Consider the following 72,089-nt stretch of genomic DNA (forward strand, 5'->3'; position numbering starts at 1 on the left):
CCGCATCCAAGGTGCAAAAACGGCGGCTCGGATGCAGACCCGAAAAACGGTCGTGTACATGAGGCCTTAGTCTGGGTATTCATATATAAGCTAGCAGGGGCAGACTGGGAACTTAAAGTGGCAATGGAAAAAATACTAAAAGTGGCCCCGTTTTGTAGTCGGATCAAAATTAATGGAAGGCAGGGCCACCAATATCATATTGTTGCACATTATACCACCCCAACAGATCCGAATACCACAGTCCCCATTGTCCATCACAATATACTGCCAGGGGCACAAAATACATCCCCAAAAACTTCCACTGGCCAGCTGTGATGAGGACTCAGGTGGCCCCCTGGGCATCGGCCCACCAGGAAAATTCCCTGTAAGGTCTAGCTAGTTCTCTATATTGTGCTGACATAATGTAGAGCTCTGTCGAAAAACTAAGATTTATTGCAGCAGACATGGTTTGTTAGCTAATATACGGTTATAAGCCACATTCAACTGTATCTATAGAATAATGCTGAAAGATCTCAAAAGTATTGTCACTACACTAAAGCAGCAGAATCTCATGATTGTAAGCACATTCCCATGCTCTCTGGTTTCCAGCGTTGTGCTTTATAAGAGTGGGTCTTTCATTGTGAATCTTGCAGATGTAGAATAGCCTCGAGATATATGTTGGCTGCACCTACTTTAGCATGAGTTGAATGATGTTTGTTAAGATATTTACTTTTAGATGAATAACGTCTGCTCTTGTTCTGCAGCAAAAATAATATTTGCTTGTGCTTTAGGTGTTAGCCATAAATAAGACGACCCTTCCACATGCAATTCACATCAAATAAACTCAATGAAGCACAGGTTTGCGAGCACAATCGGTGTTACCGGCCAAATCATGCAACCAATTAACCCTTTTTTTGAAAACCCTGATCACAGCCAGGTTTAGGCCCTGCCTACTGGCATCATTTTAGGGCATGGTATCCGCTCCTAATACATTTTTGCAATATGGGAAGATGTTGCTAAACACAGTCAATGGGAAACAAGGCACAAAGCACTTGATCATGATCAAGGTGAGGTTTAGATAAAATGCACCGTATTAGAACATCTCTAAACCACAGTAGAAAATTCCCATTCGCTAGCACTGAACATCCTACCCCTCTAGTGATATGTCACAATGGCAAAAACTCTGTGATAATGACCTGTGTAAATCCAGTTAAAAAAACATTCACTGAGACATGACAGATCATGTAATAGCTTGAGGTCTGTGCTGTGTGATGCTCAGTGCCACTTGTTACTCAGCCTTTCCGTACCACAGCGGACGTCCAGTCTTTAAAAACCTCAAGAGCAGTGGGCGCCGTAGCAGCCGGGTTTCTGCTGTTTTAAACACCGATCTCAGACCTTTAACCTCTCAGATGCTACAGTCAATTGTGATCATGGCAACTAAGGCAGCTTCCAGCGGGAGTGCTATGCTCCCAGGGCCCAAATGGATTCCCTGCGCTGAGGAGGGAAGTTCTCTAAAGTTGTTTTCTTTTAGTGTTAAAACAAAAGAAAAACGATATAAATGTGGTATCGCCATAATTGTTCTGACCTGGAGAATGAAGGTAACAGATCATTTTTATTGCATAGGGAATGCATTAGAAATGAAACCCATAAAACTGTGGTGGAATTTAGTTTTTGTTTTCCAATTCCATCCCATTTGAATTCCCACTACACAGTATGCAATATTAAATTGTGCCATTAGAAAGTATTACTTGTCCCACAAAAAAGAAGCCCTCATATGGCTTTGTTAAAGGAAAATTAAATGGCTTGTCCCATAAAAAATATTCAACAGTTTACAAACCAGATCTGGATCATTGCATGTAATTAAAAATTTTGTATAGCCACTGAGTTATAGAACATATTATATGTACATGTACAGCGCCACCTGCTGTTTGTTTTATTTCTTTCTTTTTGTCTGGCTCATTGAGATGGCCGCACATGCTCAGTTTCATCCTTCAACTGGGAAGATCTCTTGATCCACATGAGGTACAGGGCTTTGTTAGAAAAAGATTGTCATGTACTATATGATCCTAAAAGAAAGATCAATGGGACTATGACTATAAAATATTTAATAATCTTTATTAGTCAAAATATATAATTTAAATACAATAATAAGGAGAAAGAGGTACGATGGTGGAAAGTGATCCAGAAAAGATACACATGGGGTACATAGATCAGATATAGCACTTATGTCACAGATGTACAGTAATAATGGAAAGCAAACCCTGATGAAGCCTGAGGGGCGAAACACGTGTCAAGGTGTTTGTGCATGGGGTGATACTTCAGCATATTGCACATCATGTCTGTGGGTAGGTTGCTATAGCTGCATATAAGCTGTTCCCCTGAGTAGCTTGTTACCTTTTTGTAACGGTCACGTCCACACACACACAGGGGGAAGGATAGTGACCACTGCGCTCCACCCTCACCCCTGGCCCTGCCTACTTGCCTCACGAGTCCTGATGACAGGGGACAACTGGACGACAGTCCCTAACTTAGGATACGTGCAGGGAAGACAGACAAGACAAAATACGGAACATGAACGGACCGGGTCAGAACCAAGAGAGCTACGCAGTACAAAGGGTTAAGAAAAGAATGGTCAGGAGAAGCCGGGGTCAAATACCAGGAGAGTAGAGAAGTACAAGAGGAGTCCTAAGAGAGTAGTCAGGTGGGAGCCGAGGTCACAATACCAGGACGGATGCGCAGTACAGGAGGAGCAGGCAAAAGGATCGTCAGGGAACGGAATCAGGTGAGTATTCAGGAGTCCAACAAATAGCCAGGAACCTAGAAATTAACAGGCAACCTGTGGCTAGCAGGCTGCCTGTATTTATAGTGGGGAGTGAGGGTCATGTGACGTGGCCAGCGTCACATGACCGACAGACCAACCAGTTGAGCACCGAGTGATCAGCTCGGCGCTCAAGGCAGACTTAGGAGCAGGAAGCCACCCAGCAGTAAAGCCGCCCTGGGAATGAGGTCAAACACAGATACTCATTCCCAAAGCTAAGCAACAGTTCTGCGGGCAATGGGGGACCGAGTGCACCTTCGGAACCCCTTTACACTTTTTGTATGTACATACTGTATGTGTGCTGTGTGTCATTATTTATATGTACTTAGTACGGCACCAGTACTACTGCTCCGGTGAAACATAGCACCTAGGACTCTGTACTTTTCATGTATTCAGCAAATATATATCTAGCTAGAAGTCTAGTATAGTATAGTATCTGCAGCTCTGTGCAATATTTATGTACTCACCTTCAGGTGTTATAAAGCCTTTATACTGTATGTATTCAGCTTTAGGGCTAACTGGATTTTGTATGTATTCAGCACTATATATTCAGCTAGTAGCCAAGTGGAGCATTTATAACTGTGCAATATCTATGCACCTAGCCCTTGGTATCATTTAGTTCCTATATGTACTCAGCCTTATAGTTTTAGTCTAATCTACTACCTTGGGCTTCTATTTGTTGTTGCCCTGGTGGAGAGCCTGAATTATCTAGCTTGGTCAGTAGGCGTATTTTTTTTACCCCCACTGGTGGAGTACAACTATTAGGACTCTATATGGTATTTTTTTGGCTTTACTATGTAGCTAGATATAAGAGTTTGGGGTTTGCTTCCCCTTATTACATCTGTGTCATAAGTGCTGTATCTGATCTATGTACCCCATGTGTATCTTTTCTGGATCACTTTCCACCATCGTACCTCTTTCTCCTTATTATTGTATTTCAATTATATATTTTGACTAATAAAGATTATTATACATTTTATAGTCATAGCCCCTTTGATCTTTCTTTTGCTTATGATCTATGTTGAGTTTTGATCTGGGGACAACTTGGATAATATGAGGTGGTTGTAGGTTTTCATGTACTATATGATGTCTGATAATTTTTTACATTAATCATGGCATTACCCCTTTTTAAAAAGTTATGGCTCCAGGAACGCAGGGAGTAAAACAATAATGCAAAACGAAATAGCGTAGAATGCTTTAAAACAATAAATGAACAAACACTTCTGTGACCACTGCATACAATCTGTGCAGTACCAGGCATTGTGGCCCACGTTCTGGATCTCTGGTAGATTTCTACCTGTGTGGGGATAATATTACTATGTAGGAAACAGTAAAGCAATGTTACTGTGTAGGGGGAACCATTACCTTGCGTGGGGTCACCAATGGGACACCATTACTATGTGGGAGCCACTGTTACTGTACAGAGCAGAAAGGGGTTTCTATTAATGTAGGCTCACTAAGGGGACACAATTACTGTATGAAGGGCATTATTACTGTGTGGGGCACTAATATTGTTTGGGGCAATGATACTCATCAGGGCACTATCTGTGTGGCTCTATTATTTTTGAAACATGAGGACACTGACAAGGGTGGCAGGGAGATGGGAATTGTCTGTACAGTGTGGGGATCTGATGGCAAAACCAAGAGCTAAAGAAATCTGAGCAGCAAACTCTGTAGAGGTGAGTTGTAGACATGAGAAGTTGTCGTGGAGGACTACAGCACATTCGGAAATTCTTTAGACCTTTTCATTTGTTTCACATTTTGTTAAGTTGTGGCCTTGTGCTAAAATAAAAAAAAATGTTGGCAAATTTATTAAAAAGTAAAAACTAACATGGGCAAAGGTATTAAGACCCTTTGCTATGACACTTGACACGAATGGGAAAGGTACAGCCCTGTCTATATAAGGTCTCACAGCTGACAATACATATCAGAGCAAAAATCAAACCATAAGAAGGAAAGAACTGCCTCTAGAGCCCAAAGACATAGGGGATATTTATCATAGCCCAGCAGCGTATGCCGGACTATAATACCCAGGCGCACCTGCATGCCTCTTCATAAATTACACACAGCATCCGGCTGTCTGTGTGTCTGAACAGAAATACACTGATGAGCATAAGGGTAACAATGTTTTGAACTTTTGACTTTCAGGCTCCATATCTCACCATCCACTACAGCTTCGATCGTGAGACTACTATCATTTTATAGATCATCATCTTGACTATCTCATACATAAATTGGACTTGCAACAAGTTAACATATGATTAGTTATGCAGATTCTTGTCATGTAACTGCATTGTTACTGTTTTGCACCTAAAATTCAACATTTTTATTTTTATTTTTTTGTTAGTATTTTGTAAATCCACTTTTGGCTTTCAACACTGCCTGAATCCTTCTGGGCATGCTCTCGATCAGATTCAAGCATGTCTCAACCGAAATCTGTTCCCAAGTCTCTTCTAAGCGTTCCCAATGTTGGTGCATACTGGGTGAATCACTTGGGTACGAATACAGCTTTTTCTTCAACTCTACCCACAAGTGTTCAATTGGTTTGAGGTCTGGGGACTGTGGGGGCAAATCCAGCACCTCTACTTCATTGTCAGTGAACCATTTCTTCACCAATCTTGACATATGCTTCGGGTCGTTGTCCTGCTGGAACACTGTCGTTCTTTTCATACCCACAGTACTCGAGTGTATGAAGTAACTCGTCTTGTAGGATACTCACATATAGCTCAGCATTAAGACCACCATTGATCCTGGTCAAGTATCTAATGCCTTTAGCTGCGAAACAACCACATATCATCAGGCTTCCTCCACCAAACTTGACAGTTTCTTCACTTTCTCGATCCGTTAGCCCCTTTTCGCTTGTTTCTACGCGACCTATTTGCACCAATCTTCTACTGTCCACTGTTCATATTTTTTTGCAAACTCAAGCCGATGCTACTTATGATGATATTGAAGTCGAGGCTTCTTCAACTTTTTATAGGCCACCATTCCAAACTTGTGTAATGCTCATCACACAGTGCTTGCATGGACGTCTGTGATCTCACTATTAAGAAGCATATGAGCCACCTCCACGGCCGAGTTCGTCACACCAGAACTGATAGACCTTGTGATGAGCCGACTTGTTAACTGTGATATTTTGCCTGGATGTCCACCTCTTGGCTTTGGAATGGATGGACGGACTTCATTTCGTATTCTTCCAACTGTAATGGCAATTAGGGAATGTCAGAACAGGTTGTACTTTGTAGTATAAAAGGAAAAAAGATTGTTCCACCACCAGGAGCAAAACAGTAACAATGCAGTTACATGACAAGAATCTGCATAACTAATCATATTCTAAATAGTTGCAAGTCCAAATTATGTAGGAGATAGCCAAGATGATTATCTATAAAATTATGGCAGTCTCACTTTCGAAGATGTAGTGGATGGCTGGTGTAGACTTCAGTGTTCTGATGGCGTAGAAGATTATAAATGTGGAGGGGCTTGGATCACCATCTTTTTAGTAAAGTGGTTAGGCTGACTGAGAAACTCCACTTGCGCAAAAAATTTTGTGATTCTTCAGGCCATTTCTTGTCATCCTATTCACGCTATGCAATTTTTATACTACATATCTGTTTAATGCTCAGTGTTAATACTTTGGAGCATCTTCCGTCCTGTGGGTACCCCACATGAATGCTTCAATGTGCGGTTAGTGCAGTCCAGGATAGACGTAGAAGCAAATTAATTTCCCCTACATGCCATCGCTGTATGTTTCCACAGAATGCAGTGGGGAGTTTTCATCCATCTGTAAATTACTTCATATGTATTTAACAATTTTGCACCAGGATTCTGATTTTTATCGACTTTGGGTCAGATTTTATCCCCTAGTCTTTTTTTGATGTGTAATACTTCTTTCTCTAGATGTTTATGTTGAAAACATGTGCCCTCTCTGGCATGTATCGAAAGACTGATTTGGTCTCTGTTTCGGAGATATATGTACAGTACAGACCAAAAGTTTGGACACACCTTCTCATTCAAAGAGTTTTCTTTATTTTCATGACTATGAAGGCATCAAAACTATGAATTAACACATGTGGAATTATATACATAACAAACAAGTGTGAAACAACTGAAAATATTTCATATTCTAGGTTCTTCAAAGTAGCCACCTTTTGCTTTGATTACTGCTTTGCACACTCTTGGCATTCTCTTGATGAGCTTCAAGAGGTAGTCCCCTGAAATGGTCTTCCAACAGTCTTGAAGGAGTTCCCAGAGATGCTTAGCACTTGTTGGCCCTTTTGCCTTCACTCTGCGGTCCAGCTCACCCCAAACCATCTCGATTGGGTTCAGGTCCGGTGACTGTGGAGGCCAGGTCATCTGGTGCAGCACCCCATCACTCTCCTTCATGGTCAAATAGCCCTTACTTTCAAAGTTTTCCAAATTTTTCGGCTGACTGACTGACCTTCATTTCTTAAAGTAGTGATGGCCACTTGTTTTTCTTTACTTAGCTGCTTTTTTCTTGCCATAATACAAAGTCTAATAGTCTATTCAGTAGGACTATCAGCTGTGTATCCACCTGACTTCTCCTCAACGCAACTGATGGTCCCAACCCCATTTATAAGGCAAGAAATCCCACTTATTAAACCTGACAGAGCACACCTGTGAAGTGAAAACCATTTCGGGGACTACCTCTTGAAGCTCATCAAGAGAATGCCAAGAGTGTGCAAAGCAGTAATCAAAGCAAAAGGTGGCTACTTTGAAGAACCTAGAATATGACATATTTTCAGTTGTTTCACACTTGTTTGTTATGTATTTAATTCCACATGTGTTAATTCATAGTTTTGATGCCTTCAGTGTGAATCTACAATTTTCATAGTCATGAAAATAAAGAAAACTCTTTGAATGAGAAGGTGTGTCCAAACTTTTGGTCTGTACTGTATATATATATATATATATATATATATATATATATATATATAGACAGAATAGGAGCGGCACTGCTGTATATAAGTATCCGCGAAGTGCCAGCGGCTGTGAAGGCGATCCCCCTTCAAATAGTTAACAGGAAAAATTCCACGGCACATCCAAGGCGTAAAATAAGATCAACTTTTATTCACCAGACAGCGACGTTTCAATCCTCCTCCTGGGATCTTTCTCAAGCAGTGACAAACTTACTAGTGCTCAGTGCATATTTATACAGCTTCACATTATTATTCAATAAAGTTCTGATTTGTATCAATCAACAAAAAATCATACTAAAAACCTCAAAATACATCAAATACAAGTGTATACTGTGAATACATTATAAAATATAACATACAGTACATGTGCTATTAATATACATGTCCCATAACCATGCTCATAAGTGCAATATATCAATGTATGGTCATCATAATTAACGACTCAACACACCTGAGGGTGACCTCATAACTATATAAGTGCAGGAGTACCTTAAAAACAAGCCAAACAGGAAAGGTCCTAGAGTGAGCGTGGAGGGAGATCAGCGTGGAGTGCGGCGTGCCGGTCATTCAACTGCGCATGTCGCAGGACCTTAAGAAACTATCAGAACACATGATTAACTGTCCGATCATGTGATCTCTGCGTCTGTGAAGTCCGACGTCCTGCGTTCCAGTGTGAAGCGCAAAGCGTCAGTGTACGTCACCGCAACAGTGAATCCAGTGTGGCATGCGTTCCACAAGGTATATGGAAAGCAAGCCACTCTATGGATGGATACTGCTTCTATACTGTTTGCACGGAATATAAATCAATTGGAGCCATCATACATTGATGTCTTTATTTGATATAGAAGCCCTGATTTAGGAATATAGATCAGACTCACTAAGGTACTGCTTACTACATATACTGAAGATGTGTTCCGACATCTTATTCATCCGCCTGACTCTAAGTGGTCCCCTTGTCTCAGGTGCACCCTGCGCTGCCAACGGGTGCGGGCCGGCTGTTTACGCTGGATTGAGCCCTTCCATGAAAATTGCATGCTAGGTTCCCATAGAGTGGCTTGCATTCCATATACCTTGTGGAACGCACGCCACACTGCATTCACTGTTGCGGTGACGTACACTGACGCTTTGCGCTCCACACTGGAACGCAGGACGTCGGACTTCATAGACGCAGAGATCACATGATCGGACAGTTAATCATGTGTTCCGATAGTTTCTTAAGGTCCTGCGACATGCGCAGTTGAATGACCGGCACGCCGCACTCCACGCTGATCTCCCTCCACGCTCACTCTAGGACCGTTCCTGTTTGGCTTGTTTTTAAGGTACACCTGCACTTATATAGTTATGAGGTCACCCTCAGGTGTGTTGAGTCGTTAATTATGATGACCATACATTGATATATTGCACTTATGAGCATGGTTATGGGACATGTATATTAATAGCCCATGTACTGTATGTTATATTTTATAATGTATTCACAGTATACAGTCGTGGCCAAAAGTTTTGAGAATGACAAAAATATTAGTTTTCACAAAGTTTGCTGCTAAACTGCTTTTAGATCTTTGTTTCATTTGTTTCTGTGATGTAGTGAAATATAATTACACGCATTCATACGTTTCAAAGGCTTTTATCGACAATTACATGACATTTATGCAAAGAGTCAGTATTTGCAGTGTTGGCCCTTCTTTTTCAGGACCTCTGCAATTCGACTGGGCATGCTCTCAATCAACTTCTGGGCCAATTTCTGACTGATAGCAACCCATTCTTTCATAATCACTTCTTGGAGTTTGTCAGAATTAGTGGGTTTTTGATTGACCACAAGTTCTCAATGGGATTAAGATCTGGGGAGTTTCCAGGCCATGGACCCAAAATGTCAACGTTTTGGTCCCCGAGCCACTTAGTTATCACTTTTGCCTTATGGCATGGTGCTCCATCGTGCTGGAAAATGCATTGTTCTTCACCAAACTGTTGGATTGTTGGAAGAAGTTGCTGTTGGAGGGTGTTTTGGTACCATTCTTTATTCATGGCTGTGTTTTTGAGCAAAATTGTGAGTGAGCCCACTCCCTTGGATGAGAAGCAACCCCACACATGAATGGTCTCAGGATGCTTTACTGTTGGCATGACACAGGACTGATGGTAGCGCTCACCTTTTCTTCTCCGGACAAGCCTTTTTCCAGATGCCCCAAACAATCGGAAAGAGGCTTCATCGGAGAATATGACTTTGCCCCAGTCCTCAGCAGTCCATTCACCATACTTTCTGCAGAAGATCAATCTGTCCCTGGTGTTTTTTCTGGAGAGAAGTGGCTTCTTTGCTGCCCTTCTTGACACCAGGCCATCTTCCAAAAGTCTTCGCCTCACTGTGCGTGCAGATGCGCTCACACCTGCCTGCTGCCATTCCTGAGCAAGCTCTGCACTGGTGGCACTCCGATCCCACAGCTGAATCCTCTTTAGGAGACGATCCTGGCACTTGCTGGACTTTCTTGGACGCCCTGAAGCCTTCTTAACAAGAATTGAACCTCTTTCCTTGAAGTTCTTGATGATCCTATAAATTGTTGATTGAGGTGCAATCTTAGTAGTCACAATATCCTTGCCTGTGAAGCCATTTTTATGCAACGCAATGATGGCTGCATGCGTTTCTTTGCAGGTCACCATGGTTAACAATGGAAGAACAATGAAATCAAGCATCACCCTCCTTTTAACATGCCAAGTCTGCCATTTTAACCCAATCAGCCTGACATAATGATCTCCAGCCTTGTGCTCGTCAACATTCTCACCTGAGTTAACAAGACGATTACTGAAATGATCTCAGCAGGTCCTTTAATGACAGCAATGAAATGCAGTGGAAAGGTTTTTTTGGGATTAAGTTAATTTTCATGGCAAAGAAGGACTATGCAATTCATCTGATCACTCTTCATAACATTCTGGAGTATATGCAAATTGCTATTATAAAAACTTAAGCAGCAACTTTTCCAATTTCCAATATTTATGTAATTCTCAAAACTTTTGGCCACGACTGTACACTTGTATTTGATGTATTTTGAGGTTTCTAGTATGATTTTTTTGTTGATTGATACAAATCAGAACTTGATTGAATAATAATGTGAAGCTGTATAAATATGCACTGAGCACTAGTAAGTTTGTCACTGCTTGAGAAAGATCCCAGGAGGAGGATCGAAACGTCGCTGTCTGGTGAATAAAAGTTGATCTTATTTTACGCCTTGGATGTGCCATGGAATTTTTCCTGTTATATATATATATACACACACACACAAATAAAAAAAAGCAGCACTCACTTGAAACAAAAACAAAAATTTGGGTGCCAGCGTATATGTCCTTGACCAAGGAACCATAAATAGCAAAAGTAGAATCCACGACATTCCAAGCAATCCAGTGAAAAAGACCTCATGCAAACGACCGTTGTTTTGGTCCGCATCCGAGCCGCAGTATTTGCAGCTTGGATGCGGACCCATTCACTTCAGTGGGGCCGCAAAAGATGCGGACTGCACTCCCTGTGCTTTCCGCATAGGTTGCTCCGTTCCGTGGTCCGCAAAAAAAAATATAACCTGTCCTATGCCTTGACAAGAATAGGCAGTTATATTAATGGCTGTCCACACCGTTCTGCAAATTGCGGAACACACGCAGACGCCATCCATGTTTTGCGGATTATTCACCCACATCCGTACAACATTTCAATCCTCTATAGGATCTTTCTCAAGTTTCGAGATATAGTAATTATTTGCATTGATACCATGTCATGTGCTTTATGCAATCATTATGATTTATTGACCCTTTTGAACCCTTTAGGCCCCTTTCACACGAGCGAGTTTTCCGCGCGGGTGCAATGTGTGAGGTGAACGCATTGCACCCGCACTGAATCCGGACCCATTCACTTCTATGGGACTGTGCACATGAGCAGTGATTTTCACGCATCACTTGTGCGTTGCATGAAAATCGCAGCATGCTCTATATTGTGCGTTTTCCACGCAACGCAGGCCCCATAGAAGTGAATGGGGCTGCGTGAAAATCACAAGCATCCGCAAGCAAGTGTGGATGCGGTGCGATTTTCACGCATGGTTGCTAAGATAACAGTCTATTCACTGTATTATTTTCCCTTATAACATGGTTATAAGGGAAAATAATAACATTCTTTAATACAGAATGCTTAGTAGAAGGTCAATTGAGGGTTAAAAAATAAAAAAAATTAACTCACTTCCTCCTCTTGATCGCGTAGCAGCCGGTCTCTTCTTACTTCTTTAATTATGAGCTGCCGGCTAAAGGACCTGTGGTGACGTCACATAACATGGTCCAATCACATGGTCCATCGTGGTGATGGACCATGTGATTGGACCATGTGATGAGCTCAGTGACGTCACCACAGGTCCTTTGACAGGTCCTGAAGAAAGAACAGGAGACCGGCAGCTACGCAATCAATTGGAGGAGGTGAGTTAATTTTGTAAAAAAAAATTAATCCTCAATTGACCTTGTACTAAGCATTCTGTATTAAAGAATGCTATTACAGTTGTGTTCAAAATTATTCAACCCCCAATGCTGTAAAGGGTTTTAGGGAATTTAGTGTACATTTGTAATTGTGTTCAGAATGAAATCTTACAAGGACTTTTTAAAGAACCAAATGCAACTAAAATGACATCAATTGTTTTTGTAATACAGTATTAAATGTTTTTTTTGTGATTTCTTCATTGACACAATTATTCAACCCCTTAAAGACTACCACTCTTAAGAACTTAGGTTCATTCAAGTGTTTTCGATCAGGTATTGAAAACACCTGTGGATGTCAAGGAGCAGCAATCAAGCACAATAAGCACCAATTAGGCAGATTTAAAAGGACTGTGATACTCAGCTCCTTCTAGACATTTACTGGTGTGTTTACAAACATGGTGAAGTCAAGAGAATGGTCCAGGAAGACAAGAGAAGAGGTGATTTCTCTTCACAGGAAGGGCAATGGCTATAAGAAGATTGCAAAGATGTTAAACATACCAAGAGACACCATAGAAAGCATCATTCGCAAATTCAAGGCAAAGGGCACTGTTGAAACGCTACCTGGTCGTGGCAGAAAGAAGATGCTGACTTCGACTGCTGTGCGCTACCTGAAGCGCAAAGTGGAGAAAAGTCCCTGTGTGACTGCTGAGGAACTGAAAAAAGATTTGTCAGATGTGGGTAATGAAGTTTCAGCTCAGACAATAAGGCGCACACTGCGTAATGAAGGCCTCCATGCCAGAACTCCCAGGCGCACCCCCTTGCTGTCTCCAAAGAATAAGAAGAGTCGACTGCAGTATGCCAAAAGTCATGTGGACAAACCACAAAAGTTTTGGGATAGTGTTCTGTGGACTGATGAAACAAAATTAGAACTGTTTGGGCCCATGGATCAACGCTATGTTTGGAGGAGGAAGAACAAGGCCTATGAAGAAAAGAACACCTTGCCTACTGTGAAGCATGGTGGGGGGTCAATCACGCTTTGGGGCTGTTTTGCTTCTACATGTACAGGGAAGCTTCAGCGTGTGCAAGGTACCATGAATTCTCTTCAGTACCAGGAGATATTGGATGAAAATGTGATGCAGTCCGTCACAAACCTGAGGCTTGGGAGACGTTGGACCTTTCAACAGGACAATGATCCCAAGCATACCTCCAAGTCCACTAGAGCATGGTTGCAGATTAAAGGCTGGAACATTTTGAAGGGGCCATCGCAGTCACCAGACTTAAATCAGATTGAGAACCTCTGGTGGGACTTAAAGAAAGCAGTTGCAGCGTGCAAGCCTAAGAATGTGACTGAACTGGAGGCTTTTGCCCATGAAGAATGGGCGAAGATACCCGTAGATAGCTGCAAGACGCTTGTGTCAAGCTATGCTTTACGTTTAAAAGCTGTCATAACTGGAAAAGGATGTTGTACTAAGTACTAAGATTGAATGTCACTTGGGGGTTGAATAAAACTGATGTGAGCACAGAAAAGACATTTGTGGTTATTTCATTATAAATGTTATGTTATATTTGTGGTAGGGGCTGAGGTGTACATTGGCGTGGAGTCGGGAGGGATGCCTATCACCCTCCATGAACTATCTGGCTGAACTGTGCCTGGAGCCAGTGCGGGGTAGGCCTGAATAAGTGGGCCACCCAAGAGAGTGAAATGAAAGAAAGAAGGGTCGGGAGGGTGGGGCATGAAGCGACCGTCCTCAGGGTGAGGACGTGAGAGAAGATATAGTCAGCAGCCCCGCCCACAAATACAGGCTGTAACCAGCCTTAATACTTGTGGTAGGGGCTGAGGTGTACATTGGCGTGGAGTCGGGAGGGATGCCTATCACCCTCCATGAACTATCTGGCTGAACTGTGCCTGGAGCCAGTGCGGGGTAGGCCTGAATAAGTGGGCAAGAAGACTACCCACGCTATAGGAGGGAAAATAGTTAATTGAACCGAACGACACGGGAGATAACAAGGGCCTGAGAGATTCAGGCCGGAGCTGGGTTGTTAAATGACCTGAGCGATTCGGGAAGGCACTGGGTAGTTAGTAACGTGACGGTCCAGGATGACAGCAGAAGAGCAAGCTTGGGTGATCCAGTATGAGAGAGGCAACGTGGGCCTGGGCGATCCAGGATGAGAGAGGCAACGTGGGCCTGGGCGATCCAGGATGAGAGAGGCAACGTGGGCCTGGGCGATCCAGGATGACTGAGGTAGAGCGAGCCTGGGTGATCCAGGATGAAGGAGGCAGAGCGAGCCTGGGCGATCCAGAATGACAGAGACAGAGCGAGCCTGGGCAACCTAGAATAACCAAGATGGAGCGAGCCTGGGCGATCCAGGAAGACAGGAGCAGCGCGAGCCTGGACGATCCAGGATGACAGGAGCATAGCGAGCCTGGGCGATCCAGAATGACAGAGACAGAGCGAGCCTGGGCAACCTAGAATAACCGAGACGGAGCGAGCCTGGGCGATCCAGGAAGACAGGAGCAGAGCGAGCCTGGGCGTTCCAGGATGACAGGAGCAGAGCGAGCCTGGGCGATCCAGGATGACAGGAGCAAAGCGAGCCTGGGCGATCCAGGATGACAGGAGCAGAGCGAGCCTGGGCGATCCAGGATGACAGGAGCAGGGCGAGCCTGGGCGAACCAGGATAACAGGAGCAGGGCGATCCAGGATGACAGGAGCAGGGCGAGCCTGGGCGAACCAGGATAACAGGAGCAGGGCGAGCCTGGGCGATCCAGGATGACAGGAGCAGGGCGAGCCTGGGCGATCCAGGACGGCATAGACTGAGCGAGCCTGGGCGGTCCAGGATGACAAGGGTAGAGCGAGCCTGGGCGAACCAGGATGATTGAGACAGAGCGAGCCTTGGCCAGCCAGGATAACCGAAACAAAGAGAGCCTGGGCGATCCAGGACGACCGAGGCAGAGTAAGCCTGGATGATCCTGGATGGCAGAGGCAGAGCGAGCCTGGGCGATCCAGGATGATAGGGACCTCAGATGACGTGAGAGTGAGTCAAGAAGCAGGGAAGACAGACAGAAGGCGTATGCATGATACCTGAAGAATTCGGGAAGCAGATGAGCAGCAACTTGGCTGATCGGGAGGACTGAATATCAGAGAGTACCGCAGCCCTGTCTAAGAAAAGATTGCCCAAAATTGCACATTAGGAAACCGGAAAATAGCACAGCAACAAAACCCCACTACTAAAACAACATTCATGGAGTTAGCTACACTGGAGGGGATAACTTGTGTTACATCTGTTAGCAGCAGTGGAAGGTGCAGTTTCTGGCCCCAGTCGAGGAGGCATAGAGCGACTGTGCAGCAATTGATTGGCACCCGTGGGTAGGGGTCCACCGAAGGCTCCAACCTAAACTCAACCTGGGCTAGCGGTAGCACAGGCGACGGGAATCAGAGCAGCAGTCCCTGACCCCGCAGCAGTGTCCGCAAGGCAGCACCCTACTGATCACACCGGTGTCTGGACTCTCCGCTGCTTTTTTAATTTTTTTTAACCTGAATGGAGACACAGGCTGGCAAGCCCCGTGCCTGTCGACCATGGCTTCTCGGCTGGAATGTACTGCAAAATAAAATAAAAATAGAAAACAAAAGATGCAATTATACCTAATTACAGTTGTAAATACCCCCAGGACCGGTGCACTGAAGAAGTACTTGTACCAATTAGATTTTATTATTATTATTATTTTAAACACCGCTTTAGGAGAGCTGGGACAAGAAGGAAGATGAGGGAACGGAGGACCGTGGACGGGGAGCAAGAAAGGATGACAGAGGCAGCGTGGGCCTGGGCGATCCAGGACGACAGAGGCAGAACGAGCCTGGGCGATCCAGGATGACAGAGACAGCATGTACCTGGGTGATCCAGGATGACAGAGGCAGAACGAGCCTGGACGATCCAGGATGACAGAGGCAGAACGGGCCTGGGCGATCCAGGATGACAGAGGCAGCGTGTACCTGGGGGAAGCATGGAAAACAGACCAAAATGACGTGTGCGTGATACCTGAAGAATTTCAGGAAGCTGAGCAGCTACTTTGCTGAACGGGAAGACTGGATATCAGACGGTACTGCAGCCCTGTTCATATCGGAAAAATTTATCAGCACCTAGATAAAGACAACAAGCTAATAAATTAAGTCCTGAGCCCGAAATGGTACATTAGACAACCGGAAAAACAGCATCTCCCCCAACCTGGAAAGAGAAGGACCTGTTTAAGGGACATCCCACCCCCCGCATATGCGTCAGCCAAGCGGAGATGCTGCTCGCCAGGCGACCTGAGAACTCCCTGAAGTGTACGGCAGCACCTCCACCTAAGCCCAGGCCCAGAGCATGGGATGGGTCAGAGACCCACCGGAGCAATGCTGAGGACCCAATCCATGAAAACTCTAGTAAAGCCCCTTTAAAAACAAATAATATATGTAGAGCACACTGCTCTATGGGTAAATACCCATGCAAACAATGAAACCTGCAAAGCCCTCTTGAAAAGCTTGGTAATGACTATGACACAGGGTGGACCCTTCACCTAGTAATTACTCTCTGGTTTCACCTGCACACATGAAGGCAGAATCCGTACAGGACTTCTGATGACTGTCCACTGACATCTGACATGTCAGATACTGAAATGAGAATGTAAGAACACCTGCAATGATAATTCAACGTACTTAGGCTCCATGTTCATTTATGAAACTGTTTGGGAGATAACCTCATTAGAGGGAACGAGAGGCCACAGAGCAGTGCGGTTTTTGACATGGAGCGCAGCAAACCGAGCACGGCCTGTGCAGCTGACACATTTAAGTTCATTTACGCCACTGCTTTGCTGTATGCATATTATAGACAGAGCTCTGCAGTAAGCATGTTATATACACTCAGCAGTGCTGTACACATATTACACACACACATAGCTCTGAAGCACACACCATATACATGCACACAAACACATTATATATACACGCACTCAGTACTGCTGCGTGCACAGCTGACACATTACACAGCTCCGATGCAAACACACTCTTATCTATAATAAAACTTGCATGTATGTACACTGACACCTACTGCACACTGACGCCCCTGAAGAAACGCGAGAGCGAAACCCGGGTCGGGCGTTGCTGTGCATGCGGTTTAAGACTTTGATGTGCGGGAGCGGTCAGCCCTACCTGAAGCGCCGTGGACGCCGGCCCTGCCGAGAGGCCCTAAACAGAAAAAAGAGGATCGCACGCTGCGAGGAGGCTTCCCAGGAGCTGAAGGAGAGAGGAAGCCCCGGCCGAGCCCAGCTGGGCAGGCCGGGCAGACGCTGCCCCCGGCCGATGAAGCTGGAGAGCCGTACCTTACCCGGAAGTGACGTAGGCTGGGAACCCCGGAAGTGACGAAACGGGCTGGAGGTAGAAGCATGAAGCGACCGTCCTCAGGGTGAGGACGTGAGGGAAGATATAGTCAGCAGCCCCGCCCACAAATACAGGCTGTAACCAGCCTTAATACTTGTCTGACTTAGGCTACTTTCACACTTGCGGCAGACTGATCCGTCAAACAGTTCCGGCGCCGGAATTGGCCACCGGATCCGACAAAACGCATACCGCCGCACAGTTTTACTGCAACGGATCCGTCCTTCCGTCGACTGTTAGAAAAGCCGGATCCGTCGTTCAGTTTCCTTCAGTCGTCAATTTTCGACGGATCCGTCCGTCGGATCCGTCTAAAAAGCTGATCCGTCTATTCCGTTTGCTTCCGTTTTTAGACGGAAAGACGGATCCGGCGTTTAAATTTAGAGATTAAGGATGCTATCTTTTTAAGCAAATATTAAAACTGTCTATAAAAGATAAGAGAAGGTCACAAAAAGATGCAATCTGTTAAAGCAAATACTACAACTGGCTATAAAAGACCAGCAAAGTTCACTTACCACTCAGAAGTTCCTTCAGCAGAGTGCAAAGATGATGCCGGACCATATTCGTTTTGGATTTCAGGCTTTAATTCTGGTTTCACGATGGAGAAGACGTCTTCAAGCCAGGCGACGTAAAACGCGTCGCTATTGGGTGCATCCAATAACCTCTGCAAGAGTAAGAAGGGGAGTTTTTGAAACTCTATTTCCTGAATTGAGGGATTATCCTGAAAAATTCTTTACCTATTTACGGATGACGGTAGAAAGTTTCGATGATCTTCTACAACGTGTGTCACCTCACATTCAAAGGCAAGACACCACTTTCCGTCGCTGTGTTTCCCCAGCAGAACGCCTATTGTTGACGATAAGGTAAAGTTTATACTTTATTACATATTATACCAATATTTGGTCTAAATTTTCAAAAGCTGCTGTTTGGTAGTGTGAAGCCATACATTTTTTAATCCAAATCTACTTTTTCTGGGATCACTGTACTTTCTGGGATCACTGTACAAAGTGTTTTGGGCCCAATTGATGCTCATCTATTTTTTTTGTAATTATACATCTTGTTTTGGAAAAGTTTGAATCAATATACTCGTCATTGAAGATTTATGAACTGTGATGAATATTGTTCGCCATGGAGAACAAACATTTATTGTTGAATTTTTTTAAAATTACATTGGCCACAAAAAAAATCTTGACCAAACTAATATATGTAGGGGTGCACTAAAATTGCGTCCAATTGATATACTGTACCTTGTATATTATCTTGTTTATTAATAATTTTTATACACTTATTTTTTTCTTTTATATTTTAGGTTTTTGGCAAGTGGAGAAAGTTTCAGCTCACTCCATTTTCAATTTCGCCTTGGGATATCAACTGTTTCAATAATTGTAAAGGAGACATGCCGTGTTTTGTGGGAACAACTGCATGATGAATTCATCCCACATCCAACTCGACAGCATTGGAAAGAAATATCTGAAAGATTTTGGGATGTTTGTCAGTTTCCCAACTGCATAGGGGCTGTAGACGGTAAACATATTCGTATCATCAAGCCTCACGGAACCGGATCCGAGTTTTTCAATTATAAGAAATATTTTTCTATAATACTGATGGCCATCGCAGATGCTCAATATCGTTTTGTTGCAGTGGACGTAGGGGCCTATGGACGCGCAAACGATTCAATGGTGTTTAAAAATTCAAATATGGGCCGTAGTCTATATAATGGACAATTCGATTTTCCTCTCCCTCAACCACTGCCAGGTACTGATGGCCCACCCATGCCGTTTGTATTGGTTGGTGATGAGGCATTTCAAATGTGTGGAAATCTAATTAAACCATATTCCAGCCGCGGATTAGATTTAAAAAAACGCACATACAACTACCGCTTGACCAGGGCTCGAAGAATGGTAGAATGCACTTTTGGAATTTTGGTCGCAAAATGGAGGATTTTCACTAAACCTATTCACCTGAAGGTTGAATCAGTAGACGAGGTTGTCAAGTGTGCTGTGGTGTTACATAACTACCTCCTTCATAAAGAACCACTCAATTTGGAACAGGTGCCCGAGGACAGCGAGATCGCGAGCATTCAAAGTTGTCGACATCGGTCAACTGTAGCGGTTGCACGGATGAGAGACTCGTTTGCAGATTATTTTTGTACAGAAGCTGGAAGGGTGGACTGGCAGGACCAATTTTTATAAACTATTTTGGATTAATTTTCAAATAATCGTTAATTTATGTTTGTTGTCCCGTTGGTGGATGGTTACAGTGTGTTGTATTTGATTTCAATAGCATTTTGGGTTAAATAAATATTTTTTATACGTAATTGTGATTTTATTTTAATATATTAATTGTGATTTTATTTTAATATATTGATGTGCTCACGCTGGAGTAGCGACACATACTTGTGTCGCTCCAATCAGTCCTGTTAGGAGACTGTCTGCCCACGCTGGAGGATCGACAATGTGTTTTGTCGCTACGCCAGTGCTGGGAGATTTTAATTGTCTGGCCTATAAGACACCTAGCTTTACAATCTACCAACGCTGGAGGAGCGACAATCTGTTATGTCGCTCAGCCAGTGCTGGGAGATAATGTCTGGCCTATAAGACACCTAGCTTTCTTACCAATCTACCAACGCTGGAGGAGCGACAATCTGTTGTGTCGCTCCGCCAGTGCTGGGAGATTATGTCTGGCCTATAAGACACCTAGCTTTCTTACAATCTACCAACGGTGGAGGAGCGACAATCTGTTGTGTCGCTCCGCCAGTGCTGGGAGATTATGTCTGGCCTATAAGACACCTAGCTTTCTTACAATCTACCAACGGTGGAGGAGCGACAATCTGTTGTGTCGCTCCGCCAGTGCTGGGAGATTATGTCTGGCCTATAAGACACCTAGCTTTCTTACCAATCTACCAACGCTGGAGGAGCGACAATCTGTTGTGTCGCTCCGCCAGTGCTGGGAGATTATGTCTGGCCTATAAGACACCTAGCTTTCTTACAATCTACCAACGGTGGAGGAGCGACAATCTGTTGTGTCGCTCCGCCAGTGCTGGGAGATTATGTCTGGCCTATAAGACACCTAGCTTTCTTACAATCTACCAACGGTGGAGGAGCGACAATCTGTTGTGTCGCTCCGCCAGTGCTGGGAGATTATGTCTGGCCTATAAGACACCTAGCTTTCTTACCAATCTACCAACGCTGGAGGAGCGACAATCTGTTGTGTCGCTCCGCCAGTGCTGGGAGATAATGTCTGGCCTATAAGACACCTAGCTTTCAATCTACCAACGCTGGTGGAGCGACAATCTGTTGTGTCGCTACACCAGTGCTGGGAGATTTTAATTGTCAAAAAATTTAAAATATCTATCTTAATTTAAAAAAAAACAAAAACAGTTCTTGGATTTTTTAAACCAAAAAATAACATTTATTATAAATAACAATAAAATAAATAAAACACAAAGTTACAAATTGAGGAAATGGTGGGGGGTGGAGGAAAGTGATTGGTTTGGGTCCACTCTCTCCTGTTGTTCTTCTGCCACTGTGGACAACAAAGTGCGTGTTGATGCAAGTGGCACAGAGGGAGTGTGAAGACTGGATTGGGCAGGAGAAGGAGTTTCCCGAGCAAGAGTAGAGGGAGTGGTGAAAGAGGAAGGAGCATAGTAAGAAGGAGGAGAAGAAAAGCTTTGAGAAAAGAGCTCGGGGGTTTGGGATGGGGGTGGGTTGTGGGGAGGGGGAGGGTGGGAATGCTGAGCCTGGTGGGGCTGTAAAGTTGGATAGGTGTGGGATGGGGGATAGGTGAAGGATGGGGGATAGGAGTAGGATGGGGGATAGGGCTGGGGTGGGGGAATGGTTGTGGGGCGGTGTGCCAGTTGCCACAAAACGCTGTCCATCTGTCTTCTGGCCTCATACTGCTGGTCGGGTGATAAGCGTTCCAGCGCAGGTAACAACGACACAAGATAGTGATGCATCGGACTCATTTGTGTCGTCAACACCGCCCCCTCCTGAAGACGACGCGAATGATCCTCCACAGATGCAACCCTATTTGTGATCCCCGCCAAGGACTCATACATGAGCCTTGTGAGGTCTTCGTAGTTAGCCTGGCGGCTCCTACCTGACCTCTGGCGACGCATGAGGGCCTCAAAAAGTGGTGCCATGGTTGCCATCGTTACGTCGCCAGAGGGCACAAGTAGGGGAACATGGTGTTCCTGACAAGCAGTAGGAGCAGGGCGAGAGGGACCCGCGGCGGCTTGCTCTTCAGGGACCGCCTCCTGAGGAACTTCGGGCGCAAGAGTGCTGCTTGATGTTCTGTGAAGCAAAGAAAAAAATAAATTTAGAATTTTTAATGGATGGGAGAAACAGTCGGATAGAGGTTTAGCAAAGAGACTTCTGAAACGACATAGGAGGTTACATTCCAAAAAATAGAGAAACATACTGTACATAAATAGAGGCCATGAATTAAATGATTTTTCAAGGAAGTGTCTATGTACAGTATAGCCTTTTTTTTGGAAAACAACTTCTAATGAAAAAATCGGAAGCACACATTGCTACTCTCTACTACACTAAATACAATGTGGATGTCGAAGACAAAGTGCCTAATGACAGTCTGTCTGGGCCATACACCTAGTTTGATATTTTTTTTTTTTTAGAGACACCAAATACCTTACCTTCGCATCTCCAGGGTCCTTCGTAGGAACCCCAAGGCGGCAGAATAGCGGTATACGTGTCTTGAGGCTCCTCCTGACCCACTCGGGCGCCGAAGTTCCTCATTAAAGGCCTTCTTGTAGCGGTCCCTGATTGAGCGCCACCGAACCATGATCGTGTCTCCTAGAAAGAAATAAATCAAATTAGGATCTATAAAATAAGTGATTTAATCAAAGTTGGTTTACAATTGTACTTTAAACAGCCACAATAAGAAAAAAAAACATTTTTTAAAAAATTAAGTGGCGCTTATAATAAAATTATACTGTAAACCACTTTTGAAAAAAAATTTTTTTAACATGTATGTCTGCTATCTACAAATATATTTATACTTACGGCATTGGCCCTGTTGCCTTTCTCGGAGGTCATCCCAGTTGGGGACAATGGCCGCACAGATCTCGTTCCAGAGGAGCCGTGTAAGATGATGGTCTGCATGGCGGCGGTCGGTGTGGTCCCACAACGGTGTACGTTCCTCCACCATATGGATGAGGAGGTCATTGTCAATATAAAATCTTTCAACGTCCTCCTCATGCCTTCTGGTGGAGGTTTGGGATCCCTAAAAGAAGAAAAAAAAATAGAATAACATTTTTTTGGAATATTTAAAAAAAAAAAAATAGAAAAATTAAAATAATTTACAATACTCACACGACCACGACCGCCACGTGCTCCACGGCGTCCTCTGGAAGATCTTTGATGACCTCTCTCACTGGCAACAGGACGAGATGGCTAAAAAAAAAAAATAATAAATAAATAAATAAATATATATATATATATATATATATATATATATATATATATATACTCAACAAATGACGAGGCACAAAATTCCATCTTTTGTTGCCAGGGTAACGAGCCCAAAACTTTTTGCCCAGCAACGTATCGGCCAACTCAATGAGGCCTTTGTCAAGCTTGACAAAGGCCTCATTGAGTAGGCCGAAACATTGCTGCAAAAAATTTGTTGGGGTCATCAACCTGTCAACAAAAGCGGGAAGTGCTGCCTCGTCATTTGTTGAGTACGTATCGTGGGGGAGAAGCCTACCTCTGTGAGGAATTTCAGCCAGTGCACGTGGTCTGATTGTGCTGCTGCGTTATTTGTGATTTTATATATATATATATATATATTTTAAAAAAATACAGGCATAAAAATTTTTGAAAAATATAAACCAAAAATTAACAAACCGTTTCTCCTCCACCCCCAACTTCCTCCTCCCCTCTTCCTCTGGTTCTGGCTTGAGCAGGAGAACTCTCCTCCATAGAGTCTGACTGATAAACAAAGAAAAAAATAATTAATTTAATAATAAAATAAATATACAGTTTGGAATGCTAATGAACTTTACATACCACATCCTGGAGGTGTCGTGATCGTGGAGGAGAGCTCCCGGCCTCGCTCGCAGAAGAAGATGTGCCTTTAAAAAAAAAAAAAAAAAGGTGAATATTTGAACTTTAATAAACAGACATACCGACGAAAAAATTACTTACTGGTCATATTTTTTTTCTGCCTGGGTGGCTGGCTGGCTGGCAGGCTGCTAGCTGGCTGGCTATCTGGCTGGCTGGCTAGATAGCTGTCTGGCTGTCTGGCTGGCTGGCTGGCTGGCTGGCTGGATGGCTGGCTTGTTGGGTAGCTGGCTGATTTTTTTTTTTGATCAGTCAAAAAAAAAAATTGGACAGGTTGTCATATTGTCGAACGTAAAAATACTACTCCTATTATATTACCTGCAACCCCTATGCTACAGTACACTTAGGGGCATGCAGTTAATATAAGTACACAGTGGATGCTAGGAGTAGCAGCAGACAGGACTACTACTCCTAACATGCACTTGGTAGTTATATTACCTGCAACCCCTATGCTACAGTACATAGGGGTATGCAGTTAATATAAGTACACAGTGGATGCTAGGAGTAGCAGTAGGAAGGACTACTACTCCTAACATGCACTGGGTAGTTATATTACCTGCAACCCCTATGCTACAGTACATAGGGGTATGCAGTTAATATAAGTACACAGTGGATGCTAGGAGTAGCAGTAGGAAGGACTACTATTCCTAACATGCACTGGGTAGTTATATTACCTGCGACCCCTATGCTACAGTACATAGGGGTATGCAGTTAATATAAGTACACAGTGGATGCTAGGAGTAGCAGCAGACAGGACTACTACTCCTAACATGCACTTGGTAGTTATATTACCTGCAACCCCTATGCTACAGTACATAGGGGTATGCAGTTAATATAAGTACACAGTGGATGCTAGGAGTAGCAGTAGGAAGGACTACTACTCCTAACATGCACTGGGTAGTTATATTACCTGCAACCCCTATACTACAGTACATAGGGGTATGCAGTTAATATAAGTACACAGTGGATGCTAGGAGTAGCAGCAGACAGGACTACTACTCCTAACATGCACTTGGTAGTTATATTACCTGCAACCCCTATGCTACAGTACATAGGGGTATGCAGTTAATATAAGTACACAGTGGATGCTAGGAGTAGCAGTAGGAAGGACTACTACTCCTAACATGCACTGGGTAGTTATATTACCTGCAACCCCTATACTACAGTACATAGGGGTATGCAGTTAATATAAGTACACAGTGGATGCTAGGAGTAGCAGCAGACAGGACTACTACTCCTAACATGCACTGGGTAGTTATATTACCTGCAACCCCTATGCTACAGTACATAGGGGTATGCAGTTAATATAAGTACACAGTGGATGCTAGGAGTAGCAGTAGGAAGGACTACTACTCCTAACATGCACTGGGTAGTTATATTACCTGCAACCCCTATACTACAGTACATAGGGGTATGCAGTTAATATAAGTACACAGTGGATGCTAGGAGTAGCAGCAGACAGGACTACTACTCCTAACATGCACTGGGTAGTTATATTACCTGCAACCCCTATGCTACAGTACATAGGGGTATGCAGTTAATATAAGTACACAGTGGATGCTAGGAGTAGCAGTAGGAAGGACTACTACTCCTAACATGCACTGGGTAGTTATATTACCTGCAACCCCTATGCTACAGTACATAGGGGTATGCAGTTAATATAAGTACACAGTGGATGCTAGGAGTAGCAGTAGGAAGGACTACTACTCCTAACATGCACTTGGTAGTTATATTACCTGCAACCCCTATGCTACAGTACATAGGGGTATGCAGTTAATATAAGTACACAGTGGATGCTAGGAGTAGCAGCAGACAGGACTACTACTCCTAACATGCACTTGGTAGTTATATTACCTGCAACCCCTATGCCACAGTACATAGGGGTATGCAGTTAATATAAGTACACAGTGGATGCTAGGAGTAGCAGCAGACAGGACTACTACTCCTAACATGCACTTGGTAGTTATATTACCTGCAACCCCTATGCTACAGTACATAGGGGTATGCAGTTAATATAAGTACACAGTGGATGCTAGGAGTAGCAGTAGGAAGGACTACTACTCCTAACATGCACTGGGTAGTTATATTACCTGCAACCCCTATACTACAGTACATAGGGGTATGCAGTTAATATAAGTACACAGTGGATGCTAGGAGTAGCAGTAGGAAGGACTACTACTCCTAACATGCACTGGGTAGTTATATTACCTGCGACCCCTATGCTACAGTACATAGGGGTATGCAGTTAATATAAGTACACAGTGGATGCTAGGAGTAGCAGTAGACAGGACTACTACTCCTAACATGCACTCAGTACTGACAGCTCCTATGTACTTATAGCTCCTATGAATAAGTACATAGGAGCTGTTTATATGAGTTATTTCTGTCATAATACAAGATATACTCACCTTCTATGGCTTGCACCCGACTCCCTCGCAGGCTGGATCCAGACAGGATGGCGCGAAACTTGCTCCTCCTCTATCCGACGCAGGCGCAGACAGGATATCCGGATCAGTCGATGCGTCATTCTCCGGAAGATTTAAAGTCGGATCCGTCCTTAATACAAATCAATGGGACTTAAGGACGGATCCGGCGTTACGGCTAATGATACGGCTTTTGAGACGGAGAAGAAAATTATGCATGCTACGGTTTTTCATTTCGACGGAAACGTCGAAAAGACTGAAGCGGAGCCATCCTGATGCATCCTGAAGGACGGACTCTCCATTCAGAATGCATGGGGATAAAACTGATCAGTTCTTTTCCGGATTTGAGCCCCTAGGACGGAACTCAACGCCGGAAAAGAAAAACGCAAGTGTGAAAGTACCCTTACAAGTGCCTCTTTGATTTAATTGTAAACAAGATGACTGAAATGATCAAAATCAATGTCAAACTGGCCAAAACACTCAATTTCAGTGGGGGTTGAATAATTTTGAACACAACTGTATTTTCCCTTATAAGGCCTCTTTCACATGGCCGTTTTTTTTCCCCGTTTACTGGCCGTTTTTTGCGGTCCGTATACGGTCCGTATACGGAACCATTGATTTCAATGGGTCCGCAAAAAAAACGGAATGTGTTCCGTATGCATTCCGTTTCCGTTTTTCCGTTTTAACATAGAACATGTCCTATATTTGGGTCCGCAAAAAAACGGAATGCATACGGAAGTGCATCCGTATGTCTTCCGTATCCGTTCCGTTTTTTGCGGATCCATCTATTGAAAATGTTATGCCCAGCCCAATTTTTGCTATGAAATTACTGTATACTGTATTTGCCATACGGAAAAACGGAACGGAAAAACGGAACGGAAACGGAAACACAACGGAAACAAAAAACGGAACAACGGATCCGTTTAAAATGGACCGCAAAACACTGAAAAAGCCATACGGTCGAGTGCAATAGGCCTAACCATGTTATAAGGGAAAATAATTACATCTACACAACACCGTTCCCAAAACCCGAACTTTAGTGAAGAAGTTCGGGTCTGGGTACCACATTCAGTTTTTTATCACGCGCGTGCAAAACGCATTGAACCCGCGCGATAGAAACTGAACAACGGAACGCAATTGCGTACCTACTCGTGCGGGTTTGCCGCAATGCACCCAGGATGCATCCGGACCTAATCTGGACACGCTCGTCCGCAAGGGGCCTTAAGTTCTGGAGGTTTTTGTGTTTTTGTGTTTTCATTCACTGCCTTTCCGGGGTCCATAACTTTTTTATATTTCTGCTCACATAGCTGTATGAGAGCTTGTTTTTTGTGGGACAAGTTGCAATTTCTAATACCACCATTTAATATTGCATACTGTGATAGTGGGGAGCTGGAAAAAAATTCCAAATGGGGTGAAATTGGTAAAACTAACCTGTTACTTTCATTCTCTGGGTCAGTACGATTATGGTGATACCAAATATGTTTAGTTTTTCTAGCGTTTTAATACTGAAAAAAATAAAAACCTTGAAAAATTTGTTTTTTCTTTTTATCGCCATATTCTGATCCCTATAACTTTTTTTGTAGCTATGTCTGCAGAGATGTGTGGGGGCTCATTTTTTGCGAGGCAATCTTTACTTTTCATTTATACCATTTTGGGGTGTGTATGACTTTTTGATGAGTTTTTATTACATTTGTGTGGGAGATTTTTACTGTTTCGCCATTTGCCATATGGGATAAATATGTTTAGATTTTAATAATACAGGTGTTTTTGCACGCAGGATGCCCATAATGTTAATTTTTTTGTACCTTCCCAAAATTGCGCAGTTTGGCTAATTTCTGGCTCAATGTAAAATTTTCATTTTGATATTAATCCTCTGCATCTTGCTCCCCAAGGTGGCTGTGGCAGTTCTGGCGTAAAACTAAGCTAACCAATAGTTGTGATAAAGTTAGATAAAATTAATAGAATTGAGTGGGGGAGGATCAACTTTGGTTTCTCCACATGCACTTTGCATTGGCCTGTATAATAGGCCAATGCAAACAAGTGCCAAGTTTGTTGTCCATCAGCACTTTACCAGTATATTTGGCAGTCTAAGGCTCCATTCAGACGACCGGATGTGTTTTGCGGTTTGCAAAACACGGATCCACAAAAAATGTGGACGGTGTCCTTTTGGCTTCCATATTGCATCAGTTTTTTTTGCAGATCCATTGTAACAATGCCTATCCTTGTCCGCAAAACGGACATAAATTGGCTTGACAAAGCGCAACTGTTGCGTGAAACGGCTGTTGCCTTTTTCCTCTGCAAATTGTGACCCGCACCCGCCATGTTTTATCCGAATAAAGCTACGATTTGAAGAAGATTCGGTGAGTGCCGCCTTCCTTTTTTCTTCTATTTTTTATGATGCCATTGATCTTTCGTTTTGGCTGAGCACCACTCAATTATTTGCATGGTTGCTGAGAGCAAGTTACTTGCACCGTCCCGCATGTAGTATTGCTGGCTGTGTTTTCTCCTTTTCATTGTGGACATAAATAGGACATGTTCTATCTTTTTTTGTGGGGCTACGGAACAGACATACGGATGCGGACAGCATACGGTGTGCTGAAATGAATGGGTCCTCATCCAATTCGCCAAAAAAACGGAACAGACACGGAAACAAAATACATTTGTGTGCATGTAGCCTTATAGAGCTCCAAGGCACTGTAATAAATTTGGTGCAGAAGTTTACACCATCTGCAGGATTAGTAAATCTGCCCACAGAGGTTTTGTAGGAAGACAATTTTTCCACACAGTAAGGTTACATTCACATGACCGTATGTGTTTTGCGGTCCGCCAAACAGGGATCCACAAAAAATACAGATGATGTCCTTTTGGCATCAGTCTTTTTCGCGGATCCATTGTAACAATGCCTATCCTTGTCCATAAAATGGACAAAATTATGATGTGCTCTATCTTTGTTGTGGGGCTACGTAACAGACATACAGATGCGGACAGCACTGAAATGAATGGGTTCACATCCTATCCGCAAAAAAAATAAATACAGAACGGACACGGAAACGAAATACTTTCATGTGCATGTAGCCTAATAAGGACATTAAGGAGCAATTTTCAAGAGATTTCTGTTTCTGTACAATGTTAACATTACTTTATTTAGGAAAAGGGTAGCAACCACTTTTTTTAAATTGATCAGAAATTGTTTCAGAAAGTAGCGAACAAAAAAATTAATCTAGATTTACTAATCTTGACAAAAACGTATGATTATTAAATTTACCATTTCAAAACAAGAAAAATACCTTAATCTTTATTGTTTATCCCCAGGAATGTACCTTTTTCTCACTTTAGATTGCATCCCGAAGTTAGATGCCTGGAATCCCCTGAGGCAAGAAAAATAAACCTTGATGGCTATGTCTTAACCACTTGCCGCTAAGCTAACGCCGAAAGGCGTCATCTCTACGGCTCCCACAGGCTACGCTAACGCCGATTGGCGTCATCTCGCGTGAGCCGATATTTCCTGTGAACGCGCACACAGGCGCGTGCGCTCACAGGAACGGAAGGTAAGAGAGTGGATCTCCAGCCTGCCAGCGGCGATCGTTCGCTGGCAGGCTGGAGATGTGATTTTTTTTTAACCCCTAACAGGTATATTAGACGCTGTTTTGATAACAGCGTCTAATATACCTGCTACCTGGTCCTCTGGTGGTCCCCTTTGTTTGGATCGACCTCCAGAGGACACAGGTAGCTCAGTAATATGTTGCACCAAGCACCACTACACTACACCCCCCCCCCCTGTCACTTACTAACCCCTTATTCACCCTTGATCACCCCTGATCACCCCATATAGACTCCCTGATCACCCCCCTGTCATTGATCACCCCCCTGTAAAGCTCCATTCAGATGTCCGCATGATTTTTACGGATCTACTGATAGATGGATCGGATCCGCAAAACACATACGGACGTCTGAATGGAGCCTTACAGGGGCGTGATCAATGACTGTGGTGATCACCCCATATAGACTCCCTGATCACCCCCCTGTCATTGATCACCCCCCTATAAGGCTCCATTCAGACATTTTTTTGGCCCAAGTTAGCGGAAATTATTTTTTTTTTTCTTACAAAGTCTCATATTCCACTAACTTGTGTCAAAAAATAAAATCTCACATGAACTCACCATACCCCTCACGGAATCCAAATGCGTAAAATTTTTTAGACATTTATATTCCAGACTTCTTCTCACGCTTTAGGGCCCCTAGAATGCCAGGGCAGTATAAATACCCCACATGTGACCCCATTTCGGAAAGAAGACACCCCAAGGTATTCCGTGAGGGGCATATTGAGTCCATGAAAGATTGAAATTTTTGTCCCAAGTTAGCGGAAAGGGAGACTTTGTGAGAAAAAAAAATATATATCAATTTCTGCTAACTTGTGCCCAAAAAAATAAATTTCTATGAACTCGCCATGCCCCTCATTGAATACCTTGGGGTGTCTTCTTTCCAAAATGGGGTCACATGTGGGGTATTTATACTGCCCTGGCATTCTAGGGGTCCTAAAGCGTGAGAAGAAGTCTGGGATCCAGATATCTAAAAATGCCCTCATAAAATGAATTTGGGCCCCTTTGCGCATCTAGGCTGCAAAAAAGTGTCACACATGTGGTATCGCCGTATTCAGGAGAAGTTGGGCAATGTGTTTTGGGGTGTCATTTTACATATACCCATGCTGGGTGAGATAAATATCTTGGTCAAATGCCAACTTTGTATAAAAAAAATGGGAAAAGTTGTCTTTTGCCGAGATATTTCTCTCACCCAGCATGAGTATATGTAAAAAGAAACCCCAAAACACATTGCCCAACTTCTCCTGAATACGGCGATACCACATGTGTGACACTTTTTTGCAGCCTAGGTGGGCAAAGGGGCCCACATTCCAAAGAGCACCTTTAGGATTTTTACAGGTCATTTACCTACTTACCACACATTAGGGCCCATGGAAAATGCCAGGGCAGTATAACTACCCCACAAGTGACCCCATTTTGGAAAGAAGACACCCCAAGGTATTCCGTGAGGGGCATGGCGAGTTCCTAGACTTTTATATTTTTTTGTCACAAGTTAGCTGAAAATGATGATTTTTTTATTTATTTTTTTTTCCCTTACAAAGTCTCATATTCCACTAACTTGACAAAAAATAAAAACTTCCATGAACTCACTATGCCCATCAGCGAATACCTTGGGGTGTCTTATTTCCAAAATGGGGTCACTTGTGGGGTAGTTATACTGCCCTGGCATTCTTGGGGCCCAAATGTGTGGTAAGGAGTTTGAAATCAAATTCTGTAAAAAATGACCAGTGAAATCCGAAAGGTGCTCTTTGGAATATGGGCCCCTTTGCCCACCTAGGCTGCAAAAAAGTGTCACACATGTGGTATCTCCGTATTCAGGAGAAGTTGGGGAATGTGTTTTGGGGTGTCATTTTACATATATCCATGCTGGGTGAGAGAAATATCTTGGCAAAAGACAACTTTTCCCATTTTTTTATACAAAGTTGGCATTTGACCAAGATATTTATCTCACCCAGCATGGGTATATGTAAAATGACACCCCAAAACACATTCCCCAACTTCTCCTGAATACGGAGATACCACATGTGTGACACTTTTTTGCAGCCTAGGTGGGCAAAGGGGCCCAAATTCCAAAGAGCACCTTTCGGATTTCACCGGCCATTTATTACAGAATTTGATTTCAAACTCCTTACCACACATTTGGGCCCCTAGAATGCCAGGGCAGTATAACTACCCCACAAGTGACCCCATTTTGGAAAGAAGACACCCCAAGGTATTCGCTGATGGGCAAAGTGAGTTCATGGAAGTTTTTATTTTTTGTCACAAGTTAGTGGAATATGAGACTTTGTAAGAAAAAAAAAGAAAAAAGAAAAAATCATCATTTTCCGCTAACTTGTGACAAAAAATAAAAAGTTCTATGAACTCACTATGCCCATCAGCGAATACCTTAGGGTGTCTACTTTCCGAAATGGGGTCATTTGTGGGGTGTTTGTACTGTCTGGGCATTGTAGAACCTCAGGAAACATGACAGGTGCTCAGAAAGTCAGAGCTGCTTCAAAAAGCGGAAATTCACATTTTTGTACCATAGTTTGTAAACGCTATAACTTTTACCCAAACCATTTTTTTTTTATCAAAGACATGTAGAACAATAAATTTAGAGCAAAATTTATATATGGATGTCGTTTTGCAAAATTTTACAACTGAAAGTGAAAAATGTCATTTTTTTGCAAAAAAATCGTTAAATTTCGATTAATAACAAAAAAAGTAAAAATGTCAGCAGCAATGAAATACCACCAAATGAAAGCTCTATTAGTGAGAAGAAAAGGAGGTAAAATTCATTTGGGTGGTAAGTTGCATGACCGAGCAATAATCCGCTAAAGTTGTGGAGTGCCGATTTGTAAAAAAGGGCCTGGTCTTTAGGGGGGTATAAACCTGTGGTCCTTAAGTGGTTAAACTATGTAATGAAAAAGTGAAACATTTGATACTGTTGATGGTGAGCCTCTTTTTGAACTAAATTCTGATAGTATTTTGTATGTCACGGCTATAATGGAAACTTAACAAATATACAGTGCCTTGCAAAAGTATTCACCCCCTTGACTTTTTTCGTATTTTGTTACATTACAGCCTTAAGTTCAATGTTTTGTTAATCTGAATTTTATGTGATGGATCAGAACACAATAGTCTAAGTTGGTGAAGTGAAATGAGAAAAATATATAAATAAAACTATTGTTTAGAAATTGAAACTAGAAAATTGGCAGGTGCGTATGTATTCACCCCCTTTGTTAGGAAGCCAATAAAAAGCTCTGGTGCAACTAATTACCTTCAGAAGACACATAATTAGTGAAATGATGTCTACCTGTGTGCAATCTAAGTGTCACATGACCTGTCGTTATATACACACACCTTTTTTAAAAGGCCCAAGAGGCTGCAAAACCTAAGCAAGAGGCATCACTAACCAAACACTGCCATGAAGACCAAAGAACTCTCCAAACAAGTAAGAGACAATGTTGTTGAGAAGTACAAGTCAGGGTTAGGTTATAAAAAAATATCCAAATCTTTTATGATCCCCAGGAGTGCCATCAAATCTATCATAGCCAAATGGAAAGAACATGGCATAACAGCAAACCTGCCAAGAGACGGCCGCCCACCAAAACTCACGGACCAGGCAAAGAGGGCATTAATCAGATAGGCAGCACAGAGACCTAAGGTAACCCTGGAGGAGCTGCAGAGTTCCACAGCAGAGACTGGAGTATCTGTACATAGGACGACAATAAGCCACAGTGAAACCTGGTGGTGGCAGCATCATGCTGTGGGGATGGGACTGGGAAACTGGTCAGAGTTGAGGGAAAGATGGATGGCGCTAAATACAGGGATATTCTTGAGCAAAACCTGTACCACTCTGTGCATGATTTGAGGCTAGGACGGAGGTTCACCTTCCAGCAGGACAATGACCCCAAACACACTGCTAAAGCAATACTTGAGTGGTTTAAGGGGAAACATGTAAATGTGTTGGAATGGCCTAGTCAAAGCCCAGATCTCAATCCAATAGAAAATCTGTGGTCAGACTTAAAGATTGCTGTTCACAAGCGCAAACCATCCAACTTGAAAGGAGCAGTTTTGCAAGGAGGAATGGGCAAAAATCCCAGTGGTAAGATGTGGCAAGCTCATAGAGACTTATCCAAAGCAACTTGGAGCTGTGATTGCCGCAAAAGATGGCTCTACAAAGTATTGACTTTAGGTGGGTGAATAGTTATGCACGTTGACTTTTTCTGTTATTTTGTCCTATTTTTTGTTTGCTTCACAATAAAAAATTTAAAAAAAATTCAAAATTGTGGGCATGTTCTGTAAATTAAATGGAAATCCTCAAACAATTCATGTTAATTCCAGGTTGTGAGGCACCAAAATACGAAAAAAGTCAAGGGGGGTGAATACTTTTGCAAGGCACTGTAGATGTAGAACATTCCATATAAATATAGCACATAAATTAAGTAAAAGTACAGTGGTCTCTCAAGGTACAATGGCCTCAGGATACAATATTTTCAACATACAATGGTCTGTTCTGGGCCATCGCAAGTTGAAACTAGACTCAATAGACAATGCTTCAGACTCAGATGCAAAAAATCAGCATGGCCATTTCTCTGCTAAAACTTCTTTATTGGTTTTCGAGTAGATCCTATATAGTACTACATGTTCTGAACTGCCCCCTGCCTGTGCCAGGATGAGCTGCTCCTTTGTAAACTAGGTGAACTGCAGCTTCATTTTTATTTTCTGCTATGTGTATGTACTATGCAAGAAACTGAAGAAGCTCCTGCCCTCACCATAGAAAGTGATTTACAGTTTCCAACATCTATTTCTGGATGTTATATGGACTTGCTTTATCTATCTTGTTTATCTGCTTATTTTTCTTAAAACTTTAAATTTTCTCATTTTGGGATGACATTTTTGGCCTTCGGGTTTCCATAGAGTTATGGACTCAAATTACAATTGTATAAACATACAATGGTTGTCAAAAAAACAATTAATATTGTAACTTGAAGGACCACAGATGAAGAGGTAGCAGTGACACCTGGGCCCTGGTGCCTGAAGACCTGTCTGCCACAGAAGAGACTAGAAATATGTAATGGCACCTGGTATTTGGATGGGGGAAGGATGACAGCGGTGGATTGGGCCAGGGAGAAAGGGGCAAGTTCTCCCCAAGCCAGACCCCTGGAGAAGGTTGAGGCCTACCAAAGCACCAGACTAACTACATATAAAAAGGAGGAAACGAGCAATGTGTCTCCCTCTTTTTTTGCCATACGTCAAGAGAACAATTCTGATTGATGGAAGGTGGTGGTGGTGGTGGTGGGGGTATGCCCCAGGCACTAAGTGCAGGTAGTTATGAAATGGTGCCTGAAGTCACTTCCACTTTAAAACATAATTATGGAGGCACAACATTACTGACACTAAAATGCAACCTCTTCTTCATAGAACCTTCACACTGACCTGTGCACTAAAAATGACTGACTGTGCATTAAGAATGACTGCTGCATTAGGTTTTGATACTGATAACCTATCCTCAGAGCCTTGTACCTGAAGACCTATCTGCCACAGATCGGCAGGGGTCCCAGGTCCCCCTTTAATTTCCAGTGCACAGGCTCTGCTTGTCTCCTCCCTTTGTCTGCTTTTTCAACAGTGTGCAGAAATCAGGTCAGTGAGTGAAAAAAATATATACAGTCAGGTCCATAAATATTGGAACATCGACACAATTCTAACATTTTTGGCTCTATACACCACCACAATCGATTTGAAATGAAACGAACAAGATGTGCATTAACTGCAGACTGTCAGCTTTAATTTGAGGGTATTTACATCCAAATCAGGTAAACGGTGTAGGAATTACAACAGTTTTCATATGTGCCTCCCACTTGTTAAGGGACCAAAAGTAATGGGACAATTGGCTTCTCAGCTGTTCCATGGCCAGGTGTGTGTTATTCCCTCATTATCCCAATTACAATGAGCAGATAAAAGCTCCAGAGTTCATTTCAAGTATGCTATTTGCATTTGGAATCTGTTGCTGTCTACTCTCAAGATGAGATCCAAAGAGTTGTCACTATCAGTGAAGCAAACCATCATTAGGCTGAAAAAACACAACAAACCCATCAGAGAGATAGCAAAAACATTAGGCATGGCAAAAACAACTGGAACATTCTTAAAAAGAAGGAACACACCGGTGAGCTTTTTCAAATTTTTTCATGCTACATCCACAAACTTAAATGTATTTTATTTGGATTTTAGGTGATAGACCAACACAAAGTAGCAAGTATGTGTGAAGTAAAAAAAGAAAATGATACATGGTTTCCAAAATGTTTAATAAATAAAAATGTGGAAAGCGTGGAGTGCATTTGTATTCAGTCCCCCTGAGTCAATACTTTGTAGGACCACCTTTTGCTCCAATTGCAGTTGCAAGTCTTTTGGGGTATGTCTCTACCAGCTTTGTATATCTACAGGCTGACATTTTTGCCCATTCTTCTTTGCAAAATAGCTCAAGCTCAGTCAGATTGAATGGAGAGCGACTGTGAACAGCAATTTTTAAGTCTTCCACAGATTCTCAATTGGATTTAGGTCTGGACTTTGACTGGGCCATTCTAACACATGAATATGCTTTCATCTAAACCATTCCATTGTAGCTTTCCCTCGGCCTCCCTTCTGGGCATACTCCAGTCCCATGACTGCCACTCCATTACAGTAGTTTCCCCAACTTCCTGCACTAAGTTCATAATACATTACCATAGCTCTCTTCTCCCTCCGGCACCTGTTTCAAACATCTTCTCCCTTTACATGATAATAATTATAATTTACACATGTCCCACCTCCCATCATTTCATTCAAACTGGCATAAGTGAATTAACAGATTCCCCTGCTATGAAATAATGATTATATCTGGACCTACTCACCATTCCAACTATCACATGTATTTATTCACCTCGCAACCCCCCCCCCCCCTTACTCCCAGAGGTATACTATCACACCAAATACCTCTCACCCTTCTCAAGCACTTTTTCATTGTTTCTGTTGAGAACACGCAATAGACGACACAAGTATTTTTATTTACGTTTTTGAATCATTATTTATATAAATCAAGTTTTATCATTCAATTTTATTTATATGAATCATGTTCCATGTTTTTATTATCTATACATATGTAATAATCTATACGTATCATGTTTTATTTATATGAATTATGTTCTCCTTTATCCACAACAATTCAGAATATATATATATATATATCTCTTTTATTTATGTTTTTACGTTTGTTACTGATGTAAATAATAATTATCTATCCTATATACATCCTGATCCCCATACATATATTTTTTTATTCTGAATAGCTACCCGTTACCATCCATGTATGAGGTTCCGTCCTCACTTAAGCTTCCATTCTTCCTTTTAAATATTGTACTATATTACTTTTTTCCATTTCTGTGATATGATAATTGCCTTTAAGACTTGAGAAAGGGACCTTGTACCTTGAAACACGTAGTCAATAAAGATCAAAACTTCACCTGTGCCTCGGCTCATGCCTTGCGCCTACTAACTATCCATCCAGAGACGCTGTAGATACCATACTTCTACTCCTTCTTGTGCAATCCTGATAAAGAAAAGCATCTCCACAGCATGATGCTGCTATGACCATGTTTCCCGGTGGGGATGGTGTATTCAGGGTGATATGCCGTGTTAGTTTTCTGCCACACATAGAATTTGGCATTTAGGCCAAAAAGTTCACCTTTGGTCTCATCTGAAAAGAGCACCTTCTTCCACATGTGCAATGTGTGTCCTACATGGTTTGTGGCAAACTGCAAACGGGACTTCTTATGGCTTGCTTTCAAAAATCGCTTTATTATTGCTACTCTTCCATAAAAGCTATAGTTGTGGAGTAAACGACTAATAGTTCATTCATGAAACAGTGCTTCTTGAGATGTTCAGAGCTTGGGATTTTTTTTTTTTTTTTTTTTTTTATAACCCAACCCTGCTTTACCCTTTCTTAATAACTTTATCTCTGACCTGTCTGGTGTGTTCCTTGGTTGTCATGATTCTGTTTGATCACTAATGTTTACTGATAAACCTCTGAGGCCTCCACAGAACAGCTGTAGTTATACTGAGAATAAAATACACACAAGTGGACTCTATTTACTAATTAGGTGACTTCTTAATGCAATTGAATAATAATGGTTAGGACCTAACCTGGGTAAGGTTTATTAACAAATAATTTTACAAATGCCTAGGAAGGCAATAAGACCAATCTTGACCCAGGTGAAATTTATACTTGTAAATACTTCACTTATAGGCCATACATAGGATAGCTGCCTATATATAATAATAAAAGTGAAGTATTAAATTTCACCTGGGTCAAGATAGGTCTTATTGCCTTCCTAGGCATTTGTAAAATTATTTCTTAATGCAATTGGTACACTGGATTTTATTTAGGGATATCAGAGTACAGGGGGCTAAATTCTAATAATTTTGAAAAACATGTTTCAGTTTCTTTTCACTTCATACATACTTGCTACATTGTGCTGGTCTATCACAAAAAATCCCATTTGTAACATGGAACAATGTGAAAAAGTTCAAGGAGTATGAATACTTTTTCAAGGCACTATAAATCCTGTAATGGTCTCAGGCACAAATACCTCGACATACATTACACCCGACGAAAGCAGTAATTAGGTGAAGTGCCTGCAACTGAGACTTCTATGAACAAATTTCTATAAATGCATGGCATACTGTAGATAAAAAAGTTATTTCCAGAGAACCCCTTTAATAGGAATATAGCATTCTTTGCTATAGACTGCAATACTACAGTATTATTTCAGTCTATGTTATAAGAGATCCAATGGTCACATGTTCAAGTCCCTTTGGGGGCTAAGACAAAAAAAAGTGAAAACTATCATTGTTATTGGCACGTTTGAAAATAGCCAAACCATTCAAATATAAAAGTATTTACCTTGTTCAATAAAGAAATTAATTTTCGGTTCACGTGTTTTGATCAAATGTGATCTTAGTCATATGAACAATTAAAATTACATCTGATCAAAACATGTAAGCAGCTTCTGTGGAGGATTATGTCCATGTTTGTATGTCCACAATAATGCCGCATTCACGCGTTAGTGTTTTGGTCAGTGATTTCCATCAGTGATTGTGAGCCAAAACCAGGATTGAAGCCTTCACAGACATAAGGTATAAGGCAAAGATCTGCACCTGTTCTGTGTTTAGAGCAGCACCAGGTTTTGGCTCATAATCACTGATGGAAATCATTGACGTGTAAATGAGGCATAAAGCTGAATTTTAACTGATCCTGGTTTGGTTACTGGGAATAGTTCGTTATCTTGTTTTGTTGAAGTTCTCAAGCTTTTCTCCGAGCACCTTTTGGAATATATGTATGCGGATAAGATGAGCTGACAACTACTTCATATATATGTCTTATGAAAATAGCAAGGGGGGAACTAACTCTCCTTAGGGAGAAAGCACCTTAATCAGTGTGAGGAGACTTATAGGCCATACATGCTCCTCTGGAATTCCGGGAGGGAAGAAATGCAAATGAGCTCTTAACAAGCTTTGCCTCTAATGCCACCAGATGTAAGGCAGCTATCCTATAAGTCAATATTGAGCTCTTAAAATAAGCCTTGAGACATGACTTGGATATTAAATAAGCCAGCACCTCATCTGCAGACAGCTGTTTCAGGGTGATTGCCCCTCATCAGTGCAGAGCAGAGAGTACTGGCTTAACTGGGTAGGAGGCCTGTGTCCGAGCAGGGGGGGAACTAACTCTCCTTAGGGAGAGAGCACCTTAATCAGTGTGAGGAGACTTATAGGCCATAAGGATAGCTGCCTTACATCTGGTGGCATTAGAGGCAAAGCTTGTTAAGAGCTCATTTGCATTTCTTCCCTCTAGTAACATAGTAGAGGGAAATAGTAACAAAGTAACATAGAAATGAACCTTAATCATGACCATTGGCACAATTTCTCATATTGGATAAGATAAACAAACCCAATTGTGCAATTATGACATCAGTGGGCACTTATCTATGCTTTATTCATAGACACTCTTTTTCCCTTTTTCACTCTGATCACTTTGACGGACTTCCTTTTAATACCTTAACATGGAGATCCCACTTGAATCTCCCCTGATGTATTAGGATTTAGGAACTCTTTATTTGAACTAAAAGATGCTCACACTTTCACTGTAATGATGTGTTATAAAACTTTAATAAAAAACTCTTGGAAATATTTTTTGAAATAGAGGCTACAATTCTTTCAGCGTTATCGGATCTGTAGTTTGCAAGCCCAGAGTTAGCTAAGGATTGCATTTAGCTAAAGGAAAGGGAAAATGGTCAACTAAAAATACAACAGAAGACAAACACTGAAGAAAAGACGATTAATTGAAAGCCAAGTGAAACAGTGGCTGCTGTACGCCCTGTTCCCCCGCTTGTCGCTGCAGTTCCGGGCACCGCGCCCAGCGGTGATCTGTGGCCGGTGCTTCCCATTTCACCGATGTGGTCCTAGGCTCTGTTTCTGCTATTGCTTCTGAGGATTCCGCTCCACAGCTGCCACTCAGCCCTGGTCACAGCCTGTGTTTGGCTGGTTTTATGTTACACTGCTCTAAGGGCGGAGCGCATCACTCCCTGGGCTGTGTGGGTTAGGTCAGGTGACCTCGCTGACCAACCCTGGCTCTCCTGCAGGAACTAAAGTAGCTCAGCCCTCTTCCCGAATGCCTCAGTGTTAAGGTCCTTGCGTTTGTTAGTTCCTGATAGTCACGTGTGCTCCTGACCTATCATCACCCCCATCTCTCTGAGAAGGTCTGGCAGACGTTCTTCTGTACCTCTTGCATGATGTTCTTTGTTTTCATTTCACTTTGTCATCTCCTTTCCTTCTCCCAGCTGTCACCTATTTACACTAATTCCCTCCCATACTGCCTCACTTTGCGGTTTATACTACTTCCTGGATTGAAGTGGTCACTGCTGGAGACTTCTGTTACTGCTTGCTCAGATAAGTCCTTTCATGTATTGTGTTTTCTTGCTGACTTGATTCTAGGTGACCCTGACTCCCTCCGTATTAAGTGCAGGGAGCCGGTGGTTGTGTCCTCTCACTATTATAGGGTTTTCAGGTGTCACACAGTCTAGGTACGAGGGCATGCAATCGTCTACCTCTGAGACCCTTGTATGTGCTTAGCAGTCAGGGTGAGCTCTTAGGGTTTTATAGGGGTCACCTTTATGCTCCTTAGTTTGGGATCAAGCCAGTCGGATGTTTATCCATAACTTCCAGCTATCTGCAACATCATCCGTGACACCTATACTTCGTTCTTGGATTCTGCTTATCGTCTGATCCCTGCCTGCTTGGTCCGGATTGCCGGACCTGTACCTGTGCCGCCTGCCCGGTCCTATTGCCTGTCTGACAACGTCTCTGCCGCATCCTTCGGTCCTGCACCGTTGCTCCTGGTAACGTCTCTTCTCGGCTGACTACGCTTATACTTCAGGTACCTACTCAGGTACTTCCTGGTCCGCCTGGACCAGCTGCCACTGACTCAGGGATTGCTCTGGAGTAGCCCCTGGCAACTACCCTAACAATTCAAGTCTATCCTCGCCATCAGAGGCTCTAGTGCACACCAGGTAGTTGCTTAGACACGCCCCTCCAGAGTATAGCCAGTGAGTGGCACAGTGGGTTCACACCCGCTGATCCGTGACACTAAGACATCTTGTTTTTTAAATTACCTTAATTATGAAACTGAAGATAATATTATCTCATTTTGTGCACTTATTGTTTGCTGTTGGGTTTCATATATCACTGACATAGCAAACATTTTGGAAAAGAGCAGTTATTCTCTCAATTTGTCACATAACTTTTTTTTTTTGGGGAAAGTGATACTGCTGTTCATTTGGCACACTCATCTCAACCCACTGTATTCTCATGACAGGGCTGAGTATTACCATCCAGGACTATTTGGGCAGGTATCCTCCCATACATGGCCAACACCCCCCAAACATGTGCTGAACAACCAGAGGGTCGGCTATCTACACCACATGCTCTAGGCCCTCTTACTCGTAAGTTATTTGAAATGTAATTTATTATTGTGTTCTAGAGCCAAGATCAGTTTTTATAGTTTTAATTTAATAGTTGTTTATAACATCTCAATATATTGTATTGTTTGTTTTTTAACCACCTCAGCCCCCAGTGCTTAAACACCCTGAAAGACCAGGCCACTTTTTACACTTCTGACCTACACTACTTTCACCGTTTATTGCTCGGTCATGCAACTTACCACCCAAATGAATTTTACCTCCTTTTCTTCTCACTAATAGAGCTTTCATTTGGTGGTATTTCATTGCTGCTGACATTTTTACTTTTTTTGTTATTAATCGAAATTTAACGATTTTTTTGCAAAAAAATGACATTCTTCACTTTTAGTTGTAAAATTTTGCAAAAAAAACGAGATCCATATAGAAATTTTGCTCTAAATTTATAGTTCTACATGTCTTTGATAAAAAAAAAATGTTTGGGTAAAAAAAAAATGGTTTGGGTAAAAGTTATAGCGTTTACAAACTATGGTACAAAAATGTGAATTTCCGCTTTTTGAAGCAGCTCTGACTTTCTGAGCACCTGTCATGTTTCCTGAGGTTCTACAATGCCCAGACAGTACAAACACCCCACAAATGACCCCATTTCTGAAAGTAGACACCCTAAGGTATTCACTGAGGGGCATAGTGAGTTCATAGAAATTTTTATTTTTTGTCACAAGTTAGGGGAAAATGATGATTTTTTTTTTTTTTTTCTTACAAAGTCTCATATTCCACTAACTTGTGACAAAAAATAAAAAGTTCTATGAACTCACTATGCCCATCAGCGAATACCTTGGGGTCTCTTCTTTCCAAAATGGGGTCACTTGTGGGGTAGTTATACTGCCCTGGTATTCTAGGGGCCCAAATGTGTGGTAAGGAGTTTGAAATCAAATTCTGTAAAAAATGACCTGTGAAATCCGAAAGGTGCTCTTTGGAATATGGGCCCCTTTGCCCACCTAGGCTGCAAAAAAGTGTCACACATCTGGTATCCCCGTACTCAGGAGAAGTTGAGGAATGTGTTTTGGGGTGTCTTTTTACATATACCCATGCTGGGTGAGATAAATATCTTGGTCAAATGACAACTTTGTATAAAAAAAATGGGAAAAGTTGTCTTTTGCCAAGATATTTCTCTCACCCAGCATGGGTATATATAAAATGACACCCCAAAACACATTCCCCACCTTCTCCTGAGTACGGAGATACCAGATGTGTGACACTTTTTTGCAGCCTAGGTGGGCAAAGGGGCCCATATTCCAAAGAGCACCTTTTACACATTTTGATTTCAAACTCCTTACCACACATTTGGGCCCCTAGAATACCAGGGCAGTATAACTACCCCACAAGTGACCCCATTTTGGAAAGAAGACACCCCAAGGTATTCCGTGAGGGGCATGGCGAGTTCCTAGAATTTTTTATTTTTTGTCACAAGTTAGTGGAAAATGATGATTTTTTTTTTTTTTTTTTCATACAAAGTCTCATATTCCACAAACTTGTGACAAAAAATAAAAACTTCCATGAACTCACTATGCCCATCAGCGAATACCTTGGGGTCTCTTCTTTCCAAAATGGGGTCACTTGTGGGGTAGTTATACTGCCCTGGCATTCTAGGGGCCCAAATGTGTGGTAAGGAGTTTGAAATCAAATTCTGTAAAAAATGACCTGTGAAATCCGAAAGGTGCTCTTTGGAATATGGGCCCCTTTGCCCACCTAGGCTGCAAAAAAGTGTCACACATCTGGTATCCCCGTACTCAGGAGAAGGTGGGGAATGTGTTTTGGGGTGTCATTTTACATATATCCATGCTGGGTGAGAGAAATATCTTGGCAAAAGACAACTTTTCCCATTTTTTTTATACAAAGTTGGCATTTGACCAAGATATTTATCTCACCCAGCATGGGTATATGTAAAATGACACCCCAAAACATATTCCCCAACTTCTGCTGAATACGGAGATACCACATGTGTGACACTTTTTTGCAGCCTAGGTGGGCAAAGGTGCCCAAATTCCTTTTAGGAGGGCATTTTTAGACATTTGGATACCAGACTTCTTCTCATGCTTTGGGGCCCCTAAAATGCCAGGGCAGTATAAATACCCCACATGTGACCCCATTTTGGAAAGAAGACACCCCAAGGTATTCAATGAGGGGCATGGCGAGTTCATTGAAAAAAAAAAAGTTTGGCACAAGTTAGCGGAAATTGATTTTTTGGATTTTGTTCTCACAAAGTCTCCCTTTCCGCTAACTTGGGACAAAAATTTCAATCTTTCATGGACTCAATATGCCCCTCAGCGAATACCTTGGGGTGTCTTCTTTCCGAAATGGTGTTATTTGTGGGGTGTTTGTACTGCCCTGGCATTTGAGGGTCTCCGCAATCATTACATGTATGCCCAGCATTAGGAGTTTCTGCTATTCTCCTTATATTGAGCATACAGGTAATGAGATTTTTTTTTCCGTTCAGCCTCTGGGCTGAAAGAAAAAAAATGAACGGCACAGATTTCTTCATTCGCATCGATCAATGTGGATGAAAAAAAAAAAAGAAAAAAGGAGGGGAAAGGCGTCTGCCAGGACATAGGAGCTCCGCCCAACATCCATACCCACTTCAGCTCGTATGCCCTGGCAAACCCGATTTCTCCATTCACATAATTCGATGTGGATGAATAAATCATTGCCGGGATTTTTTTTTTTTATATATATACAAAGTGTTTGCCAAAGTATATGAACACCGCCACCTCCTCAGCTCATATGCCTCGGCAAACATATCTTTTACTGCAGAGGAGAAATCTCGTCTTGCAGCGCCGCATACACCGACTTGCGTGTAATCTGACAGCAGCGCAATGCTTCTGTCCGAATGCACATCAGTGCTGCAGCTGGTCGATCGGTTGGTCCACCTGGAAGGTAAAAAAAACAAAACAAAAAAGAAAAAACCAGGCCGCAAAGCAATAACTTTATTAACTTTAGAACAGAACATATTAACTTTTTTAAACTTTTTTACTTACCGGTAATTTTTTTTTTGTTTAGTTTTTTTTACCTTTATAGAACAAACCTCTCCTTCCCCATGGGACAATGTGCAAAGCGCAAATCGCCCAAAGATGTGGCGAAGTACGTTATGCACTTTATCCCAGGTGAAAGGAGAGGTTTGCAGCAGCTGAGAGTAAAAGGGCCCTAATAGCCCTGTGTGCCTGTCCTGTGAGATGCAATCCCTATGCTAGGTGTACCTGTGTGTGGTACTTCCATAGCATAGGGCAGGGTGGTCCGGACAGTCAGGACAGAAATAGCGGGTGTCACGCCTTATTCCACTCCTGCTACAGACACGACATCTTTTTCGGGGTGACGGTTGGGTTGAGGTACCAGGAACGACACTGGGGAAATGTCGCTCGTGTAGACGGCTAACTACACTGGGGGATGGGGCCACGGAACCTCCTGGGTAAAGGAGGTTCTCGATGATCTCTTCCTGGAATTTGAGGAAAGATCGTGTTCTCCCAGCCTTACTGTAGAGAACAAAACTATTGTAGAGCGCCAATTGAATTAAATATACAGACACCTTCTTATACCAGCGTCTGGTTCTGCGGGAAACTAAATACGGAGACAACATCTGGTCATTGAAGTCCACCCCTCCCATGAGCGCATTATAGTCGTGGACACAGAGGGGCTTTTCAATGACACGGGTTGCTCGCTCAATTTGGATTGTCGTGTCTGCGTGAATGGAGGAGAGCATGTAAACGTCACGCTTGTCTCTCCATTTCACCGCGAGCAGTTCTTCGTTACACAAGGCAGCCCTCTCCCCCCCTTGCAAGACGGGTGGTTACAAGCCGTTGGGGGAAGCCCACGCGACTAATCCGTTCTAGAAACAAATGCCTAAAGAGGGCCACACTTGTGTAAAAATTGTCCACATAAAGATGGTACCCCTTGCCGAATAAGGGTGACACCAAGTCCCAGACTGTCTTCCCACTGCTCCCCAGGTAGTCAGGGCAACCGACCGGCTCCAGGGTCTGATCTTTTCCCTCATAGATCCGAAATTTGTGGGTATAGCCTGTGGCCCTTTCACAGAGCTTATACAATTTGACCCCATACGGGGCACGCTTGCTTGGGATGTACTGTTTGAAGCCAAGGCGCCCGGTAAAATGTATTAGGGACTCGTCTACGCAGATGTTTTGCTCGGGGGTATACAAATCTGCAAATTTCTGGTTGAAATGGTCTATGAGGGGCCGAATTTTGTGGAGCCGGTCAAAAGCTGGGTGGCCTCTGGGACGGGAGGTGGTGTTGTCGCTAAAATGCAGGAAACGGAGGATGGCCTCAAATCGTGCCCTGGACATAGCAGCAGAGAACATGGGCATGTGATGAATCGGGTGCGTTGACCAATATGACCGCAATTCATGCTTTTTTGTCAGGCCCATGTTGAGAAGGCCCAAAAAAATTTTAATTTCGGAAACTTGGACTGGTTTCCACCGGAAAGGCTGGGCATAAAAGCTTCCCGGGTTGGCGGATATAAATTGTGTGGCATACTGGTTGGTCTCTGCCACGACTAAGTCCAAGAGCTCCGCAGTCAAGAACAGCTCAAAAAATCCCAGGGCCGAACCGATTTGAGCCGTCTCAACCCGAACTCCAGACTGGGCGGTGAAAGGGGGAACTACAGGTGCGGCTGAAGTTGGTGACTGCCAATCAGGGTTTGCCAGCACCTCAGGGATTCTAGGGGCTCTACGGGCCTGTCTGTGCGGTGGCTGCGACGGGGTAACTACTGCACGTGCCACCGTACCAGCTTCAACTGCCCTTCTGGTGCTCGCCACGTCACCATGTTGTACGGCAGTGCTGGTACTAGGTCCAGGGAGGGCTGCGCTGCTGGTGTATGCCTCACCACGTGATCCGGCAGCGACAGCCCCACTCTGCTGCTCTTGAAGCGGATCCTGCATAACCTGTGGTCTAGCGACATGGGGCCGGGTACGCCTGGTGCTGCCAGGGACCTCCACCTCCTCGTCCGAACTTTGGGTCAGAGAGCCACTGCTTTCCACAGGTTCATATTCTGACCCGCTAGATTCATCAGATGAGGGTTCCCACTCCTCATCCGACTGGGTCAGAATCCTGTAGGCCTCTTCAGAAGAATACCCCCTGTTTGACATTTTGGACTACTAAATTTAGGGGTATTCCCTGAGACTACCCAAGAAAAAAAGCAAGCCTGTCTTACAAAGGGGAGGCTAGCGAAGTACCGGAGGCCGCTGCGGTTGATAAAAAATATCAAAACTGATTTTTTTATCGCCGCAGTGCGTGTAAAATGAATGTGCAGTGATCAAAAAATATATATTTTTTGTCACTGCGGTGGGGCGGGCGTGGGTGAACGCACGTGTGGGCGACCGATCAGGCCTGATCGGGCAAACACTGCGTTTTGGGTGGAGGGCGAACTAAAGTGACACTAATACTATTATAGATCTGACCGTGATCAGTTTTGATCACTTACAGATACTATAAAAGTACAAATGCTGATTAGCGATACGCTATTCAGCGAATAAAAGTGACTGCGGTGCGGTGGGGTGGGCGCTAACTGACGCTAACTACCTAACCAAGGGGCCTAAACTATCCCTAAAACCTAACAGCCAATACTAGTGGAAAAAAAAAAAGTGACAGTTTACACTGATCACTTTTTTTCCTTTCACTGGTGATTGACAGGGGCGATCAAAGGGGTGATCAAAGGGTTAATTGGGGTGCAGGGGGGTGATCAGGGGCTACAGTGAAGTGTTTGGTGTACTCACAGTGATGTCTGCTTCTCTGCTGGATCCAACCGACGAAAAGGACCAGCAGAGGAGCAGAGAAGCCATATAACAGATCATATTTACTAATATGATCTGTTATATGGCTTGTCATTGGATTTTTTAAAAATCGCCAGCCTGCCAGCCAATGATCATTGCTGGCAGGCTGGTGACGAACTTGTTCTTTAACTTTTGCCGGCCCGCGATGCGCATGCGCGGGCCGGCTTGGAGCGAAATCTCGCGTCTCGCGAGATGACGCGTATATGCGTGACTGTGCGCAGCGCTGCCACCTCCGGAACGCGAATCTGCGTACAGCGGTCCGGAGGTGGTTAATTAAAAAAGACTGTCATTTGTTTAGGGATAACTTGATATATATGTGACTTTTTCTGATGTATGCTTATTAGTTCTTTTGTTCTGGTCCATTATAGCAGAAAAACAAAAATAATGAACTGGCAGATTTGTGCAAAAAAGGTAATGAAAATAAAGCATATACCATTGAATCTAATAGGGTACTATTACATTCAGGAGTGAGTCAATGGTAGAAAAAAAATCCTGTATGAATTAATTTTTTCTCCACAATATTTGAGTAATTCTGTGGTCCTTGCAGACCCCCCTAACAGGTTCCTACAGACATAAGATCAGACCCCCACTCAGATCCCTGCAGGCCTCAGATCAGACCTCCACAATCAGATCCTTGCAGACCTCATTAGTGCTGCAGACTTCATCCCTGCAGACCAAGAGCTCATTAGTAAAGATTATTTTTTACTGATATAAAATTGCATCCTCCCACTGCCGGTAGCAAGCTTGCGCCTACCTTCGCCTACCCATTGTCCCTGCCCTGCTCATCAATATCAATGAACCAGCCAACATAGCTGTTGGAAATCGTACTATGCAGAGACAAGAATAGGCATCTGTGTTCCTCTTAGCCAAAATAGCTCATAGGCAGAAGCGTTTGGTTTTTGCAAGAACAGCAATCTGATACTGAGGTAAACTATAGACCATCCATATAGACTTCATTTTCCAAATGTAGATATGCAGAAGTATTGGTTACTTGGGACATTTTCAGTGGCACCAATTTGCACTCAAAACACAAATATTCATCCCTTGTCTTGTGGCCATGAAGGGTTTGTTTTAACTGTGTTGTTCAGCTTTTAGATAATGACCTTTCCTCTGGATAGTTCATCACTAGTTGATCAGCTGGGGCCCAAAACACCATACCGACGCCTATCAGCTTTTTGGCAGTAACTCCGGAAACATACAGCCCAGTCCACTGTGCAGTTGATGGAACTCCTTACTGCATCACTACTCCTACTACTTACTATTTAGGGTACTTACACACTTGCGGCAGGACGGATCCGACAGGCTGTTCACCATGTCGGATCCGTCCTTCCGCTATTTCGCCGTGCCGCCGCTCCGTCCCCATTGACTATAATGGGGACGGGGGCGGAGCTCCAGCGCAGCACGGCGGTGCACAGTGAAAGCCGCCGGACTAAAAAGTCGGACATGCAGGACTTTTTAGTCCGGCGGCTTTCGCCATGCACCGCCATGCTGCACCGGAGCTCCGCCCCCGTCCCCATTATAGTCAATGGGGACGGAGTGGCAATCCGGCGGCACGGCGAAATAGCGGAAGGACGGATCCGACATGGTGAACAGCCTGTCGGATCCGTCCTGCCGCAAGTGTGAAAGTAGCTTACCTGCTACATCCACTACTCAGTGGATGGAGCTGTATACTTTCGGTATAGAAGTTATTTCCAAAGAGCTGATCAGTGAGGATGGAGGGTTTTGGACCCCAGCTGATCAACTAAGGTTGCAGAAATATCACAAAGCAAGCTTGATAACCCCTTTAACCACATGCAATCAGAAAATGGGCATTGTGTGGAACCAGATACCAAAAGTTATTTCTGCAATACCTTGTGTTGGAAAACCAAAATCATACTTATCTTTCCTTTGATAATCGGTATGTAAACATATCATTATAACCATCCATTTTCCGCTTGTGTCTTCATTTTTGGAAATCCAGCATTGGAAGGTATTTTTTTCAAATTCCAATTTCAAAAATATGTATTGCACTATTTACATTTTTTTTTATGTTTAACCCCTTAAGGACTCTATTTCACCTTAAGGACCAGGCCATTTTTTGCAAATCTGACCAGTGTCACTTTAAGTGCTGATAACTTTAAAACGCTTTGACTTATCCAGGCCATTCTGAGATTGTTTTTTCGTCACATATTGTACTTCATGACACTGGTAAAATGAAGTCAAAAAAATTCATTTTTATTTATAAAAAAATACCAAATTTACCAAAAAATATTAAAAATGGCAAATTTCCAAGTTTCAATTTCTCTACTTCTATAATACATAGTAATACTTCAAAAAAATTGTTATTACTTTACATTCCCCATATGTCTACTTCCTGTTTGGATCATTTTGGGAATGATATTTTATTTTTTGGGGATGTTACAAGGCTTAGAAGTTTAGAAGCAAATCTTGAAATTTTTCTGAAATTTTCAAAAACCCAATTTTTAGGGACCAGTTCAGGTCTGAAGTCACTTTGCGAGGCTTACATAATAGAAACCACCCAAAAATGACCCCATTCTATAAACTACACCCCTCAAGGTATTCAAAACTGATTTTACAAACTTTGTTAACCCTTTAGGTGTTCCACAAGAATTAATGGAAAATAGATATACAATTTCAAAATTTCACTTTTTGGGCAGATTTTCCATTTTGATAATTTTTTTCCAGTTACAAAGCAAGGGTTAACAGCCAAACCAAACACTATTTATGACCCTAATTCTGTAGTTTACAGAAACACCCCATATGTGGTCGTAAACCGCTGTACGGGCACACGGCAGGGCGCAGAAGGAAAGGAATGCCGTACCGGTACGTCATGTGTCCCTAAGGGGTTAAATATATTTTTCTATGTTCCACCCAAAAAACTGGAAAGAAATTGAAATTTACACATTAAAATACCTCAGTTCACAAGCCCACATCAAGGGTTTCTCATTCTCTTGCGATTCCCTACACTAACTAAACAACAAGGAAGCTAACTACAAAACTGGTAAACTAAAGAGTCCAGAGTCCACAGCAAATCAGTGACTGCTACAAATAGGGCCATCTGTCACACAACTGCTCCCTCAGGGCTGCTGAAGTAGTCTTGCATAGAGTTCCTCAGCCAGTCCTAACATTCCAGTCGTCCATACAGGGTCTGGTCCAAAGTGACCAGTGAGGAGGTCAGGTATTGGTCCATATCAGCTTCCAAGAAAGCATTGTGGACCCTGGTTAAGTTATGTAGAACTATATAGTTTGAATCACCAAGTTGGCATTGTCCAGATACAGCTGTAGGGATGAAATGAACACTGTAGAAAACAAATCCAGCTCACCCTGCATGTCGAATCTCCTGTGCATGGACCGAACCAAGTGAGTTCTTCAATCAGCAACAGTAGGGAAGATAGTCCAGCACTTCAGAGAGGAATGTCAGAGTTCCGTCTTTATTAGTTAAATTCAAGATAACATATAGTGGACCCTACAGAACACTTGCTCCTCCGAGTTGACGCGTTTCGACCAACAACTGGTCTTAGTCGTAACTGTATGTCCCTCCCTGAGGTAAGGGAGTGTGCATTTAAGCCCGGAGTCAGGGAGGGACATACAGTTACGACTAAGACCAGTTGTTGATCGAAACCCGTCAACTCGGAGGAGCAAGTGTGCTGTGGGGTCCACTATTATCTTGAATTTAACCAATAAATACGGAACTCTGACATTCCTCTCTGAAGTGCTGGACTATCTTTCCTACTGTTCATGAAATGAACACTCTCCACTTGTTTCAAAGTTTCCACCTACCAACATGCTCTGGTCATCCAAGTAGAGTCTTGGGAAGCAGGGTCATCTTTAACGCAGGACAAAAGGGGGAGCTGCCCTGGGCCCAGTTGCTCCTGGGGGGCCAAAGGCAACTGCCTCTTGAGCCCCCGCTGGCCACTGCCCACAAATTCAATGACATCGAGTTGCGTGCCGGGAGGGGGGGGGGGAGAGTGCGGTCCGCCGCGGGTGTCAGGCTGTCAGCTACACAGGGGTGTGCTGCCATGCCTGCGTGCATGCGGGCACTCCAGGGAGCAAACTGTGAGAGAGTGAGAGCTGTGATTATCTTAGGAGAAAGGACCTTAGGTGACATCATCATCACCATGTGACCAGTAACATAGCGATATTACTGGTCACATGGCTATGAGGTAATCAAAGGTCCTTTCTTTCCACCAGGAGTGTTGCTGTAGCCTGCAGGAGAAGTTTGCCATAATTGTGGAGCTTTTTTTGTGTGAAGATTACATCAGGAAAAGGTGACAGGGACTGTTATGCTAATATACAGTAAGCTACTGTATAGTGGGGTGCTGTATACTGTGGGGTGCTGTATATTTTGGGGTGCTATACTGCTCTACTGTATACTGTGGGGTGCTGTATACTGTGGGGTGCTGTACTGCTCTACTGCATACTGTGGGGTGCTGTATATTGTAGAGTGCTATACTTCTCTACTGTATACTGTGGGGTGTTTACTGTATAGTGGGGTTCTGTATAGTGTGGGGTGCTATACTGCTCTACTATATACTATGGGGTGCTGTATACTGTGGAGTGCTCTATACTATGGGGTGCTATACTGCTCTACTGTATACTGTGGGGTGCTATACTGCTCTACTGTATACTGTAGGGTGCTGTATATTGTGGAGTGCTATACTGCTCTACTGTATACTGTGGGGTGCTATACTGCTCTACTGTATACTGTGGGGTGCTGTATATTGTGGAGTGCTATACTGCTCTACTGTATACTGTGGGGCGCTGTATACTGTGGGGTGCTGTATAGTGTGGAGTGCTATACTACTCTACTGTATACTGTTAGGTGCTATACTGTATGCTATAGGATGCTATACTGCATATTGTGGGGTGTTATACTATGTATTGCATACTGTGGGGTACTATATACTGTGGGGCGTTGTATACTGTGGGGTGCTACACTATATATTGCATACTGTGGGGTGCTGTATACTATAGGGTGCTATACTGCATACTGTGGGGTGCTGTATACTATAGGGTGCTATACTGCATACTGTGGGGTGCTGGGGTGCACTGCAATGCTAGGGTGAGCCGAGCCCCGGTCTCCTTCCTGAACTGCAGAGCAGTGCCCACTTCCAGCCCTGAGCCCAGCTGCCCAGAGAACTGATCCTGAGCCTGCTGGTGTCTTCAGAACTGGAAGTATTTACAAACATTCACTGTACTCTACGAGGTGTGTGTATTATTTTTATTTTTTTGCGTTTGTGTTGTGGTGGAGGGCGTGATTGCATGCTAGGGTGTGGGAAGGCGGGATCCAGGGGGCCCAAGTAAATTCTTGCCCAGGGTCCAATCAATATTAAAGATGGCCCTGTTGGGAAGGGATCTATCACATGGGATGACAAAGCAAACCTTTTATCAACGACGATTACAAATGGAGCCAGTGGTCCTGCAGATCTGAGCAGTTGTCTAGGCTTTGGCTGGGCAAGCGGTTTGGCCTGAAGTCATTCACCGATTCTGGAAGCATAGAACATGTGGGCATCAGAAGGGCTTCACAGGTCTCTATTAGTGATGAGCAGGAGGTGCCATATTCGATTTAGACGAAATTCGCGAATATTCGTCTCATATTTGTCGAAATCGAATATTCGTCATTATTCTAGTTATCGCGATTAATATGCGATTTAAATAATCGCGTATTGCGATTTTAACTTAAGGTAACTTTCCTATTGGTTTGATATCTAGAATTAGCGAAGATGACGAATATGACAAATGTATTCGTCATATTCCCCAAAACGAAGATAACGAAGTATTGTTCATCTTCGTTTTAGCTCCATATTCGTCAACTTCGCTAATTCTAGCAATCAAATAGGAAAGTTGACTAGAGACAGCTAAGTTTTTAATTCGCTAAGCGAAATATTACTTAGCTTTTTTTTTTTAAAACTAGTCTCTATATCCACAGTTATATGCCAGTACCTACTGTCAGCCAAGGCCAAAAGCACTACTTAAAAATATTACCTATTATTGAAGTACTAATGAGCTGGCCTCCTAACATGGATGTGTTCTGGCAGGTGACAACAGGATTCAGGTCCACAAGCACACAGTCAAAGGTCTGCACCAACGTGCAGCAGAAGATGTGGAACTTCTCAGAGTGCTGGACCACTGGGAGGCTATGGGTTGAACCAAGTGCCTCCTCCTCCTCCTCCTTCTCGGTTCTTCATCCAGCATAGGTGCATGCTGTCCAAATCGCTGAGAGAAGCCAGTACAGAAGAGTAACATTCGCAGGATTTTTCACCATGCTGAACAGCCAGAAGTCCCCTGAAACCAATGACAGCCAAGCAGGGATCCATTCTTTTTGTGAATAACAAAATATGGATGACAAACAGAAACAACATGGTAATAATATACAGTGGAACTGAACAGATGCAGAAGCTAAATCGAGGCACAACGCACAAAAACTAGGTCATGCGAATCCATTGTTTGCGAACCGATCCTCTGGAACTGTCATGTGAATGAGGCGTAAATATAAATATTAATTTAACTATAAAGTTAGCAGTTCAAGTAACTATGAGAGTATTTACTTTTTCCCATGGGTGTTGAATAATTTTGTTCTGTAAATTAATGCAGTAATAAACTTGTGGTTACTCATGCTCCTTCTGTCTAACTATATTTGTTAAAGGTAAACACATAATCTAAATTAGTTCAAGGGGATTTTCTGGTGTGTAACACTGATAGCATATCATCATCATTAATGGGTGATTATTACGGATACAACCGTCAGTGGGGTCCAACTTGGCGCCCAGATCAGCAGGGGTTCAGCTGCAGTATTAGGTACGGCCACACATACAATCATGCATGGGTGAACAATTAAAGGGCTTCTACCACCAGAAATACTGTTATGTAGCTGACTGACAGTAGCGATGCGCTAATGTCAGCACTACATAACAGTATGTTTCTAACATTAGTCCCTGCAGCCGTTCTGATAAAACAAGCACTTTTATAATATGCTAATGGGCCTCTAGGTGCTATGTGGGCGTAAAATCAGCACCTAGAGGCTCAGTCTAATCACCCTTTATCCCGCCCAGGTTCTGCCCGCCCCGCTCCTCTTGATTGATAGCACGGTCCGCGGCATCGCTGCCGAAATCTGCGCCTGCGCCGTTCACTTCTGTATTCGGCGCAGGCGCAGTGAGTGAAGGCCGCTCTCCTGATGCCAGCTTCCTCACTGTGACGTAGTCAGCGCAGGTGCAGTGCGGAATCCGGCACTAGGAGCGCATCATTCACTCACTGCACCTGCGCCGAATACAGAAGTGAACTGTGCAGGCACGGGATTTCGGCAGCGATGCGGAGGAGCGGGGCGGGCAGAACAGGAGGAGCGGGGCGGGCAGAACAGGGGACCTGGGTGGGATAAAGGGTGAGTAGACGGAGCCTCTAAGTGCTAATTTTACGCCCACATAGCACCTAGAGGCTCATTAGCATATAATAAAAGTGCTTTTTTTTCACCAAAACGGCTGCAGGGAGAAAGGTAAAAAACATACTGTGATGTAGTGCTGACATTAGCGCATCGCTAATGTCAGTCAGCTACATAACTGTATTTCTGGTGGTAGAAACCCTTTAACTGACTACAGTGCCCCAGAGAGAGCAATAATGTCAAACTGTGGGGTCCATGGAATCCAACCCCACTGATCACATATGGATAGGCTAACCTAAGAAAATGACATTTATGTTTTTAAAGGGGTTCTCTCATTTTAGCAAATGAAATTTATGATGCAGAGAATGTTAATACAAGACACTTACTAATGCATTGTGATTGTCCATATTGCTTCCTTTTCTGTCTTGATTCATTTCTCCATTACATTATACACTGCTTGTTTCCATGGTTATGACCACCCTGCAATCCAGCAGCAGTGGCCGTGCTTGCACACTATAGGAAAAAGTGCCATATACAGCACCTCCCATCCCGGCCACCTCTTATCTGGATACGAGCAGTGTATAATGTGATGGAAAATGAATCAAGCCAGCAAAGGAGGCAAAATGGACAATCATAATAGTAAGTGCCTTGTATTAACTTTCTCTACATGATAAATGCCATTTGCTGAGGTGAGACAACCCTTTTAAATCTATAACATTGATAATGTACACTACAACCTCATTTTGTCAAACTCCAAGAGGCCCGTGTATCTGAACCTAGTAATCATGAAAGGGTACATTCACACGACTGTGTAATCCTTTCCGTTTTGCGGTCCACAAATAACGGAACCGTGTGTCCGCATTTTGAGGACAAATGACTTCCGTTTGTGTTCCGTATGTCTTCCGTTTTTTACGGTCCGCAAAAAATGGAAAAAAAAAAAAAAAAAAAAAAGGACAGAAAAAAATAATTATTTATGCCTTCAAAAATACAGAAATGGATTTTCCGTATTTTTCCATATGTCAAACCATTCCATATGTCATCCGCAATTTGCGGATCCATTGACTTGAATGGGGCTGCGGACCGATCTGTGCGGACAATAGTAGCACAAGCTTCAATTTTTTGCGGACTAGAAATGCGGAAACACGGATGCGGACAGCATACTGAACGTTGTCCGCACATTTTATTCACCACAGAAATGAATGGATCCGCATCTTTTCCGCAAAATGCGGAACGGATGAAGATCGGATGCGGATAATATTATACGGTCGTGTGAATGCACCCTAAAGGGGTAGGAATCTATGAGTTTTGTCTATGATCATTACAAAGTACCCACTACCCCAGTTGAGGATGGTGTAGTGACTTACACAAACTCTGTAAGGTTTAGGTAAAGCTAAGTTTATATATGTGACACAAACCCGGTATTATGTTAGGAACCAGGACCAGATCAGGGATAGGCTGCAGACTGCTGATGCCTGATGGTTCCCATTAACTATAATGTGATCTGTTGGGTTTCTGGCTTGGATACCAGAATTTGACTGAGGCAACAAGCATATGGTTACAGTCTACCCCAGATGGCACAAACTTGATTACACACAGAATTGTGGCATAGTACTTGGTGGTTACACAGGTGGTTGCCAGCACTCAGTCTTCATAACTCCACAGGCAGCTATCATTAGCAACATGACAGTATCCATTAACAGCTCAGTGTACTCACAGCTGTTACCCCTAGGAAAAGGACAATCTCTTGAAACAGTCTGCAGGGCAGCTCATGGTACACATTAGCAGGTCCACCTCACAAAGTCCACAGTACAATTACAATGGGTGGTTGCAGAGCTTAACTGGCTGACTCAGTCACAGTGTCAACTAAACCAAGGGTATTAGGCCTTACCCATGTTACAATTCCTAGGCCGGAAGTGATTTCAAGGGCCAACTCTACTCCTGGAGGCAGAGCTTGCTACAATAGGGCCATTCAGCAACAGCAGTCTTGAGCAGGTCCTTGGGGGTAGGCAGCAGCCCATAACTGTCCTACCAGGTCTCAGGGTCACAACTCCCATCAGCAGGCCTATCTCCAACCACAGGTCCTCCTCACTGCCAATCAGGTCATGGCAGGTGGGAATTGGCTGCACTAACTGACCACAAGGCACCCTGAACTACTACTGTCAACAACCTGGCCCCACCGGAGAGCACAACACTACTGCACGCGTGACTCCTGACCTTAGCCATCCTGTCTGCCCACTGCTGACAATACTACACATTTTAAAGGTGTAGTGCTTGTAACAAAGTGAACATCAAAAAACTCATACATGTATGCACAACATGGTATAACATAGAAACTTTAGTTTACAGTTCAAGGATAATATTTGAATACAGGACAGCCCGGTTACACACCACTGGTTAGGGTGAGGTTCCAACGTACACCAAAACAAAATAAATACCTGCCCGGCTGGGCCCTGACTAAACAGAGGTATTCCCTGACTCACCTCTAAGCCCCGTTCACACAGGTGAAGTACATGCGGCTTTTCCCACCTTGTAGTCCTCCAGCTTCTAGGCTGTGCAAATAAAAAGTCCCCTGGGGAATCTGGGCTCGCTAGTCCGCCTGACTAGGACCCTACGACCCATTCCCAGGCGTCACTCTGTGCTCCCCAAGTCCTCCAGCCCCCAGGCTGTGCAACATCACCTTTCCAGGATTTCACTCTTTTCTGACTGACAGTCTGGGGCTGTGTTGTTATCCCCAGACTGATTGTACACCTGGTGGAATAGGGGTGTGGACTGCACTATACACCCCTTCCTTGCTAGTCATCTCTGTGAGATCTGTCACTATCTCACAATATTTATAACATCGTTCGCAGGCCATACAAAATTCTCAACTTAAAAATTTCACTGCTTTATTTGGTCAAATATATAGCTGAATTAGGGGTACGTTACAGAAATAGCGCTTTAATAAAAAATAATCCAAACTGCTGTATTTTTGCAGCACAAAATGGTGCACTATTGTATATGGTACAGGCGCCATTTTGACCAATTAGTGCAGTCTAATTTTTAAGTTGAGAATGTTATATATTTAGTTCTTTATTTGGCATTAATGGCAGCCAAGCTCATCCCAGAGGGGTCCAGAGAGGGGTTCACCCAGCTTTCACTCTCCCTGCCACTGTCCCTACCTTTGCAACTGTTCCTACCTTTGTCCCTTTCTCAGCCTCAGATCTGCCCCCACTTCCATCAACCTCAACTCAGCCTCCCATCAGACCCCCCAGCCTACATCAGCCTCAGATAAGACCCACAAAGTCTCCATCAGCCTCAGATCATCAAACCCCCATTAGACCCTCTCCAGCCTCCATTAGCCTCAGATCATCCCTCATCAGACCCCCCCAGCCTCAGATCAGCCTCAGATCAGCCCCCATCAAACCCCCCGAGCCTCAGCTCAGACCCCCATCAGACTCTCCCCACCCTCCATTAGCCTAAGATCAGCCCCTATCAGACCCCCCCAGTGTCACGAGGGTGTCAAGAACCACGCCTGACTCCGTTATACCCGGGGTCAGGAAGTCGCAGCGGTTGGCTGCGCGCTCTATGTAAGATAGGGCTGTTTCCTTATGGTAGCTTTCTGGGTTTGCTTTCCGTAGCTCCTTCTCCTCAGCTGTTCCTTGTCCAGCACTCCCAAACCTCCTTATATATTCCCCTCTCACACTTCTCTGGTTGCCAGATATAGAGCTTCCTGCCTGGACATCTATTTTGACCCTCTGGAGCAGTGTTGCTGCGTTCTCTGGTTGTTGATCCAGAACGCTACCCTCCGGATCCCTGTTGGACCTTTGTGGACTGCTGTGGTCGCCCACCTGGGTGTATGTGTTTGTCTGTATTGTCTGTCCTCTCCCTGGTGTTTCCCTCTTAGTTCAGTGGTGCGGACTAGCGATTCCACCGGCCCGTTCACTATCTAGGGCTCATTTCAGGGAAAGCCAGGGTTTAGGCACGTGATCGCCGCACTGGTGAGGAACCCATCTAGGGACGTCAGGGCAGTCAGGTGCCAGCTGCAAGGTGAGTCAGGGGTCACCACCTTACCCTCTCCCTTGGGCAGGGCTTTCCCTTTTCCCTCCCTGTGCGTGACGCCGGTCATTACATTATATCTGGCCATTATTTTTGTGTAGGTAAAAAAAAATAAAAAAATATTTTTTACCTACTTAGAATCCAGTATGGATCAAATTGCTGCTCTGTCCAAACAATTTCATGGCCTGTCTTTGGAGGTGGCAGGATTGAAGGCGTCGGTCCTCCAGCAACAGCAGCAATTACAACAGACCGCAAGCCCAGCGGTTGCTACTGGTAACCAGGTTGTTGCAGAACCCAAGGTCCCTCTCCCTGACAGATTTTCTGGGGGAAGGGACAAGTTTTTGACATTCCATGAGGCCTGTAAATTATACTTTAAACTGCGTGCGCCCTTACTCCTCTGGTAATGAAGAACAGCGGGTGGGTTTTGTTATTTCCCTGCTGCAGGGGGACCCGCAGTCCTGGGCGTTCTCTTTACCTACTGATTCCCAGGCGTTTCGGTCAGTGGATGAGTTTTTCGGGACCTTGGGTCTCATATATGACGACCCTGACGGAGTCGCACTGGCTGAATCAAGATTACGGAGACTCCTACAAGGAGAGTGGCCGGTAGAGGAATATTGCTCTGACTTCCATAGGTGGGCTACCAATGGAACGACCTGGTTCTCAGGAGTCAGTTCTGCTCTGGGTTATCCGAAAGGGTTAAGGATGCGCTTGCATTATATGAGACCCCCTTTTCCCTTGATGCTGTTATGTCCCTTTGTATCCGAATAGATAGACGCCTTAGGGACAGGTTGAAAAAACCGGAGCCATTGGTAACCCCTCCCAAGCAGCAGTTAGTCTGTACGGACTTAGACGAGCCTATGCAGCTAGGATGAACTACTCGTCAGGTCCGTCCTCCTGTGGCTCGCCGTAGGCGTGGGGTTTGTTTTTTTTGTGGGGAGAGGGGTCATTTCATTAATGTCTGTCCTTCTTTCCTCAGAAACAAAAGACCGTCGGAAAACTATTAACCCCAGGCTGTGTGGAGGATGTCAGCCGGGGGGTATACGTTTCCTCCATACGTACATCGCAATTTGTGTTGCCAGCGGTTATTGTTTGTGGTGATAAGACAGAGACTATTTCTTTCTTTCTAGACAGTGGAGCAGGGGTAAATTTGATAGATGCCTATTTTGCCCGCACTGTGGGTTTGTCTCTCTGTACTCTACAGAGACCTATTCCCATATTTGTTATTGATTCTGCTCCTCTGTCTCAGAGAAACCTCACCCACATTGTTCATAATTTACACCTTCGGGTAGGGGACCACCATAACGAGATGCTTTCATGTTATGTTCTGGAGGGGCTTCCCACCCCGGTAGTGCTGGGTCTTCCCTGGTTGGTAGCGCACAATCCAGTGGTGGATTGGCAGGCCATGGAGATATTGGAGTGGAGTGAGCAGTGCAGAGAAAATTGCTTAAATAGCAATTGATTAGTCGCCTCCATAACTACCCTACCTACATTTATTTCGGATTTTGAGGACGTTTTTTCTGAAAAGGGTTGTCAGAAGTTACCACCTCATCGTCCTTATGATTGCCCGGTTAACCTTATTCCCGGCGCAAAATTACCCAAGACCAGGTTATATAATCTTTCAGGTCCAGAGAGACAAGCCATGAAAGATTATATCTCCGAGAGTTTGGCTAAGGGACACATCAGAACCTCTTCTTCACCCGTGGCTGCAGGGTTTTTCTTCGTTAAAAAGAAAGATGGGGGCCTGCGTCCTTGCCTAGATTTTCGCGAATTAAATCGGATAACCATCCGAGACCCATACCCTCTTCCTCTCATTCCTGACCTGTTTAACCAGATTGCGGGTGCTAGGTGGTTCTCCAAACTTGATCTTAGGGGGGCCTACAATCTGATTCGTATTAAGGAGGGGGATGAGTGGAAGACAGCTTTTAACACCCCTGAGGGGCATTATGAAAATCTAGTTATGCCTTTCGGTCTGACCAATGCTCCTGCCGTCTTTCAACATTTCGTTAATTACATTTTTAGTCATCTAATCGGCAGGTTTGTGGTAATATACCTAGATGATATTTTAATTTATTCGTCTGATCTGAGAACACATGAGGTGCATGTCAGACAAGTACTGCAGGTCCTACGGACAAATAAATTATATGCTAAAATTGAAAAATGTGTCTTCGCCTTTCAGGAGATACAATTCCTAGGTTATTTTTTATCTGCTTCAGGTTTCCGTATGGATCCTAGGAAGGTCCAGGTAATTTTGGATTGGGATCTTCCTGAGAACCTCAAAGCACTACAACGGTTCTTGGGCTTCGCAAATTTCTATAGGAAATTCATTAAAAATTATTCACTTATTGTAAAACCCCTTACTGACATGACTAGGAAGGGGACTGATTTTTCTAAATGGTCTGACGCCGCTAAAGTTGCTTTTTCCTCTCTAAAAGAGAGGTTTACCTCTGCACCTGTACTAGTCCAACCTGATGTCTCTCAGCCTTTTATTGTTGAAGTCGATGCATCAGAGGTGGGAGTGGGGGCTGTACTGTCTCAGGGTCCGTCTCCTGGCAAATGGCGTCCTTGTGCTTCCTTTTCTAAAAAACTATCTGCAGCAGAAAAGAACTACGATATTGGCAATAGGGAACTGTTAGCTATTAAACTTGCGTTTGAGGAGTGGCGTCACTTTTTAGAGGGGGCAGTCCACCCCGTCACTGTGATTACGGACCACAAAAATCTTCTGTACCTCGAATCAGCTAAGCGTCTCACCCCTAGACAGGCTAGGTGGTCGCTATTTTTTACCAGGTTTAACTTTGTGATTACCTATCGTCCTGGGGCAAAGAATACCAAGGCTGATGCACTAACTCGTTGTTTCCCTGGAGGGGGTAATGTGAGTGATCCGGTGCCCATTCTTCAAAGAGGAGTGCTTGTTTCTGCGGTACACTCTGTTCTGGAGGGGAAGGTGTTAGAGGCCCAGGGGGACGCCCCGGTCTCTTGCCCCTCAGAGAAATTGTTTGTACCGTTGAACCTACGTTTCGAATTATTAAAGGAACATCATAATTCGGCACTTGCTGGGCACCCGGGTAGTAAAGCAACCTTGGAGCTATTGTCTCGTCGTTTTTGGTGGCCAAGGTTGCGTCAGGATGTATTGGATTTTGTGTCTTCTTGTTCTACCTGTGCGCGCGCAAAAGTTTCACATACACGTCCTGCAGGGTCTCTATTACCACTCGTCATTCCCAATAGACCATGGACACATCTGTCAATGGATTTTATCACTGACTTACCTTTGTCTGCGGGTAAAACAGTTATTTTGGTAGTAGTGGACAGGTTTAGCAAAATGGTACACTTCATTGCGTTACCCGTACTACCTAATGCTAAAACTCTTGCTCAGGTATTCGTCAGTGAGATCGTGAAGCTTCACGGGGTCCCCTCTGATGTTGTTTCGGATCGGGGTACCCAGTTTATTTCTAAATTTTGGAAAGCTTTTTGTTCCCGTTTGGGGGTACACTTGTCCTTTTCCTCAGCTTTCCATCCTCAGTCGAATGGACAGACTGAGCATACCAACCAAAACCTGGAGACATATCTAAGATGTTTTGTGTCTGAAAACCAAGAGGTGTGGTCATCATATTTACCGTTAGCTGAGTTTGCCATAAATAATCGTCGTCAGGAATCCACTGGCAAGTCACCATTTCTTGGTGCATATGGTTTTCATCCCCAATTCTGTACTTTCAAAGAGGGGGGGTCTTCTGGGGTTCCCGAAGAGGAACGGTTTTCGTCATCTCTTTCATCGGTATGGCAGAAGGTGCAAGCTAACTTGAAAAATATGGGAGGTAAATACAAATGCATGGCTGATAAGAGACGGTCGCCAGGTCCGGACCTAGGAGTGAATGACTATGTGTGGTTGTCTACTAGGAATATTAAATTGAAGGTTCCCTCTTGGAAACTGGGTCCTAGGTTTATTGTTCCTTACAAAATTGTAGCCATCATCAACCCCGTGGCTTTTCGCCTGGAGTTACCTCAGACTTTTAAAATCCATAATGTCTTTCATAAGTCGTTACTCAAAAAATATGTTCCACCTCTAGAACCGTCACCGCTGCCACCCCCTCCTGTTGTCGTGGATGGTAATCTAGAATTTCAGATATCCAAAATTATTAATTCTCGTCGGGTCCGCCGCTCTCTTCAATATCTGGTGCATTGGAGAGGTTACGGTCCCGAGGAAAGAATGTGGGTTCCTGCGTCTGAGGTAAACGCCGACAGGCTAGTTCGGGTTTTTCATGCCTCTCTTCCTGAGAGACCTGGTCCTGAGTGTCCGGAGGCCCCTCGTAGAGAGGGGGGTACTGTCACGAGGGTGTCAAGAACCACGCCTGACTCCGTTATACCCGGGGTCAGGAAGTCGCAGCGGTTGGCTGCGCGCTCTATGTAAGATAGGGCTGTTTCCTTATGGTAGCTTTCTGGGTTTGCTTTGCAAACCCTTTTGGCTCACTCAGGGATCCGTAGCTCCTTCTCCTCAGCTGTTCCTTGTCCAGCACTCCCAAACCTCCTTATATATTCCCCTCTCACACTTCTCTGGTTGCCAGATATAGAGCTTCCTGCCTGGACATCTATTCTGACCCTCTGGAGCTGTGTTGCTGCGTTCTCTGGTTGTTGATCCAGAACGCTACCCTCCGGATCCCTGTTGGACCTTTTGTGGACTGCTGTGGTCGCCCACCTGGGTGTATGTGTTTGTCTGTATTGTCTGTCCTCTCCCTGGTGTTTCCCTCTTAGTTCAGTGGTGCGGACTAGCGATCCCACCGGCCCGTTCACTATCTAGGGCTCATTTCAGGGAAAGCCAGGGTTTAGTCACGTGATCGCCGCACGGGTGAGGAACCCGTCTAGGGACGTCAGGGCAGTCAGGTGCCAGCTGCAAGGTGAGTCAGGGGTCACCACCTTACCCTCTCCCTTGGGCAGGGCTTTCCCTTTTCCCTCCCTGTGCGTGACGCCGGTCATTACACCCAGCCTCTGATCAGCCCCTTTCCCCCAGCATCCAATTAGACATAATTTAAGCGGTCATTAGCATTTACACTATAAGCTCTGACAGGGGGGCAGGGAGCCGGGGGCAACATGAAATGATCCTGCAGGCCGTATGTGGCTTGCAGGCTGGAGGTTCCCCTACCCTAGGTTAGACTATTGAAAAGGTTAGATTCAACATGTATTGGAAGAATATGTATCACGGTTGATCTATCTAGTACACACAAAAATGAGTTTTTTCCCTTGCAGACTGTAATCTCTGCCTCTATCTTTCCGTGATATAATGATACTTACTTAGAAAGATCATTGCACTATAGTCATGTTAGAATGATGTAAAGCCTTGAGATTGGCTGTTCAATCCAAGATCCTCAGTCTATATAGTGGGAATGGCCTGGAATTCAGCACTGTGCTTTTTTGTGTCCCGTTCCCATAGTGGCCAACGGTCCGAAATTTGCAGGGGCTGGCCTTGATTTTCAGTGACAGTCCTGGCAAATTCAGACTGTCCCAGGCTGAAAATGGCTGGAGCTAATATTAACCTTGACCATAAGTGGGCTTTTCTGGGCATGTTTGGGGTATTCCATGGGGAGAGGCTTAGATGCCTTGAATTTTCCAACTAAAACATTGATAAGTACGCATTCCCCTGATGATGCCACAGCGGTGAAATATGTCAGGGGAACACCAACTTGTTACATCTTAATCAGCAGTGTATGTGAGGGCATTAAAAGACTATATGAGGCACACTTTCCGGAGGCTGATCCTCATAACACTAGAAAGATAACACATAGAATTCAAAAATTTTTGTGCCAATGTACCTTGGTCTATCCAGCCATCAAGTGGTCATTGGTGCGGGATGTGAGGCCCTGGAATAATATGGGCCTGGGCTTAGATTTTTTTTTGGTATCCAGAACATACATGAAAATCTTGAGGAAATAATTGCATGGTTCCATCAAAGAGAAGAAGCTAATAAGTACAGGTATTAACACATGGATTTGGCAGACCTGGTAACCAAACTGAAAGAAGAACAGAACCACTGTCTGCATCTCATAGTTACAGAAAGTGTGTTCTTGTGGAGATATTGCCCCTTTTCATGACATTTGTGACCATGCAAAGCATTGCCTTCGTGTTCATAGATGAATGTCATGCCTGTGGTTTTATATTCCCAAATGGATGGGGCACAGATGAGCCTCGGGGTAGTCATGGACCAGGTGACAACTGTAAATACCATTCTTGACATAGTATGAGGTGGAGCTGCAGGTGGTTATACAACAGAGACAAAAAACAAACCTAAGTGATAAACACATCCACAATATGATAAATAAATTCACGGATGTGCATAACCCTACTTAAAGAGAAAAACACAGAACATAACAGCTCTCCCAAGGCACTAAATGTAAAATCTATATATAAACTAATACCACATTTGATAAGAAAAATATGAAGCAAATATACTGTGATCAAAAAATATATGGCCCCACCCAACACAGCATTTTCATTGGATTCAGCATCCCAGTGGTACCTAAGGGAAAAGCTTCATAGTGATGAAGGCATTGACAACTGTGTACAGGCATTTACAGAGATGAGTCTTGAACATGGTCTTATACCCTAAAATAGAAGAAAAGACTAGAGGACATGGCCAACCATTGCAATAGTACACTTTCTCTGTTACGCACAGATTAGATTTGAAGTAAGAGCTTGGAATATCATTTGGGGACAATATTTCAAAGAAAACATAGGGGTTCCGCTTCTTTTTGGTGTAGAAAATTTGCAAATCCCAGATTTGCCATTTTTCAATACATTTGTAACTCTTCTGCATTTTACGCTGCCCTCGCAAACTCTACGGGGCATGACGAGGGCAGAGTGAGGGTGTTGTGACGGTGGGGACTCCCTGGCTAATTAAACAATCTTTACACCAGAAACTGGCGTAAATAATAACTGAAATATACGGCGGCTCCAAGCAGCCTCAGATTTCATTCCAGCGCACAGAGAGCCAGAGGAGGCAGGTAATTTATAACAAAGCCTGTGCCTCTTTATAAATTACATGCCTACTCTGGCACCGCAGGCCCTATTAAGGTCACTTCTAAGACTCTGGCCATAGTTTGATAACTAAATATACAGTAATTTGCTAGGTTTTTGTGTTATTATAATGGAATAGATTGCCTACTGTAAAGGGAGAATATTAATCACCAATATTTATGCAAACATCAATAATTAATATTCATAAATAGGAGGAGCCGTCTATTGCAGACTCTGCCTATTTATACCTTTATATTAAAGATAAAACACTATACTTTCACTATACTTTGCCTTACGCTAATCACTATACTAGCTGCATGCGCCTTACTAAACTAACTATCGCTAGTAACCACACGTTACACAGTAGGTAAAATACAAACAATACACAATATTTATTAACACCTACAGTGCACAACGCACGCAAAGCACTAACAATACAGCTCTAACAATACAGCACTAACAATACAGCACTAAATATACAGTACTAAACTACACTACACAATCCCAAGGTCCACCCACAAACTAACTATTACACACACAATCACAGCCCAACGCACCTGGCTCTAAGCAATCCCTATGACCGAAGGGTACAGGGTTATAGGGAATAATAGGGAGCAGGGATGCTCCTACAGGGTTAAGGGCATGTAGGCACGGGTTAGAGGGAAGGGGTTAATGCTGTGCAGGGGTTAACCCAGGAAAGGGTTAGCATCGGGACAGGGCAGGGGATTGGTGGTTCAGGGGTAATAGGGAGCAGGGACGCTCCTACAGGGAGAGATAAGGGAGAGGGCAAGTAGGGGTACGTTTGTGGGACAGGGTAGGTAAGGGTTTGGGGTGATACTCAGCCCTCCAGGGGTATGCCCAGCATGCTCGTTTTCCAGGGGTGGTCTCCTTGTGGGGGCGGCTCGGCTCTTCCTACCCCAGTGCAGGGGCCGCCGGATATTTATGTCCGGCGGCCTGCACTGCCGCACCGCCTACACGGTGGCGCGCACCACCATCAGGTACACGTGGACCGGTGCAGTGAGATGACGTCACTGCACCAGACGCGCGTCCCCGAACAAGCACAATGGGGCCGCGCCATTTGCTAACAGCCGGGAGAAGCCTTTGATCTCCCGCCTGTAGCACTTTGCATTCCGGGCAGCGTGATGAATCGCGCTGCCGGAATGCGCATAATAGAAGGAGGGGAGGTTTCTCCCTTCCTTCTATCATGCATAATTATCTCCAGCAACACTGGAGATAATTACAACAAAGGACTCAGATTCTGTTGAATCTGAGTTCTTTGTAGTCATCAGGATGACCGGACCTTTGTCTGGTCATTCTGATGCAATCAACCAGATTGCATCAGTGTGAATGCTTGGGGCACATTCACACCGATGCACCTGGTTTCAGGTAATCGGGGCATATGGATATGTGGGATATATAGGGGGCACATATCCTATAAGGGGGCACAAATCCTATAAGGGGGCATATATATAAACCAGGGACCGCATATTTCCCACAGGGGCCACAATGAGCCCCTGTGGGCCACCAAGGGCAGATGTGCGCAGATGCTGGGCACATCTGCGCACATCATCCTATGATGTGGCAGTCAATACATGCGTATATATCATACATGCATGCACGTGTTTGCATGCATATATGTATATATATGCATACGTCTCAACCCTTCCTCAACACCTACTTTCATGAACATACTCATCTTTTCCACGAGTGTACATTAAATGTAGGGTTCTGATGCAATGTGCCTCATAAAGGCTTTACATCGTATTAAATGGGTTCTCTGGGAATTGATAAGATAAAATTATTGAAAATAATTAAATATAACTTTATTATAAATAGGCGAAATAAAATGGCCGCTGTTGTATTACTACATACAAAACCTGTCCTAATCCCACAGCAGCCCACGTTACTTCACAACACTGAGTTAAAGAGCTGCCTCATCCTCCTCCCTGCTCTGCTTGTCAGGGATTATGATCCTGAATACAGCTGATAAGATCTTCAGCTGAATCTCTGTAGGAATTGAGTTTATGAGAAGACATGATGTACAGAGAAGAGGTGGGGGTGTGCGTAATGAGCAGCAGCACTTGTATGCAGTCTCCAATACCACAGCCCCACATTACCACAGCCTGTCTTGTCCTTCCTCTCTGTACTTCAGCTGGTTCCTTATAAACTCCATTCCCCGGATATTCAGCTGAAGATCTTATCAGCTGTATTCAGGATCATAATCCCTGAAAATTAGAGCAGAGAAGAGGATGAGGCAGCTCTTTACTTTAGTGTTCGGAAGTAACTGTACCTGGCCAGCTAAGACCTGTCCTAGGTTGCTAATATAGCGTATATGTTTATACAGCTAGACCTGCCAATAGCCTTAATACAGTTCCTATGTTTGTGTGTTAAAGACAAATGCAGAGTTATTTACAGTGACTTCATGTTTGGATGTCATATAACTGTTATATATATTGTGTTCACAGAAGCAGAAAAGATAATATGCCTTTAAGATTCATTATATGGATGTGAGGTAAGCTCAATGACACAGCAGAAACAACAGAATGCATAGAGTTAAACTGTTGTTGCTGGGCAGGAATCTAGACCAATCACAGCCAGCCTCACAAACAGCAGGAGTCTTGGCCAATCACAGTCAGCCTCACACACAGCCTGTGTGGGAAATTCCCTAGCAGGAGCTGCTAGAAATTATTATTCACCAGAGAGGGAAGCTGAACAGATATTCACTCCACTAAGAGCTGTGTTTTATGGAAGCAGAGAGGCCAAAATAGGTATTTAACAGTTATATAATGTTCCTACTGTTAATATAGTGATTAGAATTGTATACTGAACCAGTTACCGTATATGTGTGTTTACATACAGTTCCACCAATTGCAAATCCCATACAATTGCAAACTACAAAGTTCACAATCCAAATTCAATATTGCAATCCAAATTGCATACAACCATACCAGATCATACTCAACCAATCTGCAAATAGTTACTGCTAACTGCATATTGAAAATTGTGACCAAATTCAGCAAGTGAACTATTAGTTAGACCTTAAAGTGAGAGTACAGATACTCAAGAGAGAAATATATCCACCATTTTATGTTGAATGACAAGATTGAACAGTTGAACCACCATCTTATGCATACTGCCATTTTTTTGTGATATCTTTTCAAAACGTGTTTTGTACATGGACTATCTGCTGCGGAGGTGGCAGTGTTATACAGTCCTGATCAAAAGTTTAAGACCACTTGAAAAATGGCAAAAAATTATATTTAGCATGGCTGGATCTTAACAAGGTTCCAAGTAGAGCTCCAACATGCAACAAGAAGAAATGGGAGTGAGACAAAACATTTTTTGAGCATTCAATTTAATGAAAACAACGAAAAAACTGAAATAGGCTGTTTTTCAGCTGATCAAAAGTTTAGGACCACACCTCCAAAAAAAGACTACCCCCCCCCCCCCCCCCCCCCCCAAAACAGAAATCCAACCTCCAAACATGAACTCAGTAATGAGTAGCTCCGCTGTTATTTTTTATCACTTCAAAAATTCGTTTCGGCATGCTTGATGCAAGCGTTTCCATGAGGTGAGTGGGAACATTTCTCCAAGTGGTGAAGACGGCCACACAAAGGCCATCTACTGTCTGGAACTGTTTTGTAAACTTCCCTTGCCATCCATCCCCAAAGGTTCTCAAAGAGTGATGTTATTCTCCTGGAAGAAGTCCCTTGTCCTGCGGGTATTGTGTACTGTAGCGTTGTCCTGTTGAAAAACCCAGTCGTTACCACACAGACGAGGGCCCTCAGTCATGAGGAATGCTCTCTGCAACATCTGGACATAGCCAGCGGCCATTTGACGCCCCTGCACTCCCTGAAGCTCCATTGTTCCACTGAAGGAAAAAGCACCCCAGACCATTATGGCGCCCCCTCCACTGTGGCGCGTAGAAAACATCTCAGGTGGGATCTGCTTGTCATGCCAGTAACATTGGAAACCATCAAGGTTACATTTTTTCTCATCAGAGAATAAAACTTTCTTTGAATGTCCTATGTTTGGTGCTCTCTTGCAAAGTCCAAACGAGCAGTTCTGTGGCGTTCAAGGAGACGAGGTCTTTGAAGACGTTTTTTGTTTTTGAAACCCTTCAGTCTCAGATGCCGTCTGATGGTTATGGGGCTGCAGTCGGCACCAGTAAGGGCCTTATTTTGGGTCAAGGATCGTCCATTGTCTTGACGGACAGCCAATTGGATCCTCTGGCTCAGTGCTGATGAAATTTTTTTGGGTCTTCCACTTGACTTTTTTGTTCCATAACCCTCAGGATCATTTAAGAAATTCCAAATGACTGTCTTACTGCGTCCCACCTCAGCAGCGATGGCGCGCTGTGGGAGACCCTGCTTATGCAGTTCAACAACCCGACCACGTTCAAAAAGGGAGAGTTTTTTTGCCTTCGCCATCACAACGTGTGACTACCTGACAGAAAATGACAATGAATCCACATCTTTGCACAGATTTGGCCTTTTAAAGGCATGTGGTCCTAAACTTTTGATCAGCTGAAAAACAGCCTGTTTCAGTTTATTCGTTATTTTCATTAAATTGAATGCTCAAAAAATGTTTTGTCTCACTCTCATTTCTTCTTGTTGCATGTTGAAGCTCTACTTGGAACCTTGTTAAGATCCAGCCATGCTAAATATGATTTTTTGCAATTTTTCAAGTGGTCTTAAACTTTTGATCAGGTATATGAAGAAAAGTTGAAGTTAATAATGAAGTTATTTCAAGCATTTGGTGTGCTCTTTAAACCTACTGTTTCCACAGAACGGCACTAGGGGAATTACAGAGTAATAGACAGTCTGGTTAGACTAAAAGTCAGAGATACCAAAATTCTTCTAATGCCGCAGCACAAAAGGCACTTCATAGTGCTGCGCCTGCCATTGTAACTTTGCTCAAGGTTAGACAGCTCACGATCCGTATGTCGCTCTGAGCGGGAAGGGGCAATCCCCACACTCAATGTCAAAGTAATCCCAGCAGGCGTGTTGCTCTCAGCAAGATATATTCTTTATTTTCATATCCAATAAGAATATTTTACAGGACGCGTTTCGGCCCGTCCAGCCTTTCTGAACTGCATGAGAAAGGCTGGACGGGCCGATACACGTCCTGTAAAATATTCTTATTGGATATGAAAATAAAGAATATACCTTGCTGAGAGCAACATGCCTGCTGGGATTACTTTGACATGCCACTGTAACTTGTCCTCCTGTGTGATTAGGACAGGTTTTGTGTGTACTAATAGTATGGCGGCCATTTTATCTCCCCTGATGATTGCTCCCTAGACAAAATGGGCCATTTTAACTAATGAAAAGTATTTGGAAATGTATATATTTATAATAAACTAATATTTAAGTATTTTCAGGAATTTTATCTTATTAGTTCCGGAGAACCCCTTTAAGAATACGACAGGATTAGGCCTCATGCACACGACCGTTGTGTGCACCCGTGGCCGTTGTGCCGTTTTTTTTCGCGGACCTGTCCTATTTTTTTCACGGCCAACGGTTCACGGACCCATTCAAGTCAATGGGTCCGTGAAAGAACACGGATGCACACAAGATTGGCATCCATGTCCGTGATCCGTGGCCGTAGGTTAGTTTTTATAGAGACGGATCCGAAGATCCGTCTGCATAAAAGCTTTTTCAAAGCTGAGTTTTCACTTCGTGAAAACTCAGAACCGACAGTATATTCTAACACAGAAGCGTTCCCATGGTGATGGGGACGCTTCTAGTTAGAATACACTACAAACTGTGTACAAGACTGCCCCCTGCTGCCTGGCAGCACCCGATCTCTTACAGGGGGCCGTGATCAGCACAATTAACCCCTTCAGGTGCGGCACCTGAAGGGGTTAATTGTGCTGATCACGGCCCCCTGTAAGAGATCAGGGCTGCCAGGCAGCAGGGGGCAGACCCTCCCCCCCCTCCCCAGTTTGAATATCATTGGTGGCCAGTGCGGCCCCCCCCCTCTATTGTAATAATAGGTTGGTGGCCAGTGCGGCCCCCCCCCCTCCCTCTATTGTAATAATTTGCTGGTGGCACAGTGTGCGCCCCCCCTCCCTCCCTCTATTGTAATAATTCGTTGGTGGCACAGTGTGCGCCCCCCCCTCCCCCCCTCTATTGCAATAATTCGTTGGTGGCACAGTGTGCGCCCCCCATCGCCCCCC

This window comes from Bufo bufo, chromosome 3 (assembly GCF_905171765.1).
Source record: "Bufo bufo chromosome 3, aBufBuf1.1, whole genome shotgun sequence".
Taxonomy (NCBI): Eukaryota; Metazoa; Chordata; class Amphibia; order Anura; family Bufonidae; genus Bufo; species Bufo bufo.